A 72,089-nucleotide genomic window follows, 5' to 3' on the forward strand; every position below is an offset into this window, starting at 1 on the left:
AGGCAATTGCTGTGGTTCTCGCCTTTCATGCCCTTGTTCCAGATATAACTAGCCTGTTTCATGCTTATTTTTCTCATAGAAAGAACTGGTTGTGTTTTCTAGACTACACATGGTCTGCCTTTCACTGGTGATTGGGTCTTCCTGCCCAGCGCAGTGGTCCTTTGTGATGCTCTTTGAGTCTCTCCACCAGGGATATATAGAACTGTCCTGTCCACTGCTTCAGTTCACCATTTTCCACACAGCTCCCACCATGGTGGACAGGAAAGGTCTTGCCATGTTGACGTAACATGGTTTCCATGGGTCTGATTAACCGGTGATGTCTTTTTTACCTCTTGCAGCAAGAGTGGGTACGCAGTAGAGGAAACAGTATTCCATGGGGCGGTAATCTGGGTTGAACAGTAAGGTGAAATTGTATTGTTTAGGTCTTGCAGGAGACAGTGGTGACTTCTGAAAGGTCTTCCTGCTTCTTTCAAGATTTTGCTTGACCCTCTGACATTTTTTTGATCAGAAGTACCTATTGCTCTGTATAAAAAAACAGGAACTCTCCCAGTCTCAGGACGAAGATGCCACATCCACAGGTCATCTCGCAGAGGCAACAAACCTGGGACTCTCAGGCTCTCCGCAGTATGTAGTTGTCACAGTGCAACACAGCAATCCTTGTTCCTTCTGAGCAATTTCTTTCACTCACCCAACAAAATCTCCTATATAAGTGGGATGGTGGAACATGCTGTTAAATGTTTATTACTGAAAATTTGAGGGAAACCACATGGATTTGCTAGACAAGACTTACAAAAACAAGTTGCAATAAAAACTTTATAGCATCTCCCCCAGCACCCTAACATAGACTTCCTTTTTGTTTATGAAACATATGCACAAACTGATGGGCAAAATTTGCCTCTCTGGCTACATGGCAAACATCCATTTCTGACTCTGCTCATATGCACGAGATGAAGAGTTTTCCTGTTACCACTGCATTTGAAAAATTAGCATTCAACACACAACTGAGATTTGCGCTGCATGGGGCAGAGTTGCAGGAGGAAGCAGAGAGGGACACTGTGTTGCTAGAATAAATTCCTGTTATTTTACTTCACTTCTTTCTCCCTCTATTTGGGGACATGTAGTATGAAATTGATAGGTGTGATTCTGACATCAGATTGGACAATTATAAATGGTCTGATTATCTCAGCTTAAGGAGTTACCTGTGACAAACCTCATCAATGTATTTCAAATGCCAAGCATGGTGCATTGAGCAAAGGAATGCTGCTTTACATAGCAAAGCTTGGAGCTCATGCAAATACAGTAATTTCCTCACTTGCATTTTCCTCAACTTCAAACTAGTACTAATCAAATCTGTAGATGAAAAAGATATTATTATTAATATTAATACTTTTTAGTGTTACAGTACTACACAAATGGAAGCAATTCTCCATATGGCTTCGTGCTGTATAAACTTGAAGTTGTTGATAGTTCCCAAGAAAAATGAAGAGAATCTGCAGTGTAAAAATAGCATAGTAAAGAAAGGCCTAAAAAGTTATTTTCAAGTTCTCAGTGTCCAATCCAGATAGGCCAGATAGTCAGGGGGTTAAATCACAACAAGGATGAATCAGTTTAGGCACCTGTACAAAACCAAACAAACAAAAAAAAATCCACCAAAACCTGTGTAATGGCTTGGGGAAGGAAACCTTGTATGCATTACTTGGGAAGACAGAGAATTTCCCATTCCTGCAGATTTTAGGCACATTCGTGCTGGGGATGACAGGTAAACTCAGTCCTGTCTTGACAGAAGAGACGTGAGTGAGATGCTTTTCTGAGATTGCAACCAGCTCTGCAATTCCAGAGAAAGGGTTAGTTTTGCAAATATTTTGTTAATTCTACATTTGCTTTTTTTGGCATAGACAGGAAAATGAAGCCTTGTTAGGATGAAGATTTATAAATAAGATTAGGATCAGGCCTAATGGAGCAAAAGGGGACTCTAGTAGCTTTGCTATTTGACAGGTCCCATCCAGTTTTCTCCCATATGTCAAGTAATGCTAACAAAGAGTTTCCTGTTGGAAGAACACTCTCAGGAAGTACTGCTTGAAATAAACCTAAACAGAATAAATTGATTTTGTCATTCTTTGGGGGAAAGATGAGGCCTTATAAACACATTTTAATTACACATGATCACTTCGCCTCCTGTGTTCTTGTATGGGCAATGATCTGCCTTTTACCTGATGTACCACGAGTCAAAATGATACTCAAAAGTGGAGAAAAGTGGCTTTTGCAACTGTGTAAGCGGGTAATTCCTATGATAAATTGGGCAGTGCCGAAGGAGCTTCAAGGAGGGAGGACAGATGGAGTCAGAGACTGATTTGTCGCTCTTTGATCATCCACCATCAAGACTGAAAAATTTCTTGCTCTTTACCTTCTTCCACCTTCTATTGCCTGCTGGCTGTTTGCTACAGATCCTTCTTTGAGGTTAACTGTCTTCGCAGTTTGCTTTGGAGCAGTTCATATGGGTGTTACCTTTCACTACAAGGTTACCTGGCTTTGTGCTGAAGTTGATTAAAGAGTGTCCTACCTACCCTAATTCTGTTGACTGCAAGGGCTTGAGGTTTCTTCTGGGGACAGGGAAGAACACACATTGTGGGGAGGCTGAAACCACACTAGCTATATATAAAATCAGGCCTTCATCAGCACATCTTAATGACTTCACCTGGAGTACATAATGAATGTCAACATTGTCCTGTGTGCTAGCAGGCTGCAGGAATATCAAACTTCAGGCTGGTGAAGAGACACAGACAGCTGAATTCACTAACATTTTTATCCAGAAGAACTAGTTCTGGAAGAGGTCCTCTGTCCACTGGCAGCTGAACCTCTGCTCTGTCCCCAGGACGTGATGGCTATCCAGTGCTGCTCTTCTCTACTAGTGGTGAATATGGTGTCTGGCTGTTTGTGTGATGAAATATAATCTGCATAAACAATTGTTCAGTATAGGAAGGGCCATGAGGAAATGTGATCTGACATGAGACTGCAACCCTTTGAATATGGAGATATCTCAAATCCATTTCAGAAAGGCAGAGCTATGCGACCTAAATATAACAGCTATCCACTTTCTGTGCTTGGCTTTATAGAGGAAAACTCCTTTGACTTCAGCAGGTCTTGGATTGGCCCATCTGAGAAAACACCAGTAAGCCCGCATCACATTAGAGCTGGGAGAAATCTTGAGGATTAATCAAATCAATATGCATATCTTGAGGTGGAATGGGGCTAGCTCTAAGACAGTCTTCTGAGATGATGGACCAGTGGAGGGTATGGCAGACCATTTCCCCATCTACCATCTTTCTCTGTTGGTGGAAGAAGCTGAGACTGAATATTCCTAGGCCCAGTACCAAAAAGTCTAAGGCTCTAATATCTGTCTCGCTGGCCCTGTGATGATTCGGTCTCCTTTCCTTCCTCCTCTGCTTTTCCAAGTGATTACTGAAAAAAACCCTACTCTAGACTCATCTGGCTCCTTCCAGTCTCCTTTGTCCCTGCTGGGATAGAGAAGATGTGCAGGTAGGAGAGTCATTCTGGCTCACGGGCCTTGTCACGTTTTTATAGCCTGTGCAATTACTAGCTACCCTGGTCAGGAAGGCTGTTCAACAAGAAGAGGTGGATCCCATCTGTATGAAAACTTCCTAGGGAAGCGGGACCACTGTCACCTTACCTGACTGCATAATTGGTACCATTCACTGACACACTGGGCCCAGTGGTCTACACGATGACTGGGGCAGTCAGAAAATAGAAAAGCCTGGAAGAGCCTAAAGACACGTCCCAAGATTAGTTCATCCACACACACATAATCCTCACCAACACGCTGGGGGACTCTCCATGGCGATGGCTCTTTCCATGAGGTCACCTTGGTTACTGAGCCCATCTAGGTTTCAGTGTGATGCCTTCAACGCAAACCAGAGCCCTAGGATCAGATGACAGCAATTGCTCCCACTGCATCCAAAACACTGCCTCTCAGCAGAAAAATATGTCTGGAATGCACCATCATTGTATTACACAGGGGCGCGATTTCACTGCAGGGGATACAGTAAACCCCTGAAAGATGTTGGCAGATCAACAGATCATGCCATAAGACTCTGCTCAGATTGCTTTTGGCATGGCTGCCTTGAGACAATCCTAATTAAAACCAGCTGGCCCTAACTATATTTAGTCATATTTATTTGGGTTTTGACGCTTCTTTTTTTCTTCTGTTTAATCCACATGGCTGTAAAGAATTTCTAAACAAGCAAGAACAAGCATGTTGTTGATCAGCTAATGAGAACAAGAGCTGGATAAAAGGGGATGGCAAACCCAGCTGAAGGGCACAGTATACCAATGAATTGGCCATAGGTGATAGAGCCATCAAGCTTTATTTGTTATAGGGTTGTGAGGGCTGTAGGGTTGTATTAGCTAAAGCAGTTAAGTGTCATGCCTGTGGGATTGAAAGGGTAGGATTAGTTCTGATTCCTAGTGGGAATCCCAACATCCTGGTAGACCCTGAAAGATCATCCAGTGCCAAGACAGGAACAATTACATTTATGCTCTTCCTGACAGCAGTTTATTTAAACTCACCTTAAAGCTTTCCAGCAGGCAAAAGTTTTCCTTAAGACAGATTCCAGCACACAGCATTCATCCTAACACAGAGTTTCTCTTAACATTCAAGCAGAAAGATTAACTGACCTGCAGTTTCAGCTCTTGGTTATCACAGACATTGAGAACTGAGTAGTTTTGTATGCTCTGAAGCATCTTTTCATGTTCTTGAAGGTTATCAATTTCTTGCCTTCTCTTCCCCTCTCCCCCATCTCATTCCTCTTTAGCCTCGTATTATCTGGATCTCTGTTGTGTGGTAGCATCTGGGGAACGTCTCCCCTTCCCCTTCCCACACAAACAACAAACCTACTTCTGTGTCTTTGTCTAACTGTCTACAGGATTTGATGGGTTGCCATTTGGGTGAGATGAGTAGGCTGCATAGCACGTGGCCATCCCCACTTCACAAGAGTAGGCGCTCACCCCTTACCAACCAGTACTCATCGGACAAGGATTTACACAACTGGAAGCCCCTTCCCTTCCTCCCTCTCTTTAAATCAACTTCTGAGCTAGTGTTGTAACAAGTCAGATGATCATATGGCTCCCATTACCCTGGGATCTGAGCAAGGCCCATCACTTCATCTAACACCTTGTGAGTGGTGGCTGGGGATCTGATGTTTTGTGAAACCATGCATTTCACAGCTGATGAACCAGAAGGGAAAATCTGGTAGACTCCGTGTTTTATGAGAATGGGGAGAACAATGCTGTCATCAGATTGTGCTTAATCTTTCCCCCTTGGCAGTCCAGATGTAACCGAGGTTGACATGCTGCTTTGGTTCAGACTGTGCAGTGCTGTTGTGAATATGACTGTTCTCTCTGCAGCTGTCATTCAATGTGACGCAAATGGGACAAAATCAAACTCTGCAAGACTTGGGAAACCTACCTGGTGGGTCCTTTATCTGACCTGTTTATTCTTCTTAAAACTCTCTTTTGCTGCAGTTTTCCTGCACTGAGTGGCTGCGTACAGGGAAAGATGCTCAGCGGGCTGACGTTGACTGAAAAAATGTTCATAAATGTTCATATCCATAAGCAGTTGTAGGCAGTTCTACTTCTCTACAGATGTTTTTACCAGCTGAGAATGGGAAATAAGATGTAGTAACGTCCACTTCCATGCCGTACTCTGCATTCATTTCATTAGGTTTAATTTGCATTGTTAGGTGAATCCCAGAAAATAATCATAGTCGCTTATCTTTTGAAGATACACTGAACAATTTATCATGACTGCAGTTACACTGAAGGAGACCTGAACCAATCACAGCATCCACCTTTTCACTCATTCCTGTTGGACTGAGACTTGTTCACCAAACAGGTCTCTCCCTGCCCAGTTTAGGATCTGCTGCAAGGTTGACAGCCTGGGACTGCACAGCTCCTCGGGTCTGAGCTGAGAACTAAAAAATTATCATCATCACACACAGCTAACAGACAAATCTCTCTGTCTTATTCTGAGTCTTCCTTACCAAGTCCTGGATTCCCTTTATGATGCCAGAAGAACTGCTGACCTTCCTCTACCATGCGTTTTGTGCCAGGAATGTCAGGAATCTTGTGTCTATCCAGTGCTCCTGTCAGAAAAGATGGAAGGACCATAAAACCCTCTGGTCATTCAAGAGCAGAATTGACAGGCAGATTTTGAATACTTTTTTTAAATGACAATGTTAATAATGCTTTCATATTGACTACACACATAACATGATTATAAATGTGTGATATACACAAATTCATATATATATATCTTCATAAACACAAAATTTCCTTTGCAGATTAATTGAAATACATTGTATTTTTAACTTTCTGCTATATGTTTATGTATTTACACAGTAACCTACACATATTCATAGGCATGCATCTGGCAATGCAAGCACGCAAATATATATGTATTTCTGCTCCAGATAAGCCAGTGTAACAAGCCAGACAGCAAGTAAATATGCTTTGATATTGGAAACTCAGAACATTCTTACAGAACCACTTTTGGGTTTGGGGAAATACTTTAAAATGGTCAAGCATGTATCTGGTTTGTTGACGTCAACAAGTATGAATTGGAGTAATTCTTTCCAGGAACTGCCCTATTCTACTACGTCCTTGTGGTGTGCTGTAAAACCAAGATGTGAATGGCCTGAGCTACTGGGGATCACATGTCTCTTATCCCATGAGCTGGAGTCCAAGGTCCACTTGTGAGGTCAGTCCCAGTGTACGTTAAGTTTTGATGTGCTCCCAGACACCCCTTTGGGATCTTGAAAGGGATACCCAGCACATCTTCAACTGCTTCCAAGTGCTAAGCACTGGTAATAAATTGCTGTTTTGGAGGGCAGAAGGGACTGCCTTTCTATGTGCTGTGTGCATGATATCGTCCAGACAACACCCATGGGACATGACTCATTAGTTGCTTCTGTAGTAGACTGATATCCCCTGTGGGTATCACAGCACAGAGAGGGACACTTGGCGGAGTGCAGGTTCAATGTCATATTTCCCATGTCCTTACCCTAAAACATCTTTTGGCCTTCTTCTGTACAATATCATCTCTGGAGAAACTCTTGTAACTGAAACTGGGCAGGACCAAGCTATTATCTATTTTACATCTTTTTATTTATTTACATCAATGTTTGCTACAGAGATCTGGGGTGTTCTCTGTGGGGGTGGGCTGGTTTGTTTTAATTTTGACGTTTGTTCACTAGATATGCTTGGAGTAGGCTGTGTCTTAGTGGGAGAGTTTGGAGTAGGCTGTGTCTTAGTGGGAGAGTTTGGACATTTAATGTATCCTACACAAAATCCTAACCCCATAAGGACCAGAAGCCCTTGGCATCTCTTTAAACAGAAAGCTGAAGGAGTAAGAAAAGCTGAGACCAGAACATCAGTCTTCTTTCCCACATGTCTTCTAATAACCCAGTCATAGGACCATTGCAACATACAATCCACCTACACTTGTCTTCCTACTGCAAAGTAGTGTCATTTTTGTCTCTTTGGCAAAGTCAGATGGGCAGGCTTGGCAGATGCCTGGTAGGTCAACATACTCAAGCCACTTTGGACAAATGGATGAGGATTATAGTGAAAGGGGAAAAAAGTCTTGTAGATGTATTCTCCATGTGGAAGAGTATCCATCATTAGCCCTTTCTGTGGTCAGCAGAGCACAATGTCAAAGGAAAAAACTTCAGCCTAAAGTAACACTTGAGAGGTGAGTGTTTTGTACTGGCCTCCCCAGTGAAAAATTTGTATTAAATAGAACTGACTCCTGACAAACAGCTTTCCAGGTCCCAAAATCTGTGCCTCTCTTATCTCAAATGAGATTCAGTGAATGTTAGCAGTGGATCAGCTGACCAATCATAGAGCTCGTGCAGTCTTTAGTCATTAGATATCTGTCCAAATCGTATTCCAGCTTCTTGAGTCTGTATGTGAAAAATGCCTCTTGGCACAACTAAAAAGCCAGGGGAAGGAGAGGGAAGAGTACAACAAAAAAAGGGGAAAAGGTAATTTTTGAAGAATAATGAAAGTTCAATTAGATGTCAAGACCAAAAATATGTGTTTGGTGGACACCTTTTTAAAAAAGATCTCAAGCTCCTTCAGAAATGTCCCAGTTGATCAATAAGGAAACAAGAAATAAGAGGATAAGGTGATGGCTAAGGCAAAGCAAGAAATGTAACTAGAAATACACCCAAGGGCAAGTCCTGGGCATGAATGCTGGGGGGTTAGCATGGGATCATATTCCCTGTTTGTGGGCTGAATTGTGTCTGTGTCTCATGAACTGATCCATGGGCAGATCTGGATCTCCATGTGCTTTGCACATACTTGAACGTTAACTTGGCTGCTGGAGCTCAGTTCTCTTTTCACACCTCTTTGGCTTCTTCAGCCAAGCAGTGCCTGGTGGAGGGTCCCCAGGGTTTCAAGAGCACTGAGCGGAGCTAGCCCTTGAGTCTTTCAGCCCAGGACATTCCTGGCGTTCCTCTGCCAGCCAACTCTATGTGACTATTGTTCCCAAGCTGTTGATCCAGATTGGGTTACAGCCCTTCACGGGTGTGGAGGGGTTGAGTTTCACAACCAGACCAGAAATTCCACTGCATGAAAAAGGAAGATGAGTATTTTGGGAAGTGGCAGTAATGTTACACATGTGACATCACAAGAAAAGACTCCATGTTCCCTTTTGATACCCCCTCTACTTATTAAAACAAAGGGAAAAAAAAGAGCATCAACACCAAGTAAATTGTTTACTGTTAAAACATTACTGTGTAAGGTTTCATGAGTATGTTCCCATCACATACACTGTGTGCCTTCTGCAGGAATTGTATTCAGCTCCCAGGATGTATAGTACAGTGTGGAAACTTCATAAGAAATTTATTTATTTCCTAATTCTGTCACAGACTCTCTGTTTGACCTTGGTAAAATCATCTATCCTCCCACTACAAAAAAAAAAGGGTGTAAGATAACACTCCCCACTCCCTTTTTCTCCTCCTGTCACTTGTATGTATATTCTAAATTTTTATATTTTTGTGTCTATATTTTACTTTTTTTTCCCTCTGATTTTTTTCCTCCATGTCTGCAACTAGCAAGCTTGAATTGTGGTTTCTGCTGGGACCTCAAGGTAGTCCTGTGACTCAAATGACAATGATAAATGATAGCAAGGTGTAAATTACTTTGATCATCACTGCAAAAGTTGCCTTTGCGGTTATGTCCTAGAATTTTAAATATCTCTGGTAATAAAAGGAATACAGAAATGAGTAGCAGGGACAGATTATGAGACTTTATGGTTCATTTGAAGTTGTTAGTGCTCATCTGCAAGTAGGATTTGGCCTACAGGAAGCAGAAAAGAGATAAGCCAGGTACATTTATTTTTGTTGTTGAACAGAAAGTTCCAAAGGAGTCCTGGCTTGCTGAAGGCTGTTTCTTGTGATGTGGGATTTCCGCCTTCATCTCCCATCACATCAGGAGACAACATAAGCTCAGAGCTTCCCAAAGCTATGCTTAATGCTATAGTTGTGTATGTCCTGGGAACTTGCTCTGATGGACTCTGGGCTTGGGCTTTGGTAATGACTACAGTAGAGACAGCTACCCAGAAAATTCATGAGTGTCTCTTGCACATCACTTTGAGAGCATCAGAAGAGAAAAGTGGGACTCTCCGACTCAGTCTGGGACCTTTGCTAACCCCAAAGTTGCAATACTGCAGCAGTTACCACAACTAACTGCTTGAAATACAGTTTTATTTGGCTGGAGCTCATTTCATATAAATAGTCATCCTGATTAGTCTTCCAGGCTTCTTGTCTGGTTAGCGGAGTGATATAGATGCTTTTGAAAAACAAGACAGATTTCCACGAGAATGTGATAAACTGCCTTTTTTCCATGGAAATCTTTCTATTAGTTCCTAAAAGGGAACCTGAATGGACAACAATACAAAAGAATATGTGTATTTAGGGGGAGGGAGGAAGGAGGAGAGAAGGATCACTTGTAGAACCAGTGTGGGAGCAACTTGACTCTTGGTGTTTTCCTTCAAACAAGGAAAGAGTCAATCGCAGGCCCTGACTAGACTTTTTTTTGTTATCAAGATTAAAAGCAAGAGTCTTAATTACATGAGGTAGTTAAGAGTGGCCAGTGCTCAGACTCTGGAGGTGATGGAAAACTTCAGTTTCTGGAGGACTTCAGATCAAACTTTGCTCTAAGAGCTATGACCTGCCGCTGTCATTCATCTGCTTTGGGACAAAAAAATCAGTGTTTGGTGATGGGTTCAGGTGAAGGTGCTTCCAAAAATACTTACCACATTCCCCTCTAGCATGTGATACTTCTTCTTAGTTTAAGCGGTAAAAAATTATGCTACAGAGTTGCTTGCACATGACGGTGCAGAGAGGAGTGGGATGTTCAACTTCTTATATGTGATCCCATTAAGGAGGCTGTATGATTAATTATCTCCTGTGTCCAGCATCAGGTCAGAGAAGTCTCCTGAGATGTCCTCTTCTCAGACTTTACTGTGAATCCAGATAAATTGTTTGGGTGTTTTGTTTTTTTTTCCTGTGTTCATCACTGGCCACTTTTGGGTCATTTTCCTAGTATAGAGCTAGATCTCTGTGACTTCACTTCAGGCTGCTAGAAGAGGGCAGCTGTTACTTCCAGTCCCTGGGATTGTTTTTCAGTTAATGCCACTGAAAACAACACAGCTTGGAAGAAAGGAAGAAATCCACCTTTGCCCACCCCTTGCACTGCAGCTGTCTTTGGTAGTGGTTTAGTAACAACTTGAAATGCTCTGCTTTGAAATTTACAGCAGCCACATTGCAGTACAAGTGGGGACAGTCAAAGGCTGTAAAAATAGTTGCAGAGCCATATGAGCTGCTGATCTCATACACTACCAAAAAAGAGAGAGCAAAGGAGCAGAAAGGAGGAGAGCAAAATGCCACAGTCCCACTGAAATCAGCCGTGTGTATCTCATTTTCCTTACAATGGGCCTTATAATGTTGAAAACATAAGGTAATGACAAAATGGTGATGGTAGTGGGGACTTCTGGATAAATCAGCTTGGATCTACCCCTTTTGCCTTCAGCATCTGCTCTAGGATCTGCAAGGTCACCCTGAAAAAAAGTGTTTAGTTGCCTACTAAGTCACCAGTTATCAGGATATGGGCAGTAACCTGTTGTCAACCTGTCAGTCGCTGAGGCTGATCATTTTACTTTGTCCCTGAGAAGACCATGAGTTGACTTGCTCGTAGCCCGTAAGTATTCAAAGGAGAAGTGTTCTCAGACTGTTGAATCCCAGAGACAAAGGCATAAAAACCTATGATGGATGGAGGCTGGGCGTAGGTATACTCCTTCTGGAAATAAAGGAATGCGTTATTTTATGCCTTTCCTGAAAAGAAAATTGAAATATCCTAGTGGGGATGAAATGGGCTGTACAAGTATGGAAATGTGGAATTTCCTTACTTTAAGCATCTGAAAGTTAAGCCTCCAATGTGAACGACTGGGACTTCCTTTGCCAGTATATATAGCGAAAGAAAAGTCTGGAAGGATATTCATCCTACCTGTTATAAAGACCAAAAGTTGGAAAGAATCACCATCTGGGAGTGTTTCTTCATTTTGACAAAGAAAAGGCATAGCTGATCACTCATCTAAAAGCTAGACATTTCACCGATGCTAAAGTTAAATGACATCACCGTCCCCTAATGTTTCTAATAGGAACTAGATGATTTTCTGAAGAAAATAAAAGTCTGTACTTAAAAGAAGTAGCCTATCATGAAGTCTGCAAAATAGCTGTTAATTAGTCCTTTTAATTGGCATCTAACACTTTTTCCTTTCAACAACCAGCTGAAGGTTCCTATTGATTTTTGCAGACTTTTACTGGCTTTGCAGCAGGACTTTAAAAGTTTGCTAAGGCTGTAAAGCACGAAGTATTTCATTTCTGTTCCTCGTCCCGTGGTACTTAAATAGTCTCAAGATCCATTATATACTAATTTTCTACTAAATCCCACACGCAGCAAGAGCAAGAGCACATTTCCACCAGGTTTTATGTCACCAGTGCTGCTTTGCTGCTTGGGGTCTTCAGTGTTACATTTTCTATATAGATTCAGCTTTTTTTTTTTTTTTTCTTTTTTTCCTGTCCCGCCCCCCCCCCCCCCCCCCGGCCCGATGAACAGCAAACATGTGTTCTCCTGATCCCAATAGTCAGAAAGTAAATGATGGTTACTGCCAGACAATCTACTATTCTGGTCCATATCCACAGCTGGTATAAATCAGCATAGTTCCCTTGAAGTTAGTGGAACTCACTGATTTATAGCAGCTGAAGAGTTGGTCCAAAGGCAGGCGTTTGCTCTCCTTTCAAGCTGATGTTCCTATAGGGAGCAGTGGTAATATTGGTCAGACAATTCGCCCTGTGGAAATTGGGAGCAGCAGCAGTAATCTCAGAGAAAATTGTCATTTTTACCTTTATTTCTGTCCTCCTCCACCTTTGCTCACAGCAGCTTCCCATCAGACAAACACCCTCTCAGTTGTCCCACCACATCCCTCTCTCTCCATGCGGATACAACCCATTTTGTTCTTCCTTCCAGTATCTTGTCTTGTTTTAACCACTCAGGTGTTAAAGCATGGATGGAAAAACAGACGAGCTCTACAGCTGACAAAAAATAGGGAGAGAAATGGAGATTTCTTGGAAGTTTCCTGTCTGGTTTTCTTTTTCTTTTTCTTTTTTTTTTCTTCTTCTTTTTTTTTTTTTCATTAACTATCTTTGAAATGCCATTGCATTTATAACTCGGTTATATTAAAGTACAGAAGTTGAGTAGGATATGAGCAGATGTGGTTTGGAGCTTTCTTTCTTTGTCCAACAGCTGACAATACATCTGTTGTGGTGGGGACTGAAGAAGCAGAAAAATAAATTATCTTCTTGTTGCAAATCTTCTAAAAACACTTTTTTCTCTGTTCTCTGGGGAAGACACTCAAGCTGTGGCCATCTTACAACTTTAAGGACAGCGTTCCTTATTGGGAAAAATTGCACAACCACTTTTGGTTGAGGAGAGAACATCTTTGACGTGCTCTCAACCTCTCATTTAAAGATGTCTGGAGAGTTTCCATCAATGGCTGTTTTTGCAGAGAATTGAAGTTTAAACTCAAAGAGTAATTTTATTTTTATTTTTAACAGAAAAAGACCCCAACTTACTTGGAGGGGGAGCGTTATTCTGTTGAGAAGTCAACTATCTGAAAACTTATAGTTTTGGCCCCAAATAGTTCAATTCAAATATCCCACAGCATTATTTCAGGAAAATTGTTAACTTTTCTCAGGTCATCATCTGCCTCAGAAAAAAGCGATTCACATTCTCTATGCAACCTCCTCTACTTGGTATGAGTGAGTGTGTGGCAAATTACAGTAAATGGAGTAAGACTGCTAGATAATCTCATCTAGGCTCCCTTTCCTACAAAAGATTGGACCAGAAGATCTTTTGAGGTCCCTTCCAACCTGGGCTGTTCTATGATTCCGGTAAAACTGGACAGACTGACTTATCAAGGACAAGAGAATCATAAGGCACTGTGGCAGTATTCCCAAATTTAAACAATTCAGATTCTGGCCAGGATATTTTGTTTTCACTTATATTCTATTTTTCTGGTTCATAAATCCAATTTTTCTTCTGTGGGAAATGTCTTGATGAGCTCTGTTGTCTTTGAAGATGATCCCGGTCCATCTCTCAGGAGAAACTTCTCATACCCTGATGATCAAGTGAATTTTAGAAAATTCACAGCTAGCCCAGCCTCTCATGTAGGACTCTAGGGTGACTCTGGAATAGCTTTTTGGCACTGAGACCTGCTGCTAACATCTGTTGTGAGCATGACTGAAAAACTGAAGAGCACTCCCGCCCCGCTACTCCCTGCCCTTCAAAACCTATTAATAGGAAGAGGGATTTTTGGTCAGGGTTTTTTCGCAGCTGCTGGGACTCTAGGGATCCTCATGGAAGAGGTGAATGGGGGATTTAGGGCAAGGTTAGCTGCATTGATTTGGCTGTTTGTAGAAGGGTTTGCAGGGCATTGGAGTATCTTTAATCTGTGGAACTGATGCAAGACATCCACCCAGCAGTGGTTAGCCAGTCCTGTAGGTACTTAAAACTCATAATCTACCTCTCTCTTTTGCCTTGACATTGTATATCTAAATAAAGATAAGCACACATATATGCAGTAATCACATAGATGGGACTATTGCCTGTCATCTACGCTATGTTGTGATGAAAAAGCAAAGTGAAGAACCCGCTGAAGCTGTCAGAAAGGGCTGATCTGTTAGGGTAGTCTGGTCATTGAGAGGTCTACACAAATAAACTAAACAGAAATCAGGAGGGAACATGCCGTGGGTCTAGAAGAGGAACAGACAGATAGTAGACTGAATGGAAACCCAAACTATCTAACTGGGATCTTTGGGCATTGCCAGAAGACTCCCCTCCAAGCAGAACTGACAATTTACAAAAAGTGTCAGGATGCTGCAACCATTTTGACAGAAGCGCACAGGATCTTTTCTGTGAACAGCGTCAAGCCAGCCATATCGTGAATATACTTTATCATGAATATATAAAATAAATATTGCGACAATCTTTGTATGACACTATGATTACTGAATTTCAGCTGAGGATCAGACTGAGGTGAGCTTTCAGTCACCTTTCTGGGTCATCTTTGCTATTACTTCTCTAATGTCGTTTTATTAGAGAGCAGCTGGGGGGGGGGGGGGGGGCGGGGCGTGGAACCAAACTCCAAAACCATGGCTGGTTTGTGGAATTCGGAAAAGAAAGTGAAATACGACTCTCCTTGTTATTACGGTCTCTTCTTATCTCGCAGAGGTGGAGGTGACAAGATCCCAAGCTGCTGTTGAGCTGCTGCTGGCATCTTAATTGCCTGATATTTTCCAGTGCTCTTTTCAGTTCAGTAATAAGACCTGGTGGCTTTTTCAAACGTTGTGTAAAACACACTCATGTGCTTAGGCTGGTGCCTGCTCAGATGCTGTCCTTGTGGTTACAGCTGCTCTCAGAGCGCACACTAATTTGCACTGCAGTTCTGCTGCTTTGAATTAGCAGAATCCAGAATTTCCTGGGTCTGTGCTGACTCCTGCAATGTCAATCGAGAAGTCTGTAGTGGGGGAACGTGGTGAAATTACTCCCTGGCATTTCTTCAGGTCGATAGAAAGCTCTTACAATTCTCCAGCCATGACTCATTTCAATGCAGAAGTCAATGCAGCAAAACTTTTTACAGGGCATGAAAACAATGCTTGATTTCTGTTATTTCTTTGCAGAAATATCTACAGCTTGCAAAGTTTGCAGGGATCGCTTATTCTGATCAGCAGGGTACATCAGACACTTTCCACACTTAGTTCTTGTTTGCCCTGGACAGAAAATGGGCAAATGAGAAATAGAAACCTGCAGAAAAACCTCTACTCTGGGGCTTTGCAATAGGAAGGAAATCTCAGAAGATGGAATTCAGCCTGGGTGGGGTTCATCTCACTTAATTTAGGTGTCTACAATGAAAATACCTCTCTGTGACCTGCGTGCCTCTGCTCCCATCACAGTCGACAGGGATCTAGTCCACATATTTGGCGTGAGGGTGATGCATCTATTTCAACTGTAGATATCTATGGCTTTACTCAGTTGCTTAAATGCAAGTATCTGGTGTCATTTGAGATGCCTCTGCCTGCAACGGCCTCTCCAGGACTGTGTGGGCGTCCTGTAGTTTAATCAGGGGATGGGATTCATTTGCCTATGTAAGAGTTTCTGGAGCCATTTCTGATACCCTGAGATGTGTGTGGGACTGGCAGGTGTGCAGTTATGGCACAGACCCTATGGGAGACTGAAGCCCTTCTGCAACGGCAGCTGATGGCCAGGTGGGATCATCCAGTGCATCTCTGTTGCATCTCCAATGCAAATGAATCCCACCCTATAACCCAGGGACCAGCTGTAGGTTTCTGCCTTAGGGAAGCTGAACTGCTCCCCTGGCTGCATTGATTACAGTGAGTAGATCAATATGTTGATAAGTTGCTGTCAGAAACTTCTTCCCGGGGTGAACGTGCAAATGTGTGGATTGGGACTGGTGGGCTCCATCAGAGTGGCTCTGTGGCTGTGGTGAACTGAAGAGGACTGGAGTCTGGTCTGGCCGGAGTGGGCAGACAGATCTCTGCACCACTCCTCGTGGAGACACGTCCCTTCTCTCCTGCCAGATCTGTGGAAGGGACCAGAATCGAGTTTCCTGGAAGGTGACAGGCTGCAGGGAAAAATGCAATTCTCCAGGCTGTCCCTGAAACACCAAAACACCAAAATACCTTGCTAGCTTGGTCAGGAGCAGCTCATGGCTCCTGCTTATAGACAATGTTCCCGAAGCATCCTCTTTGATTAGAGGAGTGAGTTTTGCTTCCCATTATCCAAAAAGCAGAAATTACCATTACTGTGGTAATCGCACTATTGTAGTGATGTATTTATTACTAATACTGTGGCACTGCCTCAGACCTGGAATCAGAAAGCAGGCTCTGATTCAGGTAGGAGATGGACCTGCATGCTGCGGTGTACAGACACAAAGCTCAGCCCTTCCCCATTCCCCCTCCAGGCTCTCCAGGATCCCCAACTGTTTTTTCACTTGCTGAAGCCATGGTGGAGACAGCAGCTTAACGGGGGTGGCCAGCTTTCCGTGTAGTATTCATGTCGCGCTTCAAAGCTGCTTGTGTACTGCCAGTAAGGGATGTGCTACGATTTGGGAGCAGCTGGGCAGGATAAAGCGCTCTTCCAGCAAAGTTCCCCCACTACAGACTTCTCGATTGACATTGCAGGAGCCAGCACAGACCCAGGGAACCGAGGAGTGAGGAGAGGCAGGCACTGGGGGGTCAGGCTGACAGTGGTGTTGGGAAAAGCAGGTCCCAAAGGGGTTTGAAGGGTAGATTATCAGGATGACATAGTAAGTAAAACAAAGAGATTTATGATTCCTCTGATATTTATTTGAAATACCAGCATAGATCCCCTTGGTTGTCTTGTTACAGGGGATGATGGTTTTTTTTTGGGGGAAAAAAAAATTCTAAGCAATATGGAAGTGACCATGTCTCAGAGAGTGACCTCCTGATTTGGAAAAATTACATAAGCAAATGCAGATCTGAAAATTGTTAACTCCGTTTTGCTTTGAAGGGGGTTTATTTAAATCAAAGTAAGGCTGGGATTAGAAAAGCTTCAAATGGATACCCTTATCTTAGTTATTTTAATAGGAATTTGGCAATCAAGTCCCTAAAATGGTCTGGAAAATCTCAGCCATGAGGATGTACTTACAGACAGCCGGTGCTATCCCAGACTCTGTGTGTGTGTGTGTGTGTCCCTGTTCGTTAGATGCATTCTGCTATAAGCAGTATCAGTTCTTTGCATCTTCCCAGGAGATGACCAGTGTGTGATCTGAAGCATGAATTCTCCCCTGTGCCAGCTGCCATGTTGATGGTCAACCTCCCATATAGCTCCATCCTCATGCCTAAATATAAACCTGTGCTTGTCTTTTAATGAACCGCAGCACAACAAAGGCCAGGGGTGCCGTCCAGCCTGAAAGAGAGACACTCTGCAGCAAGTGAGCCGGGAAGGTAAGTGTCAGCATGGCCCTGGGGAGGATAAAACCCATCGATGGGACCTTGGTGGTAACCCAACCTCCCCCTTGTACCCCGTACACGGGTGCACACGCACACCAAAAATGTTTGACCCAGCGCCAGCCTCAGCCCTAAAACCCCCAAACCCTCTTTCCATTTAAGTGTTAACTCGTAACAATGCCATATCGGATAGCTCTAAAATAGCCGGGTAAATGTCTTGTCCTTTTATAGCAGTGGCCCTATTGTAAGCTCTGGCATGTGACAGGTCTGTGAGTGACACAGTATGTGACTTCAAGAGACTGGACAGGGATAAAGACCTGTGTGTGCTGGTGATTTATCCTGCAGCAGCCACCTCTTTCCTGTCTGTCTGTTTGTCTCCTTCTCTCCCTTTCTAAAGCAGCCCACCAGCAGACCAACATGCCTCCAAAGAAGCCCGAACCTAAGAAGGCCGAACCTAAGAAGGAAGAACCTAAACCAGCGCCTAAACCAGCAGAACCAGAACCCAAAAAAGAAGTTGAATTTAACCCAGCTTCTATCAAAGTACGTATCTTTTAACCTGGCATGGGAGGAAGGAGGCTGGTGGGGCTTGGGTTGGCGGTGGTTCTGGTGTATTCAATGTTGCGAGATGACATTCTCCAAAATTAGGTCTTGGTTTTGAGCAGAAAGTGAGCAGCAAAGGCAATTGCCACAGGTAGAGTAAGAGTGGGAGAAAAGTCACTGGGGATTCTGCTAAACAGAGAAGTTAAAAGCTGAATCTTATTTTATCTGAGGATGTTCAGACCTGTTTGTCCCATCTTATCCCCAAAGTAGCAAATTTTATTGCATGCAAACTTCACTGACCTCAGTGGGAAACTTATTGCTCCTCTGCAGGCAATAGTGCAGGTAGATGCCAGGAAGGCTTGGCTGTACTCAGGGCTGACCACTGACTAACCAACGGCCACGGCTAGATTGTAGGCTTGGAGTGGGCATGGAGCACAGGTTGAATTCATTTCTCTGCCTGGAATGCATCACTTTGGTAGATGTGATCACCAGCCTGGGACTTCCTTAAAGTGAGCCAGTGACACCTCCTGTGGTTTTCCAGAAAAGCCCAACTGAATGGCAAAGGAACCGTATGCTTATGTGTGTGTTTTGGGAGGCAGAGAGAAACTTGGGCAAAAATCCAGATTTCCTGAATGACCTGCTGCTTTCAGGTTCTGCCCCAAGGATTCCTCCAAAGGTCGTGAGCCTTCTCCTCCTCCTTCTCCTTTAGGGAAGTCTGCTGGAAAGAGTCACTACTGATCTCAGCAGGGTTTGTTGAAGTCTTCCTCAAATGTGTGAGGACAAGATTATGTTTCCAAGGCCATTTCAGAAATAGGTTTTGAGAGAATTTGGGGTCACTACTCTAATCCTGAGCTGCCTAACTGGCATCACATTGCCCTTTCAGTCAGGCAACTGCCAACATTTAGGAAACACTCAAGGTTTTAAAGCCATGAAGTAGGCAACTCCAGTGAAATGATGCTGGAGATCCGCTTCCCTTTCAAATGCTTTTTTCCATGGGAATTGACCCTTCAGCAGATATCTGAGAGTGATTCTTTTATTTCAAAAGAAATTCCTCTCAGATAATGATAAGGAGAAAGAAATTATATATTCCTATGGAAATGACCATGATATGGACTATCAAAGAATGAACTCTTGACTTATAAAAATGCAATAAGCAAATAAAGATCTAAAAATGACTAGTTCCCCTTTGATCCTTCTGCACCATACGCATTCACAAACAATGTCAGAGACCCCTGCACGCATCTTCAGGAACAGCTTTCCCACATTGTTTGCACAGTAAATACCCCATGACAGATACTGCCAGACATAGCAGGATTTCATTGCAAGGCATTGTCCTTTGGGATTTGTCCTTTGGGAAGAGGCATTGCCCTTGGGGAAAAGAACAGGAGCTTTGCAGCATCTCACAGGTTTCTTTCTCATGGGGATTTGGACCAGACAATGACTGGGTGTAAATCAGCATTATTCTGTTGATTAGTTTAAAGCAGCCAGATTCTTTCCTGTTTCTTACAAGAAATTGAGCAACCAACAGGGGAGTCCTGGTGATCACCTGTGTTTAAGCTGAGCCATGGGACATGAGACAAGACTGGATAATGCCAAAGAGGAAAACGGACAGAGCTCGACTGCCATCCATGGCACCAGCTCCTCAGAGCTGAGGCGAGGGATGAATGTCTCTGGGACCCTCTCTTCTTAGCTCAAAAAGTAGTTTCCCCCTCAGGAAAACATAGAAACTATGTGAGAAACGGAAGAAGTTACTCTGTCTCTTCAGCATGCCTCCTGAGCACACTGCAACAGGTCTCTTGGGTGGCTTGTAAATCACGGGCTGCTGAAACCGTTTGCTTCTTCCACATTGGACTGACTCCTGCAGCTGGGGATTTCTAACAACAGAAGCACTGAAAGTGGGTTTGTTCTTTCTTGAATCACAAAGATGTTGCAAATCTTTCAGTTTAACTACTGGTGAAAAAAAAAGGCAATCATTTGTAACTGTCTCAAGAAGAAACCAGATTACAAGGCATTCAGTTTTGGGCTAGTTTTTAGAATAATGACACCAGAGTTAGTGCTGTGCTCCAAGAAGGACTTCCACAGTGACCTTGGGCAAGTGGTACGTGGTGGGATCCAGCTCTCTGCTAATGTCTCTGTACTTAACATTCCTGCACAGGAGGGGGAATCCAATAACTTCTCTTAGAGGGCACAGATGCCTTCGTCCCAGATGCCATGACATTGTGGTAATACACAGCTGGGATACTATGACATTGTGGTATGAAGGGCAGCTAAGTCCAGTAAAGAGATGAGCTGTAATTTAAAAAAAAAAAAACAAAACTCCCAAGCTGGTACCACTCAAAAGATAGTCATGCATCTTTGCAATCACCAGGATTTCAAAGTCATCAAATACATTTTCATCCAAATAGGATTTGAAACCAATTCATTTCTACTTTTTTTTTTTTTTAACTTACTCACTCTGCACACTTATTCATGCAAATTCTTATTTTCCCCTCCAGCGCAATTTGCAATTATGGACTCTTATCATGTTTTTTAAAGTGCTAAAAAATATATATTGAGTTCCTAAAAAATAAGTAAATCCAGTGCTCCCGTGATAACATCTCTTCGTCTTTGCAGAGACTATTCCATTATCTACTACATACAAAATTGGACTAAGGAAAGCATTGGTAGATGCATGGTTTGGGTCTGTATCTTTTTTTTCCCCCTTTTCATAGCAAGGGGAGATGATATTCTCTAGAGAAGTTTTCCTGGGAATTTTTCAATTAAATGTTTTTCATCAGAAATGCTTTTGTCAAAATTGAAGCTATTTGTGCACAAGGGCTGGGTCTGGCAAATATACGGTTTCCTGTTCCATAAACCTAGCTCTGGTGGAGCTCAGGCCATCTGGTGTAGATCAGAATACCTCCCTAGATCATTGTACAACATTTGAAAAAAATGCCTTAATAAGTTTTGAAATTCTCCAAACATCGCATTTCTGTATTCCAGGATGAAACTGGTTCTTGTTTTCATGCAGAGGATGATCTATAATTTAAAAAAAGTGAGGAAAACAAAACTGTATCAAAACAAAATGTTAAAAATGATCAAAATGCATCTTTTTATGGCAATGTCTCAAAATATCAATATTTATTCTCAGACCATATTGCGCAATTTTGTATTTGGAATTTTTTGACTTTTTATTTAGACGCTAAAAAGTCTCAAAACTAAAATATTTCTGTGGAAAAGTACTTCTTGTTTCAATTTTCCTGACTGTTATAGTCTGCTGTCATGATAATGGTCTAAGAGCCTTATTAATCATATTAGATTTTCCCATTATCTTTCTCTTGCTGCTTCACAGTCTTAACCTGTATAGGGTCTGTATTGGGATGTCAATTAGAGTGGCCTAAATGTGAGGTACATCTCCTTAAGTAAATACAGTTATTCTAAAGTTTTAATGTTACTCACATATACATTCCCATAGAATTTGACCCAATATTTAGAAATTTTCAAAGTATACTGGGTGCGATTGAATGTTGTTTGTGACTCAGAGACAAGAGTTTTGGGGTTTTTTTGTGTATTTGCTTTTCTGTAAGAGTTTGCTGAGTCCACGAGGAAGCCTTTTTTTAAGAAAGTGTTTCTCTAGAATGGCCCCTGAACCTCTTTACTTTGGGGAAGAGATTGTCCTGAAGCGATTTTGTAGCAAGATTGTCTTTTCCATATATCTAATTCATTTCCACCTGAATGCTGTCTTTTAGCGGGGGGGAACATTATGGCGGAAATATATTCTGCTCTCCTGAAAAATAGTAAGGCTGATGCAAAACAGGATTCATCTCTTATTGTTATGGACACCGAAAGTGGGACTGGCTCATCTAACTTTAACCACTGGGAAGCTGATCATTGATCTTAAACAGGTATCTTTAATCAGCAGAGAGAAACTCTCTAGAAGTTTATCCCTCGCAGCGGTGCTAAACACCTATATCAGGATGGATTGAATCACCCTTGGGAGATGCTGATCTGTTGATAAAAGGAGGTCAGACAGGTATTTGGGTGCCAGCATTTCAGCAGCTAAAGTTAGCTGAGATGACGTGTCCTCAAAGTCCAGTGAGTCCTGGGTACAAAAAGGCCATGCAGAGACAGCTGGCGTATGCGAGGACCTGCAAGGGACAAGGCTTACCATATAGAGTGATCCTTAATAACCACATTTTCCCCCATCATCACTAGATCTGCTTATTGTAGCAGCATGCAGAAATACAGGTGCCTGGGGAAAAAACAGTCATCGTTTATTTTTGTGGAGTACTGTGATCTTGAAGCCATGTGAAACCTGTTCTCCCTGAAAAACCCTGCAGGCTTCTGAACATCTGCAGGGATACTAAAAAATAAAAACTTCTTCCCTTTTTCTGCAAGAAAAGATGTAAGAGCATCCCGGGACGGGAGCAGCCACGGGGGAAATACACAGGCATCGTGCAGCACCAGTAAGGATGAGATCCTGCCGGCTTTGTCCGTTCAGCTCCCAAGCACCGAGCGTGCCGCGGTGCGACGGCAGGGTTGCAGCCAGGCAGACGTGCAGGGGTACGTGCAGGGGTGCACGTGCGAGCCTCCACCGCAGCGTGAAGCAGGGCTGAGCAGAGGTCAGGGCGGCTGCGGTCTGGGGGAAGGGAAGCAAACTTCTCTGGGGGGAGATGGATTGATTTTCAGGGAGAGAAATCCCATTTCAACAGCAAAAGCCCTGCTAGGTGAGATTGTCAGAGCAGTTTTGGTGCCTCGCTGAAGAATTTATTCTGGGCTGAAGTGACTGAAATGACTATTTCAGAGTGAGCTTCAAGATGGGAGAAATGTATATGAGTTAATAGGGGACATCATACCTGTGAGAAGGGCTTAGATGGGGGAATGAAAAAGCAGGAGTTTCTTTGTGGATAAAAAAGATTTTGTTTGTTGGGTAAATGTGTTGCAGTAGTGTGTGTGAGAGGAAAAAAAAATGCTCTATTAAACATGTGGCTGTATTAAAGAAATTCAGTTTATGGGAGTAATGAATGTGTGTACAAGAGAGGGTGAAGCAGCATATGACACCTTTGTGTCTGAAGTGTGTGAGACAGAGGTTTTGTAGTCACGTTTTTGAGGAGTTTGTGTGTGCAATCAGTAGCCGTGGGGTGTGTGCCCTGATTTCTTTAAGTTTTGTAGCTGCGTGAGAGGTTTTGAATGTACCTCTTATTCAGAGAGAGGAATTTAGCTACATCCCTGACTTCTGTAAAAGGCGGGGTGTGTAGGGGTGAAGGGTTTTGTAGGCAAAAAGGTTTCTTTGTGAATAAGAAAGCTGAGGTGTTGGCCCACTTGAGAGAGATTTTGAGTGTGCAAAAGAAGTATTTTATCTGGATGTGTGAGGGAAACAGGGGATGGGCTCATGGGCGCACATCTCTTCTGGCGTGCAAGCCTCAGCAGCAGATAACCTTATAGCTGGCTGGTGGCAGGAGTGTAAGGTCCTTTGCAACATAGACCCGTGGAAAGCATGACACAACAGGGTTTGCACAGGAAAGCGGGGGGGCTTTTCTTGCCAGAAAAAGCCATTTGCTGGGCCAAGGTTAGGACATCCCAGCGCAGGCATGATTTGGCTCTCGGCATATTGAAGAACCCCTTCCCTCTGGTGCAGAGACAACAGGAACAGGTTTCTTCAAAGCCGTTCACCAACCTGTTTTACCCCTGCTTTACACCAGGAAAGCACATCTGTGTCAACAGTGCATCAGGTGGAAGGTGGTACAGAGCTGTCCCTGAGCCACCCACACATGACAGCACAGTACTCAGTGTGGGGACCGTTTCTTTGAGTCTCTGGGTAGATGATGACCTGGGACATACCAAAGGCATCCAAACTACCAAGGGCTTGTCTGATTCAGAAGAAGGCCTGTCTGGATATCCCATGCAGTGTACACGTATCGTATCCAGCTTAGAAGAAGAAATCATGTTATGTTTTAATAAGATGTGGGGTGATGCAGGTCTTTGCCCACGTTGAAACCTGTCAGGATGTTAGATCTCATTGCGAGTTTGGCCAAGTCTTCCTTGAGAATGACGTGGGAACTCTTTACACGTGCATACCTGAGCCTCCAAGATCAGGCATCAAGACAGCTGAAGGTGGCCACTATATGTATTCAACCTCCCAACACCCTCTCATCTTTCTCTCTCCAATCTATTTTTTCCCTTGGTTTCATTCCTTCCAGGTGCTACATATTCCCATTGTCATCACCATTATTATTATTGGCCTACAGTGCATCTCAGCAGAAATACTTTTAGAGAGCAATTTCCCTCCTGTGCTCACATATTTGAAGGTTTCTGAAGTGGGCAGACACCTGCCAGGCTGAACCGAGCCCTTGCTGGGCCTCTTTCTCTCAGTGGTTTCTTCCTGAGCCTTTCAAGCACAGAGAAATTTGAGCAGTGAGTCTTGAGGAGGCCCCAGGCAAAAACGACTAAAAGTTTAGCAAAGACAAGAGACCCCATTGGAAGCTTGTGGGAGTCAGTAGGAAATTTTTCCTTTTGCGTTTTATGGGATTTGCCTCTGACTCACTGTTCTTGCTCTGGACCAGTGCTCTGGCAAGGTGTGAGAACTTTTGTAAGCTTATTGTGATTTATTTTTAATTTAGTGAGTGACGAATGCCTCTTTGATACATGCTCAAAAACTGCATTGATCTGGCAAAATATCTTCAGATGCATAGAGACAACTCCCTTTTCAGCATAATAATGATACAAACTTCTCTAACTCCAGAGGAAGATTTCAGATGCCATCTATTTTAAATACCAGATATCTGTCTTAGGATGGGATGTATCTTTATTTGAAAGTGGAAAAAGCCCAGCCTGGCTTCTAGGGCAGGAACCTAGACATTTAGCTTAGATGAGATGTCTATCTCATCTGGTTATAGTGAAGAAAAAGGAGCTCCACCCTGAAACCTTTGGCTGCACAGGTTCGAGTTACTATCTCAAGCACAGGGTCTTAGTAGACTATCCATATAGGTGCAGAAAGTCACTAGAGGTTTGGATTGCATTATTAAAATGTTTCCACAACTAATTAACATGCAACCCACTGCCCCCTTGCACCAGAAAGCTAATGAACCAAAGTGCCCTGATACCCTTGGGATGGGCACAGGAGAAGAACCAGAAAAGAATACAATAGGAGAAATTCCATTCAATTGGAATAACCAGGATAACCAGGGGCCTCCGCTCTGCTCAGCCTACATCAAATAGAAATATGAGGATGTGTGAAGAAGGCCAAAGGCTCTTGCATGATCTATTAGCATTTCACGTCACTCACTGTGGCGAGTACTTGTTTTATAGAACTTAAGGCTGTTTAACCCTCTAATCTGACACCCTACATGCAGATTTTGACCCAGGCAAGCTCTACTGAGCCCAAAGATTTTGGTTAGGGAAAAGCATTTTTGGCCCGATGAGGAAGAAACAAAGGAAGAAAAAAAGTGGGATTCACCTGCTGTATTTCAGGCATCTACAAGTTAGATATTCAAGGCTGAGCTAGTCTCTTCAGGCTCCCATTACAGTTGCTAAACAGGCACTTTCAGCAGTACATTTATTTCACCTGACAATGAGCATCTAAGTTAGATCAAGTAAAGCAGTGGTAGAGAAGAGGGCCCACTGAAGAGCAGGGACACTCAAGCCATGATCTGGATGCAGTGAAGAGCCCTTTTTTCTGGATCCAGTGAAGAGCACTTTTGTGCCCCAGCTAACGAGAACTGCAAATACTTGGTGCTCACCAGTAGAGCACTGCCAGAGCTGGGCTGTGCCTGGATGCAAGCCAGTGAAACTATTTGGTTTGTACAGTGCTGTATAGCTCCACTGGTTTGGTTTGCTATTGGTCTGGGGGCTTTTCCACAGTATAGACATTGGCTGCTGAATGTTAGTGGTTCTGCCTGAGGCTCTACTCTAAAAGAAATGATGGACCTATTCCAGAATCTTGGCTCTGGATGGACCGTGGAGGAGAACAGATCTGCAGGATCCTGAGCCTGAGCAATCTCTATCACGTCTGAAAGAAAATCCATCATTCTCCCCATCCGTCATCCCCTCAACGCTGGGAGGAATCCAACTTCAGTAGCCTGTGGTCCTTCCTAGGAAAAAACTGACCTGAGAATTTCAGGTCATAGTGGGCAGTAATTGCTTTGGGTGGGAACTGCAAGAGGATCACCGTCCCGGAGGGATCCCCCTCCCAATTCAGGACAGCTGAAGTCTGAGGCATGGCACTTTTCTGCCATAAATGGTGCTTTCTCCTACCCATGCCTTCTGCGTAGCGGGGCGTGCAGAGGCCTGACGTTACACACCTTGCACACACACAAGCGTGCACGGGGAGGGGAAGCTCAGCTGGAGGGGCTGTCAGGGCTGTCAGCATGGTCTCTGCTCTCTCTCCGAAGCCTCCCTGCCTGTAAGAGGCTGTTGTATGCAGCTATCACAGGTATTTCTCAGGAGTCAGTGGCTGAGACACGCTGCCTTTCACATAAAAATCAGGTTATGGTCAAGCTTATAATGCCCCATTAGCAATTTGCTTCAGTGCTTCTGGATGGACCCCAGAGATAAGCATAATTAAAATGCCATGTTGCCATAGCACGCTTCTAAAGGCAGCTCTGCTCTTTTGTTTTCTCCTTTATTTATCACACTCCATGTCACTCTGGAAGCACAGGATGTTCCCAGCCAGGCTGACCAGCTTTTAATAGTGGAAAGAGCACCTTTCTCCCTCCTGTCCCTTCCTTCAGAGCAGATGGCCCCAGGTTGACACGAATTTGGCAGCTTGCTTGACAGAAATGAATCAGTGCCTGAAAGGGTAAAGGGTATTTCAGCATTAGGAAAAAACCTGTAGCCGTGATCCAGTGAAATGTTTCATTAGAAGAGGGGATGTGGGATGACTCAAGTCCCCGGGGCTGGGGGCATCCCCAAAGAGATGATCCCCAAGACATGCGGGCCAGGATGCAGAACGGCAAAGAAATAGTAAGATGTTGAGTAAGCATGCATTAAAACACAGCAAAAGGGTTTCTTTGTGGTATATTCTACTCATTCTTAGGGCCAAAACCGAATAGCACTGGAAATCGAAGGAGCTTTCCAGATGAATTTTCTGGGCCAACGAAAGTCTGGCTATCTTTGTATATCTCTCTTGTTTGCAGAGCTGGGTGACGTTTCTCGTAAAAATGCTTTTCGGGGAGATGTGAAAAGTGCATTTTGGTGGTACCAGGATGTTTTGCAAATATACACAGATTTTGCAAAGAGTTTTCAAAAAAATCTGAAAAGGGTGAAGAAAATTACCAGTTTCAGCTTTTTTTAGGTAATTCCCTGTTTAGATTTTTATTTTTCTGAAGCAGCTTTTGGAGGGTTCTTTCCTTCCTATATAAAAAAATACCCAGAAATTCTTAATGGTTGAAATTACTTCAATTTGGGCAAAAGAGAACATTTTGACTGATCCGGAACAATTTTTCTCCCTCATTTCCAACTAAAGCTGTCATCAAGTAGAACACAAAACCTAAACCTGTCTTCATTCTTAGTCAAAATAACTTTTTCCCTGAAAATTTGGAAATTGCTCAGTGGCACCCTAAAATACGTAGTAGTATGATTTTTTTTTTAAAAAAATTATTTTTCTGGGCAGTTTCCTCTTCCAAGTCTTTGTTATGCAGCTGCCAAAAAAATAATTTTTCTGCAATGTCTGATGTCTGTGGCACAGGGATATACAAAACCAAACCTGTAAAAAGCTTGCCTTGGTCTGAGGGATGTAGAGATGAAAACCTGTCAAGTTTCATATGCTGTCTTTTATATGAAATCACTCAGTGTTGCAGCATTACTGAACCCTCAGCCCTTGGAGCATTCAAAGTGAAATGTGCAGCTTTCTGAAGCTGTATCTGGATTGCTGAGAGGCAAGAGCACAGCAGGATTTTCTGAATGTGACTTTCTTTAGTCTCTCTTGGAAAGAAGACGATTTCTCTAGAGGATTTTAAACACCATCAACTTTATTTCCCTAAAAGAGAAGAAAAGGCTGTGGCACTGGGTAAACTCTGCCCAAGACTAGCCCAGCTTTACTGAGTCATTTGAAATCATCACAGAATCACAGAATCACTATGGTTGGAAAAGACCTGTAAGATCAAGTCCAACCATCAACCCAACACCACCATGCCCATTAAACCATGTCCCAAAATGCCTCGTCCTCACAAAGGTAAGATTTTCTGCAAGCGTGTCTTGGGGTCTTTTTCATCTCCCTCTACATTTCCCCTTGCACCCCTGCATGTTTCACATCTTTATCTATCTCCCCTCATATTTATACACCCCTTGTTTCTGCAGCATTTCCCAGCATGAAGCTTCTGCGTGAAACATGGAAATGGTGCAAATTGTGCAAGGCAAAGAACTGTGCAAAAGCAAAGAGTTGGTTTGAAAGGGTTTGCACTGCTCTCAGCAGGGTGATTGCAATGCAGTTGTTATTTTCCCAGTTCGTTTTCTCTTTTCAGTCATTATCTCAGACAAACTAGGACACGAGAGGTTGTTTATTTCTGCTTTGCCACCGAATGATCTTTGCAGCTTTTAGAAAAGGGGGGGAATGAGAGAAAATCAAATAAGCCGTGTTTTGACAGTTTCTCGGGTTTTCAAGTGGCCCTGCATCAGGTCCTGACCTAGAAAGCCCTTACGACAATACATCCTGCCCTGGAAATTTATCTTCTGAGATCTCAGACAATGTGTTTTTCTGCATCTCCAGCACGTGGTGTAGATGTGGCCTCCGTAGGCTTGTTTGCATGTCTATAGTTGTGCATAAAGTAGGTTTTCTTTGATTTATAGATGGGGAAGTCAGCAACATATTGGTGTGGAGATCCTGTGCTATGGGTGTGTGTGCCAGAGGTGGGAAACGAGTGAGAGCTGCCCGACCCGCAGCCTTACCATCGTCCTTCCAGCCAGTGCCTCCCAGCCTTGCCTTTTCCTTTTCCTCTCTCCAATCCGCCCCTTGATGAGCAGAGAGTTATTAAAAGCACACTCTGGATACGGAGCAGCTCTGTAATAAGATCTGCATTTCTCACATAGCTGCTAAACCTCAATCAATATGGTTTTAATCGCCATTTGTGTAACATGCAATAACTATTAAATTTAAATTAAATGCACAGCTCAGAGCATGCAGAAGGCCCTGGCCAAAGTGCTAACTTTTCCCAAGCTGCTGGAAGGCTGGACTGTAGAGACAGAGTATTTATTCCTTTCATAAACCAGTTAAATCTTAACTTGGAGAAGGGGAAAAAATGTTGAAAGTAGCTATAGGAGGGATGGGGGCGGAGAGGAACAGTGGCTTTTAACAGAAACAGAAACTCTGGGTTTCCCCTAACTTTTGCAGAGATGTTAGTGTTCAGGCATAGGTGCCTGGGTGCACTTTTCCCTGGTGTCTGTGCTGACAGGATGGAAAAAGGCATTAGTGTGTGTTCCCTGCATGGAGCAGAGCCACTCAGGCCGGGAGCTGGATGGGGACATGAGTCAGAGCCAGATGATGATGTGCTGCCTTTCCTCCTGGTCCTGCACCCCATTGCTCCTCAGGGGCAGGCTGGTTACCAAACTGTCATTGAGTCCTTGCCCTGCTGGCCCAGGGCAATTCATCTCCATAGGAAAAGCATTCCCAAGTGAAAGAGCCCTTCCCTGTGCAAGCCCCAAGGGTAACCTTGCCTTGCGAGCAGTCGCCTTGGGTAAAAAGACCTATGATCCAGCAGCAAAATGGGGACAGTGATAATCATAGCTCTGAGATGGGCTTTCATGAAGGGTTTTGATGTGTTAGAAGAGTAGGGCTGATATAAATACCTAAATCTACTACGGAGCAGTTCCTCTTGGCAGCAGAAAAAGGCAGAGTGTATCAACACTGATTTTCAGGCAGAGGCGTGCAGTGGGTACCTGCTCTGGACCGGCCAAAATTGGGGTAAGCAGTAAGCTCTGCACCAAGATCAGGAGCGAGGGAAGAGCTCCTGCTGCCTCTCTATGCAGATGGCTCCAGCCGATGAGACTTGCCCACCGCACTGCACAGGCTCTGGGACTTCGGGTCCGAAGTCATCCCAGCCTCTCCTAAAGCTGTAGTGGCTCTGCATGGTCTCAAACTATGGAGCTTTCTACATTAGACTGATAGCGAGATCCTCCACCTCCGTCTTCTTTCGTCCCCCAGCCCAAGGATTGATAGGTTGCTTAGACTTTGTAGTAAGGTTTCCAAGTGGCAAAAGGATTGGCTAAAGCCCAGGTATTATTAAAAACAGCAACAACAAAGCAATGTCAAAGCATATTTCCTAACAATATTTCTCATATATATATGTATGTATGAAATTACCATATGCTGGCCAGTGTAAAGAAGTGGAAAGAAATATGGGAAAATAAATGGATGCAATATTAGTAGAGGGGCAATGCCAATATAATCTCCAGATTTTTTTTTCTTTTTTTCACTCCTAAGCAAATTTCCTTCTTGAGTTTAATTTCATGTCTCATTGTATGCATGGATCTTACATGGCATTGTTCCCTCCCCTGCCCTATCTGCAATCTGAATCCTAAAAAAGCAGACAGGGAGAAGAGGGACTCAAATAAATTTAAAGTGAAATCATCATGCTATGCTCAGGGTATGTGGTCAGCTTGCAGCCCAGCTCTCTTTGATGAGATAGGTGCTTCACAGAATCCCAGCCATAGCCAGGGAACAGGGTGTTGTTGCCACTAATAACAGGGATCAGGAGAACATCAGTGGCTTTTGCTGTGAATCTTGTCCACCTCACAGATTGATTCCCAGCAGGGGTTCAGTCAGCATAGCCCCCTCCAGTCACACATGCACCCATGCTGATTTATCCCAGCTGAATACCTGCATCCTACTTTTCCAAAGATCTGTGCTCTGCATCCCAAAGATCCTAGCCTCTAGATTTAAAGGGATCAGTGCAGATTTATACCGGTCCTTTATAAACCATCATCTCTGACTTCTGTTTTCACTGGCTGGCTTGGGGGTTAATGTGCGTGTATGGTTGTGAATGTGAGTTGCGCATACAATCTATATTAGGAAGAAATTCTTTGCTGTGAGGGTGGTGAGACACTGGACCAGGTCGCCCAGAGAAGTTGTGGATGCCCCGACCCTGGAAGTGTTTAGGTTGGACGGGGGGTTGAGCAACCTGGTCTATTGGAAGGTGTCCCTGTCCATGGCAGGGGTTGGAACTAGATGATCTTTTAGGCCCTTTCCAACCAAACCATTCTATCATTCTATGAAATATATATATATGTAGTACGTATATATATTCACACACATACGTATAAAAATATGTAGTGTGTGCATAGACGTGTATAGGAAAGAAATGTGAGTGTACATCTACGTATATTCATATGTAAATATGAATCAATACACACACATACACAGACATATACAGATGAGCAAACACTTGCACCCACGCATGCAACCCTATACAGTTTGTTTCCTTTATCCAAATGCCCGGTGCCTGTGTAAGCACACACTGTGCCCATGCAAGGTGCCTGGATGGCCAACCTGGGGACCAGTGCCCCCCTTCCAGCCCTCCAACAAACAGGTGCAGGAGAGCTGAACCCCACAGCCCATCCTGCCGGGATCACTCTGGGAAGGAAGGTGGCACTCAGCCCACGACCCGGCCGGAGCCAACCCAGCCTCCTGCCTGCGAAAGCCGCTCTGCTCCAGCAAACTTACGCATCCAAAGCCCAAAATAGAAACAGTGACAATCCATCGATTGTGTTTTCTGGGAAGCAGCGGAACATCTCAGCCACCGGGCAGACGCGGCTGAAAAATCTCCTGTGCGAAGTCTGCTCCTGTGAACGATCTTAGAAAAACAAACCGGTTTATAACCCATCCAGCCTTAAAAAAACAGTGATGGGGAGCAAGGAAGTAAAAAAAGGCATCCTTGGGAACTCAGCTATGGTTAAGAGCAGCCTGACAATAGCTGCTGAGTGCTTGGGGGGAAAAAAAAGAAAGAAAAAAGAAGAAAATAAAAGAAGAAAAAAAAAGGAGGAAAAAAAGGAGAAAAAAAAGAAGAAAAAAAGAGAAGAAAAGAAAGAAGAAAAAAGAAAAAAGAAGAAAAGAAGACGGAAAAAAGGAGAAAAAAAGAAGAAAAAAGAGAAGAAAAGAAGGAAGAAAAAAGAAGAAAAAAAAGAAGAAAAAAGAGGGAAAAAAAGGATAAAATGCTGCAAGGAAAATAGCTCAAACTTTTCAGTATTTGTGGTTAGTGCTGATGAGTAGGTAACAGTCACAGCCTGGCAGGGGGTAAAAAAGTTCTCTCTCTTTGATTTAACGGTTGCAAAAAGACCCCCCCCCCCCGAACAAAATGCACCCCCCTTCGTCCAGAAATGCAATGTCATCGAATGCCATGCTGCTTGGTGACAGCACTTTATAAACACGGTGACTGAATCTGCCTCCAACATCCTTGCGTATGACGCAGGAGCTGGCTGTAATGAGTGCGAAAGGGCGTTGGGGGCTGAGGCTGCGGGACGTGCACAGAGCTTGTGGGTCTTGGGAGAAACTTGTTTTTCAGTGTCACCTTGCAGGCTCTGCTGCAAAGCCTGGAGAAAACCGTCACGGGTCAGAGCACTTGTTAATATGATCGGGTTTTGGACATTGACACCGTTGTAAGCGGACCAAAAAAAAACCAAAACAAAACTCTGAAACAGCAGTGCCAATTGCAGTTGTAGGAAACTTCAAATTTGGCTTCTTTCCACATAAATAAATAAATCTCTAAATCAAGCAAAAGACCCCAGCAGGCTGAACTGAAAGGAAAAACTCATGGTGGCGGCAGGGAGACAGAAAGGGTTTCTCCTTCTTTCTTTTTTCCATCGGAATTTGAATTTTTGATAAAAGGGCAGGATTTAAAATTTCTGTCCTCTTGACCAACCTTCCAGCTGGGGCTCAGCTTTTCGGACTTGAGCTCCCTGGTGATGCTGGGGACGGGCAGGAACATCCAGTACGGCTGTGGTTACATAGCGAGATCAGAGCACACTGTTTTTCAGCTCACAATGAATAACGTCCTGCTTCGGAAAATAATTCTAAAAAAACCAACCAAAACCAACCCCCAGAGTATGAAGTATGGCAGATATTAGTTTGTGCTCATGAATTTTCTACGGGGAAGTTTTGGCCCATTTGAAACTGGGGCTGGGTTACAGCGGGATTATTTTGGGAGCGGCATGCGTGCTACGCCTGCCAGTTTCGTGTAACAAAAGCAGAGCTCTCCCTGTTGCCAGCACGTTATCACGGTGACTCTTTGGCAGCTTAATCCTGTTTTTTTCAACACAGTTGCAGGGCAAGGGGTGTGACATTTTAAAAGGGTTCAGCTACTGTTCGATTTTGCAGGAGCTGCAAGTGCGTGAGGATGGACTGGATTTACTGGGGGCTGGCGGTTGGCATCATCCCATCCCTGGGAGGGCTTGGGGTGGTGATGGCTGCAATGCCCATGATGGAGAAAAATAACACCTTTGGGACAGAGTTGGGAGACGCTGATGTTTGCATCATGTTGTGGGCCTGTCAGTGTATGTCCGGGAAAACCTTAATATTTGCTACCCAGGACAATGAAGCTCTTTTGTATCGCTGGGCTGCAAAACACTGTCAGATTAGCCCTTGGAGGAAGAAAAGCACAGTAGATGGTTGTGGTGGCTGGTGGTGCTGGCGGAGGTACTTTGCCAAGGTGTTTTATTTCTCGGGGGACCTTGCTTTGTACGAGTAAGAGCTTCAGCTTCCACATCCAAAACCGACTCCTTTGCTTCCAGGAAATTTTTACTTTACAGATGCCTTTCTGCTACGTCTTGCCTCAGACCCATCAAACTCATTTCACTTAGGCCAACTAAATGCCTCATATGGTCTCATTCACTACTAGCATGACTGGCACGTCAATCAGCAACCTAGAGGAGTTACACAACTGTGTCATCTGAGAGCAAAATTAGTTCAGCAAAGGGTGGTTGTTTTTAGGCTTGGTGGGGGAATTAAAATATTAGAAGAAACCAGCTTGAATTTTCAGGAGGAGGTTTCAGCAACACACAAAAAAGCCACAAAAATTGGTTTTTGGCAACTCAAAATGGGTTTGTTCAGCCCAAAAAGAATTGTTTTGGTAGGGTTTGGAGTGATCTAATGTGGGGGAGTGGGATTCTTTAAGTCAATTTTACATGAAATATGCCATTTCAATATAAAAATATTTGAATTTCAAATAAAAAAAAAAAAAAAGAAGAAAAAGCTGCCAGTATGCACAAAACAAAACATTTGATTTTGGAAATGAAAGACAAAGGTGAAGGCTTTTACGTAAAAATAATAAGTGTAATAATAATAATAATAATAATGCCGCCTCATTTTTTTTCTTACTTTAAGCTGTTTACCAAATTAAACTCAGAAGTGTTTCACTTTTCCTGGGCACTTGCCAACATATCATATCCACCAAATGTATTATCTAGTCCCTAATTTCCCTGTCCTGTTTGAGACCTTCCATCTTAAGATGATCATAGGGCAAGGGACACAAGTGCAATGCTGTCCCACAATTATGTGTGAAATGGTGGAGTCTGCCTGCCCCATGCATGTGGATTGAGAGATGGGCCTTTTTCCTTCTTAGCACCCACTGACCAGGAGATTTGAGGGCCTGAAGCCCCCAGGAAGTGTTGCAAGGTGGTCTACAAGATGTACCCTTGGGGTTCTTCTCTTCTCCATCACAGACCCAACACACGAGCTAATGTCTACTTCAAGCAGACAGCACAGGCAACATCTGACCGCTCCTACAGCCCAGGCTCCCCTCCAGGATTTAACAGAGGGTATTTTTTAGGTTTTATAATTTCTTCCATGGTTGTGAACATCTGAACAAACATCTGCTGGTGAGGCTGGTGAGGGGGGGAGCTGCAGAGAAGGCAGGAAGCCAGCTGTCAATAAATGGTTGGAGAATCCAAAACCATGTTGCTACAGGGAGAACAGTCAGTCTACAAAGTGTTTTATATTTCTGGTGCTGGCTGTTGCCAGAAGCCGTCTCAGTTCTCCAAAGCGGCTGTGTCATTCTCCTGTTGAGGGTCTGGAATTTCCCTTTGCACTCTGGAAAGTTGTGGCAACACATTCCCCATGCAAGAAAGGGAGCTATCAATTTATAGGCTACTACCAGAGTTGGAAAAGCACAGTGATTGAAAAGCGTACTGCTTCTTAAATCCCAGAAGGTATTCACAAGAAAGCAAGAAGCAAGGGGGTGTGAAACCCTGCCAGGGGTCTGCCACCCAGCACTCTGGCTCAGGCTGAAGAAGCAAAGCATCAGTGCCAAAGGTGAGGCTGCTTTGAGCGGCCACGTGCTTGGACAAGCTTCCCACAAAGTGCAAAGCTGAACCTGTGTCCTGTAGACTTATCAGGCTGTGGTTCGTCAGCCAGTGGGGATTCAGAGCACAATAGAATTGATGAGCAGATTTAGTCTGAGGTATTGACGTTCAGGATTGTGCTGTGTCTCTTTCCTTGGGGTAGGAGCTTCATGGGTTCCCCAAATCCGTTTCTCAATCTCTCCACAGTCCTTCACTCTCCCATCACCTTTAGTGCAATGCACCTACTTCAGCTCTCCCCTTCTCCAGCTCTGTCGCCACCTGGGAGCATCCCATGAGGTGACTCTGAGACCCAAACCAGTGCTTTCTAACCCCAAACCAGACACCGCTCCTTCACACAAGGCTTTTGCATCCACTTCTTGAGGGACCAGGAGAATTGAAAGCCACAACACGGCAGACCTCATCCAGACTTATTCCAAAATTAAGTAGGGACCTGGAAGCCATAAAGTCTGCTGAAGTTATAGTAGGAGCAGTGGTGACAAACTGCTGTAATTTTTCAGCTTTCAGGAAACCCAGATAAAAGAAAGATTCAAGGTGACCTTCTTTTGGTGAAAAAGAGTGCAGGTTGGAGAAAAAAGTGCTTGTGTATTTCCTTATGTAGCAGTATCCTCTGCATGACCTTGACAAAGACTTTGCCTGATTTTCCTGATCTTGGAATACATATCTTTTTAACGAAAGGCTTCACCAATTCAGCTGAAAATAATGGTTGATTTGTATTTTCACTTCACTTTCATTATCAGTACAGTGACTATCAAACAACAGTAAGGGATGGAGCTGTATGAGACTTGACCATGTGTCAAGGTTTGCCCATGGGCAGTGGAGGGGTTTATGTACACCGTAATTGCTCTGTGCAGAAAGTGATGGGAGAGGGGATGATGTGTATTAATAGGTTTAAAAAGGTCTTAGTGGAAAAAACCACATGCTTGTGAAATACAAATGTAACCACAACACAACGATACTGATCTTGATGGCCTTCTGGGCCTCTTTCCATCTGCTGCATTTCTGCCTCCTAAATCGGTCTCCCAAAAGCACAATAAAAAAAAAAAAAACCAACAACCTTCTCCTTCTCCAAAACTAGCCCTGCCATGGCTAAGTGAAAACCTTGCTGTTTGTATTAGGATTCCTCAGTGTACTATGAAACAAGAAGAATATTGTTTCTTTTCTGGAGGGGCTCCTTGCTTGCATTGTCTAAATGCTTTGCCCCAGATAACCTCTTGACTGCTGGTTAGCAACAGTTTTATTAATAGGTCTTATTTCAGACTTAGTTATGTCTGACTTATCATGCACAGAGTTATGTGCTTGATTGAGATACTATGTGTTTATAAAAAAATCCCCTGAGATACGAAGTTGTGAATGACGTTAACAGCGCCAATCCCTCCTGGTGTCTCTGGGACAAAACTTGCTTAATGCCGTAAGGACAGCAGCATTAGAGCTACAGCTGATGCCACTGCTGACCAGGGGATGATCCCCTAAAGCCAAGATTGCTAAAACAGCAGGAAAGCTGGCATAATGTTTCCTGTTTGTTATGGAAAGATTTTAATCCAGACTTCTGGTGTCTTCAAAGAACATGCAGCACAGTCCACACATCAGGGCAGGAGACAAGTGGAAAGAGATTAGCAATCAGCAGCTCTGTCTCTCACATGGATTTGTACCAAATACCACCACTGTGAGCCTTGGTGCTGTGGATGCTTGGCACTCGTAGGAATGTCCTTGCTTTAAAACCTCAGTTGCCAACAGAAAAAATGCCAGGGGAAACTCAATTCTTCTGAAGTGCCAGTATATTTACAACAAACAAACAAACAAACAAACAAACAAACCAACCAACCAACCAACCAACCCACCCCCAATGGAAATCATCCTAGTCTACTTCCAAGGAACTGGAGAATGTAATCCATATCTGGGAAAGCAAATTCACATTAAGCCTGGGAGTAGGTTTTGCAGCCTCCAGTTTTGGGCGATGAGGGTTGCTCTGCTAACTGAGCTCAGAGAAGTGCGGGGTGATACTGGCGTGCAGCGGTGTAAGTGCCTGGGGGCATCAGAGATACCACTGGGGGCTTCCACTCCTTTGGATGCCTGTTGCATAAGAGCAGCAGAAGCAGAGCTGCCTCAGAGCATGGATATGGGGTCACTGTTTGTGGGTGCAATGCATTGGGAGTCATTTGTCCACTGCTTGTCTTAGCCTGACCCCATTTTTACAGCCTGTCCTCTGGATCTGTCCTGCCTGGGATCCTTGGGGTAGTCCTCATGGACAGCTCAACCCTTGCTCTTAGTACACAGGGATGGCTTTGGTTTTGTGTGCTCCCTCTCTGAGGGAGAAGGGAAGTAAAACAAAACCCCAGCAGTCTTCAGTCTAAACATAGCCCAGGGTTCGTTCCATCCATCTTCAATGATACCTTGTGGCCGCGTAAATGATGACTCGCCTTTCCGTACAGCTCCATGGTGGTATGTGCTGAGAAGTGAGAAAATAGCAGCAGCCACCACCCACAGATCTCTGCAGCTTTCCTGAGAGGAAGCCGTGCTTGGGTGGTAGGTCTGCTCAAACAGTCTGCCACCGCCTTGCCAGCTGTCATGCATGGTCCTCCAGCTCTGGGCGGTGTTTTTATAGGGGCCATGATTAGAGGTGAGGCAGACTCAGCCCTTCGGCTCAAACCTTCCCTTTGATCCAGCCATGGGAATTTGCAGTCATCCTTTTTCGCTCTGGCACGGTTTCTCCTGATCTGCAATCTACCAAAGGGCTAGCTCAAGCTTTCTGGGTGGGACTCATCAGATCAGAAAAGGACATCTACACCTGTGCTCGTCGCCCACACTCTTTTTATTGTCATTGTAGAATTGATTGATCCACTCTGTGAAAAGGAGAGCATAACTCATCTTCTCCCCAAGTATAGACCTAAACCAAGTCAAATAACACCCTAGAAGTGCCTGTTCCCTTCTACTAGTATAAAGAAATGTGGGGACACTGACACATCTGGATGCCTACACCTAAATGTAGCTGAGATGAATTCTTCCCCAAGAGCACTCCATCACAGTGATTTAAATACGAGTTGCCAGCAGCTCTGGCCTTATTTCACCCATGCTGGCTATTAATGTCTGAATAAACTCAATATGCAATTAGCTCCAGTCAAATTCTCAAAGCTTGATATAATTAGACACACTGGGCATAAGGCTGCTGCTGACAATGCACCTGTATGAATGTGTTCCCCGATGGGTATTTATTTCTAATTAAACTAAGGTATGTGTATTTGGGATAGGACCCAATCTAGATGATTATAGTCTTCATGACAAAGATGTGTTTGGATCCCTTCATGTGTTAGGAAAGGGAAGAGCATTGCTATTCTTTTGGGGGCTCCTTTCTTGCATTCTTTAAATGCTTCCTTCCAGACAGCCTCCTGGCTGCCACTTCGGTAACTATTTCATTAATTGGATTTCATTCAAGGTAAATCATGACTGAGAATTGCAAGCAAGCTGAATGAGCTAGTTCAGATAAGGACTGAACAGGGCAGACACAAAAATAGTGGCCTGATTTTCAACAATTGCAGGATTAGTGTTGAGTCCTGCATTGCAAGTCCACCAGATGTTTTCTGGTTCTTCCTTCTCCTAAGCCAGGAGATGCTCAGAAACACTATGGTAGATAGGCAGGGCACTGGTAGGAAATACGAGTTTTGAGCTGTCTGTATCTGCCCTGTAAAGCCTCATTGTGTCCTATGAATGCTAGAGCTCCTTGTACTGCTCAGGGTATCTAGAGACGGAAAAGCATCTGGGAGCTGTCCACTGAGCCCTGGGTGGAATAAAGAGGTTGGTGGTGTCATGCTCTGCCATGTCACAGCCATCCTGGCTGGAGAGCTGGGGAGTTACAACAGCTCCACCCTTTAATAGTATGAAAATCCCTAGTAGATGAAGAAGGGATGTGTCACGTTGTGTTCCACCTTGAAACAAGGAAATAGGGAGTTTGCGTTTGAGGTTCTTACTATGCCTTTGTTCCACTTGGCTGCTTTGCTGCCAAGGAACAAAGCAATGAGAGGAACGAAGGAACTAAGCAGTGAGAGGTGGTCAGCTTCATAAGGAAAATCTGATTGAAAATGTGTAGGGTTGTACATATGTTGGGGAGGGGGGAAGGGTCGTATATGTCCACAGAGGAATGCTTCTAAGGGTGTGTATTCATGTATTGTTAGGTCTGTCCCAAGCGTATGCTTTGCATGTGTGCATTTGCATGTTTATGCATATCAAAATATGGTTTCTCTTTATTTATGCATTCATGGTAAGGGCAATCTGCCAGTCGTCCTGCACTGCAGGGATGTCCCCATCAGCAGAGACACTCACCCTGTTGGTTTTCTCTTAGAGGCAGGTGTAAATTCTGGTGTATATTCTCATTGCTGACCTGTCCCTGTTCATTCAGAAGCTTGGACCTCATGTCCCGACACTGTGTTTCCTTTTGCATTTGAGCTCAGCAGCAGCCTGTTGGCATCTTGGAGCATTTTTGAAGTCCAGAGCTGCAAGAGGACAGTGCTATGTAAAAATAGGGAGTGGGACAACCCTGAAACTTAGGAAACAGGAGGAAATATGAAGAGAAAACAAGAGACAAATGGCAGAGTCAGAGCAAGGTCCAGTGAGTTGTCCAATATAGTACAGCAATGATTATTAGAGGACGCTTTAGGAAAAGATACAAGAACTGGGCAAAACTTCCCTGAAACACTCTCCTAAAGCTCAAGCAAAGACTTCCTAAGCTAAGTATTTCTGTACATTTTGTACTGTACAGAAATGGATTTCTTTTCCAGGAAATGGTCCTGTGACCCTTTACACACATGTAGACTGTAAACATCCACAGCATCCCATCACCAGCTTTTCACAATTCAGCTGTAAGAGCAAAGAACCACTTCCTTCACTTTCCTTTGAGCCTGATTCATGCCAGCTTCACTGGATACCCCCTAGTTCTTCCACTGGAAAAGACTATGGATAATAGATTCCCATCTGTCTACAGATAAAACTCTTTCAGCAAAGTAGCCTGGGGTTTACCATGGTGCTACCCATAGTCATCTCTGGAGAGGGCATCAGTGGTGGGGAGTCACTTGGGATAGGGGAAAGAGATTACAGCAGGAACACCGGAGTGGCACAAGAATGAGCAAAGGGAATCTGCAGCCTTGTGGTGCAGGCAGAGGTCCTAAAGGTGGGGCTGGTGAATAGGGAGGTGGAGGAGGAAAGAAGAAGACTCTACTGGCTCTATAAAATTATTTTCTTGGATCTGTGAGTCGGTATTTTTCATGGACCTCACAAGCACCCAGAACCATAACACAGAAACTAACCCAGTGCTCTTCTTACTTGCTTCAGTTTTCTGTTTTTATCTGGCTCTTTATTCTTTGTCTCTTCTAGGTTGAATTCACCCCTGATCAGATTGAAGGTGAGGAAGATGTGTTTCTCTTCTGTGCACAGTAAATACCGTCACTGGGAGGCGCTGGCAAGTGCTGGGGTGGACATGGGTGTGGTATTGGAGCTCTCTTGAGAAGGGAGTTGAGTCTCATGCTTTAATTCATGGCTTTGCTCCTGCTTTCTCCCTCCTCCAAATCATCTGTTGAGCTTGTCAAGAGAAACGGAGGAAAGTCATGCACTATGCAGATTAGGTACTTATTTCATTAAAGAAAACATCAACTTCTCTGCCAATGAGGCAAAACCAAAAAAGAAAAAAACCACACACAGACAAAATCTCAGTCCAAATACATGCTCTTCCTTTAAGAAAACCCACTAACAAAGTATCAACCCTTTCAAGAGAAATTCTCACAACTCTGCTTTTGAGAACTTTTCCCTGTATTCAATCAGAATTTAATGTGTTACAGTTTTGTGACAGCTCTCCAGAAATGAGCAAATAATGATAGCGATGGCATTTTTTTCTTTCAAAGCAAAACATCAGCATTCGTTTCTGAAACCTTTGTCTCAGCCCAATAAACTGATACTGAAACCTCATGCATGAAGTCCTGGGAACACTACTACTGCAGCTGTCCCCTTTTCCCTCAACTACCAGCCTGCTTTTTACTTACAGGAATAACTGATAGATGGAGTCAAACATCTGGCAGAATTTTGCTTTGGTCTTTAAAAACTTGGCAGAACTTGGTATAGCCTATGAAAAATGGTATCAGAAAATGGGTTAATTAGAACAGATTAAAAAATAAATCCAGTCAGGCTGATTCAGAGAGATCAGATACAGAAGGAAGGATTTTCTGAACTGGAACCAAATGCCATAATGTCTTAGAGACTGAGGCTTTTCCACAGACTTCTAACATTACCTCGGGATTTTCAAGCACCCCCCTTAATGGTTTTAGTTTCTATTTTCTAACAAGAGGTCAAAAGTAACTCATGATTGGAGGCAACTGTTAATTTCTGGGAACCTGCCCCTTTTCTAGTCACAAAGTCATGGGACAACTGTAGGAGAGGTACAATTCTGAGCCACAAACCTTTGAACTATGTGAGTAGCACACAACAGCTGGATCTCATCAGTTAATGTTTTGGGGATTGGGTAGGACCCACCTTGTTTCTATGCTGTTTTCTCTCTCCTTGAGGAGACCCAGCTCTAGAGATTATATCAGAAAAGAAAAGATCTATTCAGAAAAAAATGGGATGCTTCTCTGGCCATCAGCCCAGTGGAATGGCTAGGAAACGGCAAATTTGGAGCAAGCCCAGGGCTGCCATAAAAGGTAGCAGGTCTGGAACAGATGTAGACCATCTCTGGAAACAGAAAGTTGCATCTTCTTTCTTTTCTTCTTTTCTTTTTACAGCTGCCTTCTGGTCTAGCTGTACTCACTGCATGCACAGAGGAAAGCTGGGAATCCAGGACTTGTGAAATAGGATGTCCTTGAAAAATCAAAGGGAAAGCCATGGGGCAGGAAGGAGATAACATCATCTCTGTGAGAAAAGCTATGAGACCTCCATGTCAGCTACAGCAGCATAACAGAGTTATACTGTGTGCTAGCACTGGGGAGAAACACTAAATCCACTCAAGGTTAATCCCACAGTTGGTTCATAGGTTCTGCCATGAGCTGCTGGAAGGAGCACCTAATGGCCTGAACATCACCTGGTGACTGATCACTGCTCATCAGTCTGCTCCTTTCCTCCTGGCCTCTTTTCCTCTTTTTTCTTTCAGTTCTTTTTTTTTCTTTTCTCTCCTTCATCTGACCTTTAGAAGGTTCTTAGATTCATAGGTGAGTAGGGAGGCAGATTGATAGTTGCTAGATAGATATTTACTCCTAGGTAGAGCTTAGACGCTTCAGATGTAGAGTTGCATCTACAGCATGGTCCACAGTTGTCCCTGGATTGTCCCTGGAATGTGCTGTCCTCTATACTAGTTTGCACATGCAAAACCTTACCAAGAAGTGTGCTGCCAGTTTAAGAAAGTGGACAATCAGTATTCTAGTGCTTGGGACTGTTTTATTTTGTGTTAAAAGCACAGGTTAGAAAGCAAGCACCACTTGCCATGATTTACAGCTGTTACACTGGCTGTTGGCATAACATGAGAGTTGGGACCCATAGGAGCTCTACATTGATACATCTTTTTGATTTGTTTTCTCCTTCCCATTCTCTTATCACTCTCTCAATCTTCCAAATTGCCAGCTCTCCCTTTCTTCTGGGTTTCAGTTGCACTTGTTTTGTTCTGGGTTCATTTTCAGCTCCGTGCTGCACTGTATATGTATTTTTTAAAAAATAGGCCTCTAATGTATAATAATCACCTCTTTCTCTCTCTCTCTGTTGACCAGATGAGGACCTAGGCGTCTCAGTGAGACTAGATGTTTCCCCATTTGTCAGGTGAAACTAGATCAATAGGAAGTCCATCCTATGTGTTAGATACTACTGTCTGTCAGCCATTGACCCCAACTGTTTTTCTGGCAGCTGATTCTGAGTTGAGGTGGTGGAGAAGAAACAGACAATGCAACATCTCAAGGTCTTTTCCAGCCCTATTTTCTAGGATACTCTGAACCCTCTTGCTAAGCAAGACTTTGCTGTGCCAGACTTACCTCCCTGCAAGGATTCAGTGTTATGTTAGCCTCCAAAATGTTGGTCTCAGAAGGAGAAGAATGGTCTGTAGGTGAAGCCATGGGTAACACACCCACCTTTGCATGTACTCCTGACTCAACTGCGAGTGACATTCATTGGTTGTGGCAATGTGTATTTAGGAAACTGGATTCCTGGCCTCTTCAGCCCCCTAAACTGCTGAAAAGAGAAGAATATGAGCTATTCAAGATGAGAAGATAGGTAGCAATTAGGCATATGAAAATATACACTGCTCCTGCCAGTGGTTTAATGGCTAGCAGGAGGACAAAGGAGACCATAGCCATGCTGGTTTCATTGCTTTGATGGAAACTTGCATTAAGCCAGCAAATGCAAATGCAAATGCAAAAAAAAAAAAAAGGCTGCTTCTGTATATTGATAAAATGGGCTTTCCAAACCCACAGGCCAACGGTCTGGTGAGAGGTAGTTACATCTGATTTTAAATTAAAAAAAAAAAAAAAAAAGGAAGAGAGAAATGTGAGCTGTCAGTGACTGTGATGAATTGTGAGCCTTTAGGAGGTGGTGCGAAGGGTGCTGAGGAAATTGGTCTCAGGGAGCAGGTAAGCGGCAGGCGGATGAGTAACTCAGGGAGGTAGGTGTATTTCTCATCCACCCCAGCTGCTGAGACCCCCAGGAAAGGACAGAGCTGGGAGTGGGTCTCTGGCCCCCGTCTTCCACTGTCAGCAAGGAGCCCAAGAAAAGCCACCATTGCCCTCTGCTGGAGTGAGGGCTGCCAATGGGACCTGGGCTCCGGCTGGTGACAGAGGAGGCAAAGATCCAGGAGGGAGAGGCAGGGAGAGAAAGGCAGAGAGAGCAAAGAGGAGAATGCAAAGAAAAAAACAAAAAGAGTGTTAATGAGTCCAAAATGAGAAAATGCATCATTGTTTGAAAGTGTGGGATGAGGAAGGAAATGAGTAAGATACGAGTGGAATGATAAAAATGAAAAGGGAGGGAGAAAGGAGGAGGGGCAAACCCAGCAACACTGGAAGAAGGAAGGAGAGAGGGAAATAAGCAAAGGAGAAGAAAGAGAAAAAAAGGGAGGGGCAATAAGGAGGAGGAGAGGGAATTGAGAAGGGAAAGATGGAGAAAGTCTGACATGCAGAGTGCATGGCTGATTGGTTGAATGAGTCAGGATCTAGGGAAAAAAAGATAGCCTTACTGTGTTTGGAGAGCAGGAGGGAAACATATACAGAAGGGTAACAGCAGGGCAAGGGGCAGATTCAGGCTTCACAGCTTTAAAGCCAAAGGGATATTTGTGATTACTTGCAGACCGTGCACTATGCAGTGTGTTCGTTAAAGAATTACAGCCTACTACTGCTGCTTGTGCCTTGAGATGCTCCTCTGTCCCTGCAATGTGTCTGCAACTCCAATAGAGAGAGGCAAGCCTGAGTAACTAGCGTGCCTGGGGAAGTCTCCCCTGGGATCCTGCACTGACCCCATTATTTAATGGTAGAACAGGGACCCTCTCCCATGGGAATGCTCATGTCAAGGTATTGGAGGGACTCCCTCTTCGGCCAGAAGTAAAGAGAAGACCTGAGGATATGTTCACAATAGTGTTGCGGAGGGGAGCTGGCTGGCTTGCAAGGAGAAGGGCTCTGCATGGGCACAAAGGGGAAAGCAGGCAGATGTGAAACCACTGCAGGGAATGATTGCATCTCCACACATGAGATCTGGCCTGACATCAACAGCTGATGGCATATCAAACCTGACTTCTCCAGATGCGATTGGTTTGGGTGCTAGAAAAAAGCAAAATCAGAGGATTCTTCTAGATCTGCTCCTTGACACTGTTAAATACAACAACTGATAAATTATAAGGTTTGCCACATACCTTCACCCTCCCCCACCAATAGACTGCTTGTTGTGTGATTATTCCAGCAGGTTATGATGGCATATCTTGTTACCTGCTAACAGAGATGGTCCTTTATCTCAGTGGGCTGTGCCACTGCTCTCTAAGTGTATAATGCTGAATACAATATCCAGTTAACTAATCAGCAGAACTGCTATTGAATTCTGTGCCATCCTGAGTGCTCCTGATGAGCTGGAAAGCTCTCAAGGCCAATCATTTCTATAAGGTCTTCTGCACTTCCCCATGTTAGCTGTGACGGAAATACCACGAGAAGAGCATTTGACCTCTCCGATTCCATTCCCTGATTGAATCGGAAAATGCAGGGGAGGAGGAACACAAACATTGCAGATAGCAGCAACAACAAAGCTCATCAGATTGTTCCCAAGCTGCAAAATAAAAGGGTCAGACAGAGTTAGCTAGGGGGAAGGTCTAGGCTTGCTTTGACTTTATCTGAGGGAGGATGACATCCATTTCTTTTTATCTTTTTGTCTTCCAGAATTTAAGGAAGCGTTCTCACTCTTTGACCGGACTCCTAAATCTGAGATGAAAATCACATACGCACAATGCGGAGATGTCTTGAGAGCTTTGGGGCAGAATCCCACCCAGGCTGAGGTCATGAAAGTACTTGGCAGACCTAAACCTGAAGGTTGGTGTCCTCCTCTGTGTTTCTTTTGAAAAAGATCACTCCAAGAATTATTCACGAAGCCAATGAGTTGTCCATTTTCTGATGGAAAGATTAATTGTGAAACAACAAAGCCTCTGCAAATCACTAGCAGAAAAGTAAATGAGGAAAAAAATGATCTTGCAGTCAATATAATTGTCTCAAATTTAGGAGAATGAATTAATTTAATGGCTCTGTGCTTCTCTGTCCTTTCCTTCCTCTGAGGTGGAACTGACAATTAGGCCCTCATTAACAACTATGATATGTCAGGATATGGCAATGACATAGTGGCAGGTGGGACAAGGAGTCATGTGGGACCATAATGCCCTAAGATGCTCTTGAAAGGCAAAGAATCAGGAAAATGGGATACACAGCCCTGGTCCTGCCTATTTGCTCTGAAGCTCCTCTACTAGCATGATTTTAAACATCTCCTATTATAAGACTGTAAAGCAAAGCTGATTTCCTATTAGGAATGAGCTTCTCTTACTGTCTTCTGCTAGCTTCATGCTTTTATGGTGCATGAAACTGTATTTTCTTTCCTTGATGTTTGCATATGTCAGATACTAGGGCATATCTATCTATCTATTAAAAACTCATGGTCTGTCTTTGTCAGACCTCTTTCCTACTCTATCCATTCTTTCATCTGTACTTATGATATTTCTATGCTCTTTTCTCCCCTTTAGCTGGCATTTATTGCCACAGTTCTTCTACCCTCACCACCTACCCATGGTGGATGCCCCATGATTAGCCCTCAACTCTCCCAGAATCCACCAAAACTTTCATTTCCATCTGTGTCTTTGTAGACATGAACTCCAAGATGATTGACTTTGAGACCTTCCTGCCCATGCTCCAGCATATTTCCAAGACGAAAGACACAGGCACCTACGAGGACTTTGTGGAGGGTCTGCGCGTGTTCGATAAGGAGGGAAATGGAACAGTGATGGGGGCTGAACTCCGCCACGTTTTGGCTACGCTGGGTAAGGTGAACCTTTCCTTATTCAGTTTCATCACTGAGGTCTTTCCCATACAACTTGTATCATTCCAGGTAACCTTTATGGAGAAAATGACCGAGCAAGACTTCAGCCATCATTGTCCTCAGTTATAAAGACCAAAAAAAGTTCTTTAATAATGAAGCTAAAAATCACTGGCCTACAGCTCAAATATTTGTCTTTCCTTCCTCCTTCCTTCCTTCCTTCCTTCCTTGTTCTAGTGTTTTATTTCTCCAATAAATATTATATTTCTATCACCATAAAATTATCCAGACATTGGAAACCCCATCTATTCCTTCAATATTTGTCTCCATTTTTCTGCACCTTCAAGAAAAGTTTTAAGATGAAGCACTTTTTTATCAGTCATATGTTTAACAGAAGTGCCTCTGAAATGGAAAGCTCCTGTTTTTAAAGAAGGGATCAATATTTCTCCATCCTCTCAAATTTTGGCTTCAGAAGCTCAGTTTTTCACAGAGAATGATGACAACAGAATGAGTGCAGGACAGAAAATTTGCCTGTAACTTCATGGCAGGTTTCCAATTTGGATTAGAAGGCACTGACATGTTGTCTTCTGAATCCAGTAAGCCTTTCTCAAGATCAGCTTTTTCTACCAGTGTTTGTCCACTATTTTAAAAAAGGATGAGCCTTTACAAAAGAGATTTTGTAATTTGAGAGATTTGATTTAGACCACAAGATTTGATTTAGACCAAAGGATTCCAATGATGGGTTTTGACCTGGGATATCAATTTAAAAAGCTAAATATTTTATGTCCAGGGGTTTTCATTCAATGACACATCCATGTCTATTAATGACACAGGGAATAAGAAAATAAAGTAATGCTATTTTCCTTTTTATCACTGGTGCTGTCGGATCGGTTTGGGGACCAAATTCAGTGATGACAAAAAAACCTCCACAGGGTCAGGATTGTTGCCCAAGTAATCTTACCTGGGACAAAGAAACCACCCTCTGCAGTTTTGTGAGTTTCACAGACCTACAAGAAATAATTTTGTACTTACCCTTCTATTTCCAGTAACCCAGAACCATGTGGCAATGTCTGATTTTCAAGTACTGATAGGAAGCATTTCAATCTTAAGAATTAACAGTTTTGTTTAGACTGGCATCTCTAAATGCTGGTCAAATCCTAGGCACAGCCAAATACTCTGTAAATTAGCATGCTTTTCTGTTCAATTTTGAAAAAATCAGTTGAATTTTCACAGGTTCATATAAGCTGAAGACTTGTTCCTGTGTGCTGGAACTCAGTGATGGAAAAGTGGAACAACATGTGTAGCAGGGCACACCCAATGCATTTTATTTTATTTGCATTTCTATGATTTCAGGTGGCCAAGAAGGCCAACGGCATCCTGGCTTGTATCAAAAGTAGTGTGGCCAGCAAAACTAGGGAAGTGATTGTCCCCCTGTGACAATCACTGGTGAGGCCGCCCCTCGAATGCTGTGTTCAGTTTTGGGCCCCTCACTCCAAGAAGGACATTGAGGTGCTGGAGCATGTCCAGAGAAGGACGACGAAGCTGGTGAGGGGTCTGGAGCACAAGTCTGATGAGGAGCAGCTGAGGGAACTGGGGTTGTTCAGTTTGGAGAAGAGGAGGCTGAGAGGAGACCTCATCGCTCTCTGCAACTCCCTGAAAGGGGGTTGTGGTGAGGTGGGTGTTGGTCTCTTCTCCCAAGTGACAAGTGATAGGACAAGAGGAAATGGCCTCGAGTTGCACCAGGGGAGGTTTAGGCTGGATATTAGGAAAAATTTCTTCACCGAAAGGATTGTCAAGCACTGGAACAGGCTGCCCAGGGAAGCCGTTGAGTCACCATCCCTGGTGGTATTTAAAAGCCGTGTAGATGTGGTGCTTAGGGACATGGTTTAGTGGTGGACTTTGCAGTGTTAGGTTTATGGTTGCACATGATGATCTTAAAGGTCTTTTCCAACCTAAATGATTCTATGATTCCATGATTCTGTGAAATCCCCCTCAAATTTCTCCCTTACATTTCTGGAGCTCATTTGATCTCACCCTAAATCAGTGCCTAATATCAGAATAAGGGCATGAATTGGGTTGGTCTGTGCTTAACCAGAATGAAGCCTTACAAGCAAATAGGCACCTAATATTTAGGTGATCCTGATCCAAAACAGAGATCCTAAGTTTGATCTTGGAATCTTCCTGAACCTCAAACTCAGAGGCAGTCTAGGTGGTGACTCTCCTAAGTGTTTACTTAGTGAGGACTCCGTTACAAACTGACTAAAACCTTCAAGATTTGGCACTTAGAGACAGCTTATTCTTAGAAGAATGAGTATATAAACATAATATCATGTGGGTTTCCATATTTATTCTGTCTTTCTGGTTTCCAGATCAAGTTTTCTTAGTTTGCAAGTTCAAAAGTAGCTTTCCTAGCAGTCAGCACCACAAATTATTCTGAAGAGAAAATCTCCCCCTCTTCTCTCTCACTCTCTTTTTTCTTCTTGGATTTTTTGAATTGTGCTTTGTAAATTCTTAAAAAAGGGTTCAGGTACTAAACAGGCATTTTGTTTTCCACCCAGGTGAGAGGTTGACTGAAGAGGAAGTTGATAAGCTAATGGCTGGTCAGGAAGATGCCAATGGCTGTATCAACTATGAAGGTAGGTACGATCACTCCGGTCCGAACAGTGGTCATGTGCTTGAAGGTTTTGTTGCAATTATCCTGACAAAGTTCAAACCTGTGGAAGATCTGACTCCAAAAGATCAGGATGTGTGCTTTTCCAAATTTTAGACCAATTCAGATTCTATAATTCACTTGATCTACCCTATCTGTTGAAGCTTACTGGTATTTTCCATAGCTGAATGGCTGTGGCCCTTTCAGGTGGTGGGGCTGTATATTCTTATTTTGCTTGCCTTTTTTTTAAAAAAAAAATTGTATTATTTTTTCTACCTGCTCCCAAAGTTCGTTGTCCTCTCAAAAAGGGATACACAACCCTTTTGAGACTTCCTTACAGAAAATCACTAAGTTTTTCTTCAAAAACTCAGCAAAAGATATTATCCTTAGCATCCTCTTTGGTGTCCTAAGAATCCTACAAGACCTTCCAAAGACCTTCCATTTTCTTTCATTGATATTGTAGAAAGCCAGAATAAAAGGATTTGGTCATCAGTAAGTGGACCATGGTTCTCTCCTGCATCTTGCAAGCCTACATGCTTCAGGCTGTTCAATAAAACCACAATATTCTAATAGGGATCATGAACACATGTTATCGTATGCAGCTGAGTCCTTCTTAAGGTTAACTGGTGACTGATGATTGTATCACCTTGGTGATTTAGCTGGTCTGTCATATTCATTGAGCCTTTTATGAATATTTGAGTTGGTGGTCTCCTTCTACTTACAAATGCTATACCAGTGATTTGAGCTCAGGGAAACATTTTATTGGTAGAAATCTGTGGATTTAGCCTACCCAAATGACTCATGAACTTATGCTGAATTCAGAGAAATTCATAGCATAGGGGGATTATTGGGAAGGAAAAAAAAATTCCTTACTGCAAAATGTATTTTTACTTTTCTTTTTGAATTTCAAAATTATATATAATGAATGCTTTTTTAAACAGAGAAAAATAATCCCCAAAACTTCTTGAAACAAAAGCTTAATTTGACTTTGAAATACCTTGGTTTTTTCTAAACCTGAGTTAACTGGAGAGATAAGGTCACAATACCTGACTTGGTGACCTGCTGTGGATTCTGGGGGTTAAATCAAGGCATCTTCAGTGGCCCCTGACTTAGTACAAACATGCTGAAGTCTTGAAAGCCTTGCAAGATGAGGACCCTGAGTTTCTCATGGCTGTATGTTTTGGAAAGCCCGTTCCATATGGCAACCAGGAGTAAGGGATTACGCAAGCTATGGATTAACTGATGTATGTGTTCATTTCCACTGGCTACCTAGACTGCTGGCTACGCTGCACTGTGTATATATAATCTCAAGGATTTACAAAGCATTTAGCACCTGGTATCTGGAGTCTTATTTACAAAGTGGTGTGGTCTTCATTGAATCAGAGGAAGCAAGAAGAGTCAATTTAAATAACAACCAAGCTGAGATACCCAGGACATTACCAAGCTCAGTGAAAGGAAATTGATAAATGACCCTTCTCTTTCTCTTGTTTCCAGCTTTTGTGAAACATATCATGGCTAACTGAATGCCAGGTGAGTCTCTTCTTGCATATCCTATTATTTTGTTTTTGGCATCTGAGATAGGCTTGGAGAATATATAAGTGGCTAATAAAAGAGAGAGAATATTCTTAGCATGCTGTACAAGGAAGTAGGACAAGAATGAGTAAAATGTTATCTTCATCCTATCAAGTGCACAGAAAATCAGTAACCTTTCTGCAGTTATCTGGTAAATCTGGACACCTTTGTTTTAGAAGTCCAACATAATATATCCTAAAAGGATTTGGTTTCCAAAGAGCAAGTGCTCATCCCTTTATGATTGACTGGAAACTTCAAAGGATGTGTATTTTTCATGTCCACTTACAAGTCCCTGCTCCTAGACTTCTCCTAAAAAGGCAAGGAGATAGAACTGAGGTGACTAGAGAAAGAGTGGGTGAAAAATACAAGGACAAGTAGATAAGGAGGAGTAATGCATGCTTATGTCGCTGAACCTACACTAGGAGGATAATTATTGGCCTTCCATAAATCTGGCTTCCAACATCTCCTGGCAAATGAGTTGGCTTTCCAGGAAAAGACATGAGCTTTGTCCAGCACATCTTCTGGCTCTATTCAGTAGTGTTCTCCAAACCACAGTACCATTAACGATATCTCTGTCTCATCATTGCAAATGAGCTGAACTTTATTTCCAGTATTTCCTGGTCATCATTTATTTTTGTATTCCTGGAAAAGGTGCCCGCTGTTTTCAACTGGCATTCACCATTATTTATGTCTGTTCAGCTCTTGGGGAAGGTCTGACCTGAGAGTTAACCAACTCCATCTATTCTGCAAAGTTTCTGATAAACTGGGAAAAGCAGTGGCTTCTTTCAGATTTGTTCTGCTTGTTTCAGGTTTTGATTGTTTGGGGTTTTGGTTTTTTTTTCTGCTTTGGTTTATTTTTCTACTCTGTCCTGACCAGGCCTGGCTTTGTTTTGCTTTTGGAGCTGATATTATCCCAGCCCACCGATGGTCTGTTGTGTGGTGACTTTTGATTATGTTCACTGACACCCCGGGGAGGGGGTTAAGTACGAGTCACATCCAGGTTTTTGGGACTTTCGTTCCAAGACATAATTGAACAAAATGTAAACTGGCTAAAAAATACGAGTGGGTTTCTTTTCTAATTATGGTCCAGTTTTCTTTCTTAAAGGCATTTATCTTCTCTGAACATGCACTCAGTTTTCCAAAACTGGCTCCCAGTTTTCTGTTCCAAAGATCTGGACTGGCCTACAGCCATAGTGGGTAACCCCACAGCTAGCATGATCCTTACTTGTTGTTTAGAGATGTTTTCAATCCTTAATCCTATCCTAAACCCACTGCCATGGGAAATTCCCATTCCGATGCCAAAAGTCTTTCTAGTCACCTAAAGCAACGTCAGCAACCCAAGAAGAAGTGAGCAGTGGTAAGCTGGAAAGCTGGCCCAAGGCTGGGAGCTGCAGCACAGGGGCCAGCAAGAGTGTCTTCATTTATGATGGGTTTGGAAAGGGAGCTGAGAGCTCCTGACTCCCAGAGAGCCAATGTGCCACTGATTTGCCAATTAGCCATGATGGGCATCATTCAGGAGTGGCATCTTCCACTCCCTGCTGTGTTGCTGTTGGCACGTTTAGGGAAAGACAAATGCAGTCTTTACCCTTGAAAGGGTGATGGCCCTTTGCCATAGAGCATACAACAAACAAATCCCAAAACACTGGATTTGAACTCAGTGGGAATCTGGATCTGAGTCCAAAAATAAAGTAGTGGCTCGTGTTTCTTGGCCATTCCCATATGCTGGAGGAAAGCTAGAGCTGTATCCCAATATAAGAACTGAACTGTGTCATTCCTTTTCTCTTTCTTTATTTTCTGAGCATGGTTGTTATGACTATTCTGTATTGTCTTTTCTTATATACAGCATCTCCACTGGCTTGTTCCCAGGTGCTACGTACTATTTATAACAGAGTAATCAATTACATCTTCAACTAGTGACTCTTCCACTGTTTTTTTCAGCCCCCCCAGGTCAAGTGTTCCTCAGGATTATAGCCATCTAGTCTTCCTTCACAGTAGACATTGCTGTAGAAAACACTCCCAGATTGGCTACACATCTACTTCTTACACAATTCGGCAGGAAAAACGTGGGCAGCAGAACACATTAAGCTTTCTCACATAGCTAGAAAACACTATACCAGACTTATGGTCCAATGACCACTGCAGTGTGGAGTGGGGCTGTGGGATATGTGCAGTGGACTACATGGACCCCCTGTGAAGGCAATACACGCAACTCTCCTCCTACCATGTGACTGAATGCGTGAAGAGCAGAGTCAACCTTATCTCATGGCCTATCTCTTGGCTGCATACCCATTTAGGGGAGCTGATCAAACAGCCCAAAATGCTGGGAAAGAACATCTTTGGGACCAAACTGGATGTTGTCAGAGTTGTTCAGATACCTACTTCTCTAACATAATCATTGTGTTACAAAACCATGCTATTTAACTTTAAATATATAAGCTCAAATAGTACAGCAGTACAGCTGGAGGGACAGTCCATAGTGTGTACTCAGTTCGGTGTCCCACATGTAGCTTCATGATGTTGTTTGAGATGCTCCAGGTGTCTCATATATCCATGGCCTCACCGATGGGATGCAGAGCCCATGGCAGACTAGAGCTTTCCGGCAGCTGGCAGCCAGGCAGGGTACTCCAGGACATCTCAAGTGGCTCTAGGTGCTGAGGGTGGGGAAGTGGATTGAGCCCTGTGGCTTGAACTCCTGTGACTGTAGGAGAAATCCTAGAATATGCCATCAGTATTTGACTGGCTGACAGAGTCTTCCTCGGCTCCCATCACATTAAAATGCCTACAAGTAGGTGTCTACATGAAAGCAGGGTATCTCTGTTTCCAGACCTAAAAAAAGTCCAGTTAGGTGGAGAATGCAGCATTATTCACCTCATCTGAAGAAGGGACATAGATGCAGTGAGTCCAGCTGCTAATGTTGAGAAGGACAAATCTCCCACGAACACTATGTCATAGTTGCCATCTGTACGGGAATGTTCTGAATGCTTTGGGTCTTTCAAATTGCCTCAGATGCTTACAGTTCAGGAACTGAATCCTGCCTGAAATCTAGGTGTTAGCTAAGAGAAATACCTGTGCTCAAATGTTGCCGATGGGAAACTGCCTACAGATAATAGAGGGATAACAGAAGTGGGAGAAACTGTCTAGTGGTTCAGGAACTGGATATATTGCCTCTCCATATCACTGCTTCCCATGTTTTGTCCATCATTTACATGTTGAGTGTAAGATTGCAGGGCTAGGACTAACTAAGGGTATTTTGTCCTGTTATGCGATTGCTCTCTGATGTCAGTTGGCATCTTTGTAGTGCAGAGACACTCAGCTGCAGACCTTGCTGCCAATAAGCTGAGTACAGATGCATAAGGATGACTGAGGCTGATTCCTGGTGGTGTTGTTTGTTTCTTCTTTCTTCCTCTAATGCTTAAAAATAACTTTATTTTTAGGACAAGATAGGCGCCGAGAACCCCAGATGCTGGCCTTGGATTTCGATGTAATGGAATGTCTTCTCATTTTTCAGCCCAGATTCCCATTACAGAGCTACAAAATGTGCTGTCCCTAAAGTTATTTAGATGAATGTTTTTTTGTTTGTTCTGTCTTGTTTCTTCATGGGAAGAGAGTGGCCTCTGTGGAGATTCAATACACTCAGGAAACTGAAGAAACTGGAATCTGAACTATGAATACCTGGGCATTGTCATTTTTTCCTGATACAGAATATAAACAGCAATACAAAATTGTTAAGGAAGAAGGGAAAAAAGGGGAGTAATTTTTTTCACGGCTAAATCAATCAAAAAATGTATTTGTCATTTAGCCGTATCCTTCCCTCCCCTCTTCCTTCCAAAACAACTGGACCTTTCTCTTTGTGTTTATTGCATTTGTTAAAAAAATAGCTGTAAGAGGGTAAGGGAGAAAAGAAACTAAACCAGTCGTATAAATCTCATGTATACAAGGAATACTCTTAATCTTTAGAGAAAAATAGTAAAAGTAGAATGCCCAGCAATCAGCATGGCATTTGTTGAATATTGTTCACATTTTTCTCAGCTTTGGAAGATACCACCTTTAACATAGAAGACATAAAGGAAAAAAACAAAGTAAACCAGAAATGTATAAAATGTTTGCTAAAATGCATCCCTTCTCCACAAGGACTCCTTCCCATTCCAACAGTCTGACCTATGAAGCAAGTAAAATGTCTTTCCCAGTGCAAACTGGAGATTGTTCTCATATACATATCTTGGTCCTGTAGCTTTTCAGAGTAAAACTTGGGATTCTTTGTCACCTAGTTTCATCATTATTTCTGTGTCTGTGTGAGGGAAGGGGAAATGGGAAATAAACGCTGTTGGGAACAACCTCTGTAGAGGCAAAGGAAAGCTGAGAGGCGTGAAAAAGCACATGGATTAAGTTGGCTCATTTTCTGGGGAATAATAATTTAAAAAGTAGAAAAAAAATAAAAGCTATATCTTTGGGGGTGGGAAAAGACGCAGCTGGAGGCTGGTACAGTTTGTTAGGAAATACAAAAAAAATCTAAATATGTGACACTCCATTTAAGCAAGAGGTATTGTTAAAACAGACAACTTGGAAACTTAGTGGAGGGAAGATAATCAGTGGAATATTGTAATACCAGGATGCAAACTGCATAGCAATGACTGAATAGGTCATCCCTGCAGAGAAGAATTGCTACAAACAAGAGAACACAAACAATCAAATTACATGAATATATGAGCTGTAACAAAATGTACCATTGAAATAGCCATAATAGAAAATCAGCAGTCAGAGAGCTAAATGTAGTACCAAGCTAATGGCAATAACAGTAAAATGCTAAAAGAAATTCAAAAGGCTAGTGCAGAGGGAGGAGTAGAAAGATGCTAGTAATGAAAGGAATGTCTTATATCCAGCCTGGGTTAACTGTACACAAAGGTGCAAGTAAGAGGCAAAAAAAGATTGTCACCATGAATAGTGACAATTCATGGTGAAGAAACCATGAATTTCTTCATGGTTTTGAACAAACCACCTCTGAAGCATCAGTCCTGAACAGAGCCATGTGTTGAACAGGCCATTGATAAGGCCATGAGATTAGCAACTAGGTCTGCTCTAGTGTGCCAGAGACGGACACCAGATATAGTCACGACCAGTGGTCCACCTCCTCCTCAAGGCTCCCTTTGAGAGCATCCGCTTCTATTCTCAGCATTGGCTCCTGTGATTTTCTAGGGCCTAGTTTGTCTCAGGGTAAACACCATTTCATAGGCATCTTGCCTTCATCATCCTGTAAACACATATTTAGAACCTAATGATAGCTTAATATCGTTTTGTATCAAAGGTGTCCAGTAGTTGGAAAATGCAGTTCTTTCGCCCTTTCCTGCTTATGCAGGGAATAATTTGGGAATGTCTCCTGTCTTCCATGATACTGTTACAAGGGTATCTCTAGTTTAAAGACCTCTTGAGGTCTAAGACTCAAAACTCATCTCTAAATTGAGCTACTGCCATGACACAATGAGTCCTACATGGCCTACTCTAGGACCAAACCTGTCAAAATTTCCATCAAAATCAAACCTTGGTTGTTTATTCTGACTTCTTTTCAGAAACATTTAGTTACCACATCAAGTGCAGCTTAGGTGGAGGAGAAATCCTAATCTCTCCAGTGGGCCATCAGCTGCTTTCTTCCTCTGGGGCTAAACATAAAGCCACCGCCCTGCCGCTACTCAGACTCCCTGCAAGAGGTCACCTTGAGGTATTATATCTAAATCTTGCAGAATATTTCACCATACATTCCCCAAACAGAATATTTCACCACACATTCCCCAAACAACATCTGTCCTCATCCACAGATGCAGGTGAGCCTTTCATCTGGGCATATAGGTGGCATTCACCCATTTAAGTACAGATATCTGTGGAGTTGGTGTCTCCACCTGTCCTAGGCTTCAATGCTTATCTTATTGGCACCGATGGTATCTGTACCATGAGGATTACACATTATTACTGGTTTTGTTACTATTTTTATTGTTGCTTTTACTAAAATCACACTGGAAACACCCTCATCACATGAATCCAGCAGCTGGGACTTACATGATGCTCACAGCTATTTCAGGAAAACTTGAAGGGCTGGTAGTGCTGCAAGTGAGCAAGCAAGTCCTTTGATGGAGCAACATGAGAAGCAAAGACCAACAGGCCAAGCACAAGCACCTGAGTTGCCATGCACCAGCCAAGAGTGCAAGGCAAGAGGACTGCCAAAGTGAAGCACACGGGGCAAGCTGGGCTCACCAGTGGCCCAGTGAAGCAGAACAAAATAAAATAACAGCTGGTGTTTCACCCCAAGTGCATTGGCAGGGCTCTCTGAGGAAGGATATACAGGTCAGTCCAAGGTGCATAAGCAAAGCTGTGTGTGGGAGAAGGCTGGAATTGTGCCTATTGCTTTCCGTGTCTCAGGACGTGCTCTTGCTGAATTTCATTTTCATGATTCACTCACAAGCAAACCGGAATAAATAAGCAGTATCTCCCCCTTCCCTTCCCCTTCTCCTCTCCCTTACCCCTGACCCAAATTAAAAAAAACCCAAAACCTCCTATCTAGAGAATGTTTCTTTAAAAAAGATGTGGGCAGGAGACATGCCAAGTTTCTAGAAGATCTTTTTATAGCAGTAGCATCTGGCTCTTTGGGAGACTCCGTAGGGAGTTTTGTTGGTGACTTTACATCTGCTGTGGTTAAGCTGCTAATGGACTGGCTGTCTGGGCTGCTGCCTGCTCCACTGATTTCTTAGTACCATGCTTTGGTTATTTGAGGAGTTTGAGCCTATTGACTTCTTGCCAGAATTACATAGTACATTCCAGCAGTAACTTGCATTGCGACACCCAGTCATGCAGAAGGGGTTTCAGATGGAGCAAGGATATTGGCTGGCATTTCATTACCCTCTCCTTAAACCCACCCAAGCCTGGATTAGAGCAGGGGGTGAAGCGTGGAATTTTTTGATCCAGAAGCCAAAAGGAAAGTGAATACCATAATATTTTTTCAATGATGTCCACAAGCAAATAAACAAGTAAATACATCAATAGTTTAATCTGGAGGTCAATTAAAAATACTTTGCCCCCTAGTGATATGTTCCAGCTCATTTTTTTACTTACTCATCACTCTAAAAGCTATTTTTCAACCTCAACTAATTAAACACCGCTTTGGAGTGAAAAACTCAAAATGCACCCATCTGCATAATTTTGAAATGAAACATTTTTACATTTTCAACATTTTTCTCTATGATCAGAATAATATTTTTTCAGCCAAACCTGTTGTCAAAATTACACCTGATTTTAAACATGAATTTCCTCCATAATGCCATTCCCTAGAGAATCTGCAGTTTTTCCCAGAACTGGTTTCAGGATCAATTTTTCTCAGTTGACCCATTTGGTTTTTCACAGCTTTTGGTCCTACGATGAGATTAATTGGCCCTTAGGAACATTGCTTTTTCCCTCCACCAAGAATAAAATGACGCTAAACAACTGCTTCAGGAATAGGCTTTTTGAACTCAATTCGGTGGCCTAAACAGTGATATGTCTTGTCATTTGCAATGCTCTGGGCTATTGCCCCATTTTGCTCAGAAATATGCGTAACTTCACAGAATCACAGAATCATTAAGGTTGGAAAAGACCTGTAAGGTCATCAAGTCCAACCATCAACCCAACACCACCATGCCCACTAAACCATGTCCCACAATGCCTTGTCCACACGTTCCTTGAACACCTCCAGGGATGGTGACTCCACCACCTCCCTGGGCAGCCTGTTCCAGTGCTTCACCACTCTCTCAGTAAAGAAATTTTTCCTAATATCCAGCCTAAACCTCCCCTGGCACAACTTGAGGCCATTTCCTCTTGTCCTGTTGCTAGTCACTTGGGAGAAAAGACCAACACCCACCTCACCACAACCCCCTTTCAGGGAGTTGTAGAGAGCGATAAGGTCTCCCTGCAGCCGCCTCTTCTCCAGACTGAACAACCCCAGCTCCCTCAGCCGCTCCTCATCAGACCTCTGCTCCAGACCCCTCACCAGCTTCGTCGCCCTTCTGTGGACACGCTCCAGCACCTCAATGTCCTTCTTGGAGTGAGGGGCCCAAAACTGAACACAGTATTCGAGGTGCGGCCTCACCAGCGCCGAGTACAGGGGCACAATCCCCTCCCTACTGCTGCTGGCCACACTGTTTCTGATACAGGCCAGGATGCCACTGGCACCACACTCTGGTGTGTCTTTCCCTGGGGAGTGCGGTGTGAGACTTCACGCAGGTTCTCCTTAGTGCTTTAGCTGTCTAAGTACTGGCCATCCACAAGCCAGGATACCGTTGGCCTTCTTGGCCACCTGGTTCTTATTCAGCCAGCTGCCAACCAGCACCACCAGGTCCTCTTCTGCCAGGCCTCTTTCCAGCCACTCTTCCCCAAGCCTGTAGCACTGCAAGTCCTACTTTGAGTTTTGATGGATGAGATTCATCCTATTCAACTCGTAAGCTTGACGTATTTGCTCACAGACAGAGACAGTCGCTTCATAGACCTTGTCTGCGTACTATTTCACCCCCTCCTTATTCCACCAAGGTAAAGCTCCCTCCAAGGCAAAATAGTTTTCTTTCTCTGATTGTAGCAGCAGTGTTTTTGGAGTAGTGATGTGAAAATATCTGTGAATTCTTGTTCACTGGTAGAATTAATATCTGATGATATGATACTGATCTTAAATACATACATGAGTGTTTATGCAGAGATGTAACCACACTGCACAACGTAGACAATGTGAGCTATGAATTCGCCAAACATCTTGTGATACAGCACCGTTATTTTTTCCTAGTTTTATTTAACATCATAAAAAATTCTCTGGATTCCTTAAAGTTTCTTATGTAACCTGGGTCCATCTATCCTGCTTCTCCCATTTATCTGGTGAAGTTGTTGAAATATGTCAAAAGCCCAGCAGAACAGCAAAATGAATGTTTTCATTTACAAATCCAAAAGTGCCTGTGTTTCTAAACTAGCTGTTCCATGAATTCCTTCACTTTCCTGTAATAAAAGTGCCACGGGAGAGTTATGATGCATGCCGAAGATAAAAGACAGGAGAAATGAAGAAAGAAATGTATATATGTGTGTGGGTAGACCTATACTGAATTGAAGCAACTGTGTGTCTTTTGGGACAGCACTAGCATTTGAAGCTGTGCTTCGGTACCCACCAGGAAGAATCAATGGGTGCATAGGATTAAACACACAGACACATAGATAACACAGACTCACACAGAATCTCTCAAGATGTGGTTTGACATTTCTTGAACGAAGCTTCTAGTTTGACGGTACTAGGCTTTTGGGAGCCTAGTAACAGATTTAAAAAAAAAAAACAGAACACCCCCACAAACCATGGTCGTGCAACGCAAAGTACATCTCCGGTTTAAACTCAGCATGTGTCTTCAAACCAGCTCAAAACTTCTAAAGAATCACACTTGGTTTAGGTAGACTTTTGGGGCATCACCTTTGTCTACCACTCTAACTTCACGTTGGCTTGCCAGAAATAAAGTATCAGTAGTATCTTTCCGTAGCTTCTGCAAAGCAGGTAGGAGAGTAGAAATTCAGCACACACTCTGTATCATGCACACCAGACAGAGTGGCAGTGTCACGGTTGCACACTCAGGGTTGATCTGAATGAAAATCTGCGCATGTAAGTTTGTCCGTGAGCTCCTTCCAGGTGCACTCACAGATAAACCTCCATGCACAAATATATAAAAACAGAGCCACTACTTGAAAATCCTTTGGCAACTGCCATTCTAGAAGGCACCTTTTGCATATGTGATGTGCCTCTTCACATTTGCCCTGCATTTCAAAATTTCTAGCTGCACGAGGATGCACTTGTTCACAGAATGGACCAAACTGTGTCTTAACAGTGGCAGACCAGACATAGCTGGAGCACCAGGCAGGAGCAAAAAAGATTCCCATTGTAGAAAAAGTGAAAAAGATGTGCTTTAGGACCAGAAGAAGAGGGCCTAAGTATGTCATGCGGTGCTTTTCTGAGTGAAGGAAACAAAACAGCCTTGGGGATTCCTGTCCTTATCTAGGCAGATATATCCTCAATCCATCCCTGCTCCCACCAGAGTGTGAAAAATCACAGCTGTGATACAGAAGAGGTTTTACCTCATCTGAGCTGGGCACCCTGAAAGCTGAGAGAGCGATGTTTCTGCTGATAGTTTTAGTTTTGAGGAGCATACTATCTGATGATGCTTAGTCATGCGTTCCCCCTGCCAGACTGCCTGTATTTTAGCATATCACCCTCCAAAAGACCTTTAAAAAAAGAAGAAAAAACCCCCTGTTTATCCCAGTGAATGCAACTGCAGAAAAAACCCCCTTCCAGCAGGTGTTGAACCCATCACTAATTCCTCCCCATTGCCATTTGTAAATGCTGAGAGTTGGTAAGTAATGGGACCAGAACTGTTTGGAATGTGCCAGGTTGTTTCAAGAAATCATAAACAGTCACAGAGTAAGTCCATGCAAAGTCTATCTTTGAGAATCAGGTTTTCTTGAAGGAAAATGTTTCTGAAGTGCTTATGGTGTGCAGAAAGCAATATAGTTATCTTTGCAGTTGCCTCAGTCCATCTCATGTCTTGGCGCTGTTACTTAGTGGGGTTTATTTATTCTCTCAGGGTACCCAAGCCTGAAATGTCACTGCTGATTTTAATAGTAGTGGGGTCAGTTCACTCTCTTCTCCCAGGGAAGTACGTACAGGTATGTTTCTAAAGCACGTAAATAGCTTAGGATGCTAAATCCCCATAAAGACAGTTACAGCATCAGTGTGCAAATGAGACAGAAATGATCTTACATCACTCAGAAACCTACAGTATAGACATGTAGATTGGAGCACCTACCATAGTCAGCAAGGAAAAATATTCAGGCCTGTGTCATGATTCAAATCTTCTATTTTAGATATCAGCAGAAGAATAAAATACCTCATGCTCGGAACTCCACTGAATATATTATCCGTATCTCAGCTACCAGTGAGAAAAGCTTGGGTGGACGCCTCTTCCCTAGATGCCCATGTTTGATAGGGTTTTCACTCTGGCTACCTCAATCTGAAAGGACAGGTCCTTGAAAACATGGTATGTATTCACCATCTTTTATTTTTGTTTTATTCTTGCCTGGAACATTGTTCCTTTTCTGAGCTGAATGCCTGAAGCTTCAGTTCATGTCTGAAGCTGCTTGGGATCAGTGTTCGCTCTGACTTAGATCTCTCCTGCACTGTAATGTGATGAATGGAAATGGACTGCGAGGACTTCCAAGTACTACATTTAGAAGCCAAAATCCAGGTTTAGTCTGTACAGTTAATTTAATTGTCTCCATAGCAGAGCAATCCAAAGCAAACTTCTGCCCAGATTCAGACCTTGAGTAAATTTTATGAAGATCTCTCCAAGGTCCCAGGTATATAACATCTATATTCCCAGAAAAAAACAAAACAAAACAACCAACCCTCCGGGAGGTTCTTAAGATGTTCTGCTGATTTTTTGGCCTTGTGGATAGAGTACATGCTTGTTTGATGCGGTGGGGTCGGATCTGGTGTGGCATTTGCTGCAGAGTGGAGAGTGGACCTTGGCGGGGGGTGTGCACGTGTACACAATTTTAAGAGGCAAATTTTACAATAGTAATGTAATTCTTTGCATAGAAGTGGATCTTGGGATAAACTGAGTAGCGTTGGGACAACCCAATCGGATTGAACTCTACCCGTCGCTTGTGGGTATTTCTGAAGCGTCAACAGTAATAATACCATATTAATAAAACATCTCCAGGCAAACATGTCTGCACGTCCCTGTCATACTGGAGAAATCATGGTGCTGGACTATGAAGGCCCCCAAAACCTCCTTCATGTTGTGTCATTTGGGACACACACGCCGACACACACACCAAAGGCAGCAGCTTGGAGTGGAAGGGCATGAGGTAGCAGAAACACCACGGCAGTGGACTGCAGAGATCTCTGCCTCTGTCAAATCCTCTTAGAAGATTAATTTCTTTTCTCTGGCTCAGCAATGCAAAATTCTCCCAGGAGGTCCCAGGAGGACCCTCTTTTACTGTCCAAAAAGTGGAGTCTTACACATTTTGAAAAAAAGAAAGTGAAAAGAGAAGGGCAATGCATGCATGTGGGAGACAGCTACCAAATGCAAAGTCTTTCATTAATACATTCCAGTATCGCAGGCATGATGAGCAAAGCCCAGAATGAACAGAGCCACTAGTAGTAACAACTACTCATCATTAATTGCTGTTAATTTATAATTCCCTAATAATCATTGTTCTTGCCAAGGATTACAGGCATTGACTGGGATCATGCTGTGCTTGATGCTAGACCAAAACAGAACAAAAAGACGATTGTTTCACTGTGCCATTTACAGTCTAGTTTCTTTCAAAACTATTGTTTTCATCAAAATGTGTATTTACAAAGTTTGCCCAGTGATTCATGACACCATCAAACAGAAAAGTGAGCAACTGACCAAAAAATACCATTTTAAGCAACATTAAAGTGTGCGAGAACTGGATGAAAAATGACAGAGGAAAATTCTTCAAAGTAAAGCCCAAATTTCCATGACTTTCTGGGGCTAAACTGTAAATGAAAAGTGCCAGAGCAATTTCACATTTCTGTTTTGGAGCATGGGGATGAATTCTAGTCTGGGAAAAGTTATCAATGCCGCCATAAGCTGGAGTTTTGCTTTCTGACACTTTTCTTTGCACCTCCCCTGCATTCACATTACAGCTGACTCACATTGTCACGTCCCGCTCAGCAGCGAAGCATGGGCATGTTGGCCATGCGAGCATTTCATCACCCAAAGAAATGTTGCCACAAAAGGCTGGAGACTGCATCGTCTCCGACTATATGCTCTAAGTGCCTCTTTTGAGGCATTCGCAGAGGATGACCCTGCTCCAAAGCTCTCTGATGCCATCCCTTAGGGGATACTGTCCCTTAGGGACCAGAGCCTGTTGTTTGAGTACCCTGCAGACAGCAGTGGGATCCATTTCCACGCTTGCTGCAGGTGATATAATGGAGAATTTTACCTTCTAGAATGAGCATGACCAGTGGGCTAAAGGGAACTGATTCAAACCATGAGTCCACGCAGTGAACTGTGTTTACGCTTCATGTTTCTCCCTTTATATAGGCTGTTCGGTAGCATGAAAAGGTGCGAGTGTTGTCTGATGCAGCTCTGCCAGCAGAAGCTGTGAGGATAATTATACAGACAAGACTGCTTGATTTTATTGGTATAGTCTCTGCACAGTGGTGAAGCTGCCTCATCAAAGCTCCCCTGCTATAAGCCTGCTTTAACTGAGAGATGCAGCGTTTCAGACATGAATGAAATGTAGATTAATTATCAAGCTAGTGAATTTAGGAAATAGCAAGGTCTTTGGCCATGTGCACAGAGGGTATGATGCATCTGGCATCACATCTAGATGCTTTTAGCTCCCTTTACAAGTGCAAATAACAGGACTTTATTCACAGCAGTGTCAGTGAAGATGGCAGTGACTGCATGGGTAGAGCAGTGGTGTGTATGTAATGATACTTCTGCAGCACTGCAGTCTTAAATGCATGTGATATCACATAGGACCAGATAGTATTAATAAATGCGAACACTAGTGTGATACCCATGTTATGAACTCATAGCAGGGCCCTGTTTCATTGACTGAAGGGGCTTTTTACGGCGGGGAGAATATTTAGCCTCACAGCTGCAGAATTTAGAAGGATGTTGTGGCTGCTCAGGGAGTCATAGGACATCTCATCCTCATCCTAAAGTTCTCCTCATCCTAAAGAAACAGACTGTTTCTGCTAAAAGACACTTTTCGCCCATAGCTAATGATATAGTGCTTATGATAAATGGGTTTGAGAGCTTAGGAGCATCTGCTATAGGGCACTGAAACATACATACGGGAGCCAACTTCCCATTGCTGCTATTTAGAACAGGGGTGATGGGTTAAAGCAATTCTTTCCAAGGTCAAAGCTGGAGGTTGTTTCAGAGCCAGGGTAAATACTTAAGAAATACTGACTACTGTCCAGACCTTGTTTTTATGTACACAAGCACTGCAAAAAATGCAATCAGATAAACAATAATAAATAATACAGAAATAACATCAAGATGCCAACTTCTGCTCTAATGCCCAGTTTGCCATAAAAGCAAAGATTTGAAATGTAAAACCCCAGAAGACGACTGAAAATATGTGCCACAGGGGACTGGTTTATATTTCTAGCACAAGCCAAAAATACCGTTACAAGAAGTTTCAAGGTTAGACTTGGTTCATGGCATACAGATTTGTGGGTGGCAAAGTGTGTGCCCTAGGCTGTGTTGGCAATTTCATTCTGCTCCCGGACAGAGCTTAAAATACAGCAACCATCTAGAAAGCTAAATAAAGTTCTCTCAGGATGAAAATACAGCCACAATTTATGGAACCACACCAGAATAATATGAGCTACATGGTTTTGTGTAGAGCAGCTTTGACTAAGATCACCTCAGAGATCTAATGAGCTGCTCCTGCTCGTAAAAGCCACAGGGTAAAGGTGCAGAGGATGATCTGATCAAAATCAGAGGATGCTTTGCTCCCAGGAATAATCACAGAATCACAGAATCACTACGGTTGTAAAAGACCTGTAAGATCATCAAGTCCAACCATCAACCCAACACCACCATTCCCACTAAACCACGTCCCACAACGCCACGTCCACACATTCCTTGAACAATGTCACAAGGAACTGGAGATGACATTGCTACCATCCCCCTGCGGGGAGGGAGGGATTATATCAGGTACCTTGTCACCCCATGGCAGAGCTTTCCCACATTAATTTCTTGAGGACTTCGTTAGCTGGCTGCATTTACTGCCTGCCATTCTGTGAAGGCTGAAAAGGAAACGGGATTCCCTGATGGGCAGTTTTGGGGGATTTGGGGATGAGTTTCTAATCACAGCTCAGACACTAGCATCAAACATTCCTCTTCAATGAACATATCCTTCTCTTTTCTAGAGAACTCCTTTTTAGTCATTATCACTAAGGTGAGATGGTGTAGAAACACCTATTATGGATATCAGTATCCATGCATCTTGTATTTATCTGAGTTAGATGCTCGCATGTGTATGACTACATACGGCTTTGCAACCAATTTTGCATGTGTCTGTGTCTGGTTCCCATCCACAGGTGAAATATATTTGGGAAGGGAGGGGATGTGACAGGTATGTCTGTTTATGTGTATTTCTATGTACGAACCTGAATCTGGATAGTCATGGTATAGCGGTCTGTGTCTCCCTTTGCATTTCTACAGGCAGGAGTGACAGCCTGTTAATGTATGGCATGGTCATGCTTACAGGGTAAGGTTGCTGAGAGGCAGTAGAGCCAGCACAGGTATATGATGCCCAAGATAGATCCTGAGCAAGACGTGGTGTCTGAAACACATTGTGGCAGATCAGCCCAGCCACAGTGTTTAGCAAATATCTCCGTTCCCATTTCACAGACACTTGGTCTGGCCCCGCAGTGGCTGAGCTATAATCACAGAATCAGAGAATCACTAAGGTTGGAAAAGACCTGTAAGATCATCAAGTCCAACCATCAACTAACACCACCATGCCCATTAAACCATGTCCCACAATGCCTCGTCCACACGTTCCTTGAACACCTCCAGTGACGGTGACTCCACCATTTCCCTGGGCAGCCTGTTCCAGTGTTTCACCACTCTCTCAGTAAAGAAATTTTTCCTAATATCCAGTCTAAACCTCCATAATGGAGGATGAAACGCTGCTTCCAAAGTAAAAGGGAAATTTCAGGCCTCCCTCCTGCCAAAGAGGGGGTGTGCAGTGGAAAGAGGTGAGCTGGATCTCAGGGATGTCTACATGTTTAGGGTTGGAAAACTCTTTTTAAAAGAAAGTGGCAGAAATAACTTGCCTGTAATCCGTAAGAGCACATCTGTTCCAGAAACTGCTCTGGGGAGCAGTGCTCTGCAGGCTTCCCGGGGAGGTAGGTAGCTGGGCAGGGAACGTGAGACTGTCGTCTTCTCCGTTCTCTTCACTTCTGCTGACTACAGCAAGAACCAATCTCCGGGTGAACCTCAAGTCCGACATAGATACTCTATAAACTAACAAAACCTCAGAAAGACAGGAAGCGTCTAGAGACAGGGCAGCACAGCCAAAGACAACATCTCCTGAAGACACCCAAAAAAGCTCTACCACCCCCAGTGCCACTATTAAAGATATGTTGTCTCCATTTTTGGCTGGGTTTTTTTGCAAGAGAGAAAGATGCTCAGCCTGTCCCCAGCCTCCCTGGATGTTGCATAAACAAAAGACAGACCCTTCTTCTCTCTCCCTCCCTCCCTCTCTCCCCTCCCCAGGGGGTGACCTCTCTCACAAACCCCTCCAGGAGAAAAAGAAACAAACAAACATAAAAGATATAAAAAGAAAAGAAAAGGATGTGGGGATATGACCAGACAGACAAGCACAAAGTTTCCCCAAGGATGGGCAAGGATTGTTTCAGACTCAGTGGGACTTCATGCAATCCCAGTCTTACCACTGGCCTTATTTTTACCCAGGAAATATTCCCCAGCCACAAAAAACTCTGAAAGCCCCCACTGTGCCGGGCTCCAGTGGCTTAAACACACACACAAATTTATGTTTTAGCTCCTACAGACAAGACTTTACTCCTGGCTTGCCAAATAATGGTACAGGCTTGCCAGTCACGTCCACAGTGCCCAAAAGACATATGGCAGGCTCATCTCTCGCCTTTCCTGCAGCCAGACTTTTATACCCTTGCAGCCCTCTCTCCATCTCAGAATCACAAAATCACAGAATCACTAAGGTTGGAAAAGACCTATAAGATCAAGTCCAACCATCAACTAACACCACCATGCCCATTAAACCATGTCCCACAATGCCTCGTCCACACGTTCCAAACATCTCCATCATTTCCAAGCAGTAGGTGCAGCTGGCTGGGCTGGTGGAGCTCAAGGGCTTCAAAGAAGCCACTTACATGCTGGTGGACACCGTCTCCCCAGAGCCCCTCGTGAAGGTTGAGCTCCAGTATGGGACTTGACACTGGGGTGTCCTTTCCTCCAAGCAGTCTCATGCATCAAGGGAGAAGGTCCCTGAGGGCTCTGTGGAGCACAGGCAGCATCTTGCCTTGGGCAAGTTTGTCACTGAAGGATGGGAAGTAGGGGTTTTCACCTCAATCAAACGAAAGGCAGTCTGAGGCAAGGCTATTTCTTGTGCTTAAGTCTGATCCAAATACAGGGACAAAAGTGGAAATTTCTGCTACTGAACTGGCAGTGGTTCAACTCAGGAGACAATTTCCCCCTGTTTTCTTCTCTTTCTTTTATTCCCCCCCTCCCAGGGACTTCTGACATTGCCAATATCCAGACTTCCTCCTATTTCCTTCTCATGGTATGCTTTCTTTTTAAGGGTCTTGATTTGAAGTTGTAGGGATCCTGAATTTGACACACGAATTTGGTCAAGACGGGTATTTTTTGACTTCTGCATGTGGACAGAGGGAGTATTTGTATTACAGACTCGTTTGAATTAAACATGAATTGAGCAGTTATCTGGAGTGGGGTCAGGAATCAGTTGCCATAAGAGTCCCTTCCTACCTATGGAGCCTTGTGAAGGTTTCATCTCACTGATATAAATAAAAATCCAAATATATGCAATTATTGACTTAGCTGCGAGTGTAAATTGGTACTATTGAAACTGGCGATTTCTCACTGGCTTTCTTGAAAGGCATATATTGACGAAAGTCTGAGGGAAGCTGGCACAACTGTGTGTTGCTGAAAGCCAGTTTTTATTCCTGTCCTCCCTCGCCATGTTCTTTTCAGGTGTGCTCACAGCTGAGTTTCTGTAGAGTGTGGGTTGATTTAGGGGGCTTGATAATTTTTCTATGACTTCTGATTATCTTCCTCTATACAATGAAAGATGTGGACGGTGATTGTAATCGGCACCTTGCAAACAATTAGCTGAGCCAGAGATGTAATGAGGACTCGCTGAGGTACTGCTCTGCCTGTCACATACATGGGAATGAATCTCTCCTCACACAAAGGTGGCAATTTCCGAGAATAATATCTTCTAATGCTCTGCAGATTTCATTTCTCTCGTCTGCTACAGGATGGCAAAGCGCAGGATAAATGTCCTTGGACAGACTCCTGTAGGACAGCAGTATATAATAGCCGCCATGAAGTATTTGTTCTGGGATTTATGTGACTTAGAGTCAACATTTCCTCCCGAGCTAGATACTCTGAATTCTTTTTATTGTCATCAGAGGTGTGTTCAATATGTTTAATAAATTGGAGTGTGGTTCTTCTCATCCTAAAGTTTATGTTGAAGGTAGGTCAGATGAATTATTCCCTAAAATCCCCATTCCCCTCTGCTGACTGTAAGGAGGGAGAAGGGCGACTACCTCAGCTGTACGTGTTGACATTGCAGACACCAGGGCTCCATTCACCATCTGCAGCTATTTAAGAGCTTAATGTGGGCATATTTTTCCAAAAAAAACCCAGGTGGATTTGGCAGCTGGTGCAAATCTCTGTTGCAGAAAGCCACAGGTAGCAGCCAGAAGTCATTTACAGCTAGCTCATGCTGACCTTTTAGATTGCTTTACCCTCAATTTTTGGTAGTGTTGCCCACCTGGCCATGTCCCTGGTATGACTTGAGATGATGGAGGCAGCAGGGGAACGGGACTCCATCCCGCTGCCATTGCACTGCATCGTCATTGCTTCTCTCGGCTTTGTGAACACATGAGCCAGGCAGAGCAACACGGCTGAACCGGCCACTGAACAGGATTGCTGAACCTCTCCTAGCTGCTGAGACCTTTCCACAGCCCTTGGCCACCCAGCACTCACCTACTTGACCTCTGAAAAACCTCTGCATCTGAGCATGTCAGTGCTTTCTCAGTCTCTTTTGGCTTCTCTCCAGAAATAACTCTCCTATTTCACTCTGCTTTTTTTAAGCACTAACCGTAGTCTAATTTCACACCCACACACGTATACGTCGCACTAATATGTATTTTCAGTACGATCTACAAAAAGACAAATTTGTCAATAGGAAGGAAGCCATTCAGAGATGTGAGAGACTGGGAGATGTACAAATCCTCCATTATTTAACTCTAAATTAAATAACCAGCTGTTTCATAAAGAAGAATTAAAATGTACTGTGTGCTGCTTTGGTGGAGTTCACCTCCTTTCTTCATTGAGCTTTTCTGCTTATGACAGAAGGCGTTGAGTGGGAAAGCATGTAAGGGAAAGAGGTTGGCAGGCATGAATTTGAGTGCTTATTTGAGAGTCCATTTAAAGTTGGCATACAATTGGCTTATGAGTGTATTTATGTTCAAGTTCCCAGACTTTTCATTTTCCCTGGGATTGCAGGGTGGCATTATCTGTAGACATTTTCATAACTTCTAAAGGAGGCTAGAACGTTCGTTGCAGGAATGCACTGAAATACTTGTTCCCAAGTATTGGTAGATGGTTGGGATACTATGAGTGTAATTAATAACTTTAGACAGCTAAAAGTGATCTGCCTAAACCTGATTCATCTTATCCTAACAGATATCCAGATACAGTTCAGGAGGCTGGAGGGTAGGGACCTGTAGCAAAGAAAGGTAAGTGAAGGAAGACTTTTTAACTAGATATCTATATCTCAGGCATCAAAAGTCATGTCAAGTAAATCTCAGGCCTGGGTTTTCTTGTATTTTCTGGAAAAAAATGTAGTGTGGGGGACGTGTATCTATCAAGTGAAAGAAGGAGTGATGATTTCCTGTTGTTTTGGATCAAAATTTAGACTGCATCTAGAATACTGTATCTGGTTTTTGGGCCCCAGTTACAGCAAAAACATTGACAAACTGGAGGACGTTCACTGGACGGCCACCAAGATGGTTGGGAGCTGGAACACTTGTCCTGGGAGGAAAGGCTGAGGCAACTGGGTTTGTGCAGCCTGGAGAAGACAGGGCTTTGCGGGGACCAAATAGCAGCCTTCTGGTACCTATGAGTAGCTTGTCAAGAAGACAGAGTTAGACTTTGCACAGTTGTGGTGGATCGACCATGGCTGGCTGCCAGGTGCCCACTAAGCTGCTCTATCACTTCCCCTTCTCAACAGGACAGGGGGAGAAAATAAGACAGAAAAGTCGTGGGTTGAGATAAAGGCAATTTAACAAAGAAAAGCAAAGGCCATGTGCAGAAGCGAAGGAAAACAAAAATAATTATTCTTTAATTCCCATCAGCAGGCAATGTCCATCTACTTTCTGGGATGCAGGGCCTCAGTTCAGAAGGCTCGAATGATATCTTCTGGGTTATGCTGAACCCTTTTCCTTGGCCTTCCTCACTTATCTCCCCTTGCTGTGGTCCCTTACCCTTTGAATGGATGGGATGCTCAAGCCTCTTCATAGGTAGCTCCTTCTAAAAGAGGTCATTGCTGCCTGCTCTGCCTCTGCCATCAGCTTTGGTTTAAGGTCTGTGGTACTGATGTTCACAGAGGGGTGTATTTGTGGAGAAAAGGTATACTTTGGATTTCACAGCTGCAGGAGTTAGACAGTGGGGAGGATGAGGGCAAATGCCATATGGATTTCTTGTGGTTTGTTAATTTGGTTTTTTACAAAATATTTTCCCTTACTTTGACATCATGGTTGGAGGACCAGGGGAAAAAAAAAAGGAAAAAAAAAAGAAACCTCACAGTTATATATTTACCCTCAAACCACTAAATTCAGGCACGAAAGTATATTAGGCCATTTCAATGCACACAGGAAAGCTATTGTCGAGCAAAATTATTCCTTGGTTTTACTACTGTAATACAGGGGCATGTGTTAGAGTTTAGAGACTCCCTAAAGAGCAGCTGTTGGCCTGTAGCAGTTTAATTGAGAATGTAGCTATGGCTAGCTGATTATATTTCTAAATCTGTCTTTGGCTCTCTTCCCTTTTATCTTTGATCTTGTAGGCCTGATTCAAGGGCCACCCCAGTCAGGGCAAATCTGCCTT

At 43.4% G+C, this 72,089-nt stretch overlaps 1 protein-coding gene across 1 annotated transcript; it reads left to right on the forward strand.

The window, feature by feature from the left end:
* The first annotated feature begins 17,945 nt into the window (after positions 1 to 17,945).
* MYL3 (myosin light chain 3) lies at positions 17,946 to 55,422 on the forward strand. The gene is made up of 7 exons (XM_009807629.2): positions 17,946 to 18,167; positions 40,794 to 40,821; positions 45,800 to 45,949; positions 46,768 to 46,941; positions 49,496 to 49,573; positions 51,082 to 51,117; positions 54,594 to 55,422. The coding sequence occupies exons 1-6, from the start codon at positions 18,045 to 18,047 to the stop codon at positions 51,108 to 51,110; spliced, it is 582 nt and encodes a 193-aa protein (XP_009805931.1). The 5' UTR covers positions 17,946 to 18,044; the 3' UTR covers positions 51,111 to 51,117; positions 54,594 to 55,422.
* The last annotated feature ends 16,667 nt before the right edge of the window (positions 55,423 to 72,089 follow it).

Source organism: Gavia stellata, chromosome 6 (genome assembly GCF_030936135.1).
Source record: "Gavia stellata isolate bGavSte3 chromosome 6, bGavSte3.hap2, whole genome shotgun sequence".
Taxonomy (NCBI): Eukaryota; Metazoa; Chordata; class Aves; order Gaviiformes; family Gaviidae; genus Gavia; species Gavia stellata.

Excerpts from the sequence above, each read along its gene's own strand:
- MYL3 (XM_009807629.2), top strand. The coding sequence starts at position 18,045 with ATGCCTCCAAAGAAGCCCGAACCTAAGAAGGCCGAACCTAAGAAGGAA. Across the intron at positions 40,822-45,799 it reads CACCCCTGATCAGATTGAAG|AATTTAAGGAAGCGTTCTCA; the intron begins GTGAGGAAGATG and ends TTTGTCTTCCAG. Across the intron at positions 45,950-46,767 it reads TGGCAGACCTAAACCTGAAG|ACATGAACTCCAAGATGATT; the intron begins GTTGGTGTCCTC and ends GTGTCTTTGTAG.